The sequence below is a fragment of the Diabrotica undecimpunctata genome, chromosome 1 (assembly GCF_040954645.1).
Source record: "Diabrotica undecimpunctata isolate CICGRU chromosome 1, icDiaUnde3, whole genome shotgun sequence".
NCBI lineage: Eukaryota > Metazoa > Arthropoda > Insecta > Coleoptera > Chrysomelidae > Diabrotica > Diabrotica undecimpunctata.
The window spans coordinates 143,239,422-143,311,510 of NC_092803.1; the positions used below are offsets into that span (position 1 = coordinate 143,239,422).

At 31.9% G+C, this 72,089-nt stretch overlaps 2 long non-coding RNA genes across 2 annotated transcripts in view; both read left to right on the forward strand.

Annotated features, from left to right (window-relative positions):
* Positions 1–13,948: 13,948 nt before the first annotated feature.
* LOC140440549 (uncharacterized) lies at positions 13,949–37,337 on the forward strand. The gene is made up of 2 exons (XR_011950866.1): positions 13,949–14,192; positions 37,136–37,337. It is a non-coding gene; the product is annotated as an uncharacterized lncRNA (long non-coding RNA).
* Positions 37,338–60,568: 23,231 nt separating this feature from the next.
* The window catches only part of LOC140440556 (uncharacterized), a 12,693-nt gene continuing 1,172 nt past the window's right edge, over positions 60,569–72,089 (forward strand). Inside the window, exon 1 of the long non-coding RNA XR_011950867.1 lies at positions 60,569–60,763. This is a non-coding gene — a long non-coding RNA (uncharacterized lncRNA). The remainder of the gene's footprint in view (positions 60,764–72,089) is intronic.

The window sequence follows — 72,089 nt, forward strand, 5'->3', positions numbered from 1 at the left end:
TTCTTGGAAAAAGTGTCATTTTGAGATATCTGTTAAAAATAGTTCCATTGTTGAAATGGAGATGTTATTATGTACGTTAGTAATGTCCAGTTCGAAAACATAATTTAGTATTATGAGATACACGTTTTTATAATAAATACATTACATTTGATCGACACCTCAGATAAAAGTACTAGATTACATAAACAAATTCAGTTTTTTAATCTATATTATGCCTAACGCAGTTATTTGGTAAATGATTTCAGGATATTGTAAAAGTAGTATATACATAACGATATGACAAGAATTATACTTACATTATATGTTCCGATTTTCTAGAATGTTAACGCTTGGAGTCTGCTCATAACATTGTGAACACCCCACTCTAGTATCCGGATTTCTTGCCATCGAAATATTTTACTAAGCTGGTGAATTTAATTAGTTGACAATATTTTTCGTTTGACGACGTCCTGGAGAATATATAAAAGTGGATTTAGGAGGTGGAAATAGTGTATATAAAAGTTGGTTTTTTAATTACAATATTTTTATTTATTTCGAAAAACAGTCGCATCTACCATAATGGGTATTAGAGGCGAATACAGTACACAAAACTAGTTTTTAAAAAATATTACCTTAGATTAAAAAAAAACTACAATATAGATATAGACTACAGTATTATCAATCGAGAAATATCCACTTTAACCAGTTTCCAAAATGTTAATTAGGTATATATTAAACTTAATTAAATTTTACATGAAAAACTTAAACTTCATTGACAAACTGCACAAATTTCAGCCCTTAATGTTGATAAACAAGTGCGCTGTGAATTAAAAAAAATTAAATTATCTCCACAATGGCTTCTACGGTTCGTACAAACTTCTTTTTTTTTTAAATATGTGTTTTTTATAATCTTTCAGATGGTGTATTTTTTAAAACTTCTTAAACGCGTTTTGGAATAGAGTGAACAAGTTTTTTTACGGTTTTCAGATTTTGCTGGTCTAGAAACCATATTTGGATTACGGCTTCGATCAATTTTGTTTTTGTTGTGCAATCTATTTTGCGAAATCGAGGTTTTACATAGCCTACAGATTTTCTATTGGATTAAGATCCAGTGAGTTTCCTGTCCATTCAAGGTGCGATATGTTTTTGTCCTTCAAATACTTCATTTTGACTTTAATGAAGTCATATGGAGCCCAATTTTGTTCAAAACTACTGATCATTAGCATTAAGTATTTGTTCACTTTCCAATATATGTTCTAGGAATTATCTCTATAAAGCGATTTAATTATAGGGTTTAATTTTTTCCCTTATCACAAATGCAATGTTACACATATAGAGCATTGACTATACCGTTCTCACGAGACCTAAGGAGGTCGAAATACCTATCAGCGGTTGTCGCTGTCCTGTATCAAAACAAAAATCTAATACCGTCATTATGTTTTATTACTTACTTCGTTTGGAGTACCAGAAACTGAATTCACTACGAATTTTGACCAGGATGAACGGCATGTGGAATGCAATTTTAGATTCCCTTGCCGAGTAATTTATCTAGCTGTTTGTTTCGCAAATTTTAGGAAACACAGTGGTAAAAATTTGAATTCGGTTTCGCTAGGTAGAAATCGTTTGATTTCTCTTTTTGCAATGTTACATCTTTTTAGTTGTTTTTACTTCAATCGTCCCAATCTTTATGTTAACATCATAATTTGTTTAGAGCTCCTAAACTTACACCATATATACTGGAAACCTACACAAATTTAGTGCCTTTTAGGAGTAATATTCATTTTAAAAACTAAGGAGCAAGTAAAGTCTTGGTTCAACTTCCGTAAAAACAGAAAAATTCTGAAAAAAATAAATACAAAAATGCAACATTTATCGTTATTCACTGACTGTCACTGTCAGTAATTTGTTAATAACAAGTGCCAACTGTCAAAAAAAAATTAAATTGTGTGTTCACATTAATGAGAACAATATTGTATCATGACTTTATAAATTTCCAATATAATACCTAAAAAAAATGTATCCCTGGATAGAACGTGCCACGTTTCACAAATGAAATTATTATTAAGTATTTTGATTGAAACATATTGTCCTTTACTTTTTATTTTCTAAGCTACATTTTTAATTTTCACTTTTATATTATTACGTACATCGTCAGACTTTTTTGCACTCTAAGCAACTCATTCTTGATCGCATGAAAGACTTGTTATTTTAAATTAAAGTATTCCAACAAATTGAAGTATAAATTAGAGTTATTGTTCATTTTCAGTCATTTTTGTATTTGATGTTTCATAGTAAAACAATTAATTTTTAGCGAAAATACAAACTTCGCTGTTTCAGATTAATTCATATTTACACGAAATTAAATCTCACGTTTTCCTATAGGCCTTTTCATCACTTTTTTTTGTGCAAATTCGTACGTATCAGTCATTTTATTCGTACTGTTTTTTGCAAACAAGCATTTTAAAGTAATTGTGAACACATAAGATAAAAAAGTACTAAAGAACAGAAATACGAAAATAAAGTGCACAGAAATAGCTCTGATGTAAACAGACTAGTCAAGAGATATACCATGCAAGACAGACTTGCATAGCATGGGACTTGCATTGCCTAGATGTAAAGCTACTTTTACCTCATCAAGAATAAACAACAACCAAACTTTCGAACATGGGTCCTTGAAAAAATCCTTCAGTAATTTTGGGCTGTTTGAAGTTTCCAGAAAATACGCCTTTAATCCATCATAAACTCGTAAGATTGATTGCACGCATGTGAACATGTCCAAAAAGCGAGTTTTTCCATAACCAAGAATTTTCTGGTCTTCAACGTTTGCGGTTTCACAAAACTCTTTCAAATGTGTGACACGAACACTGAAACTATAAAAATGTGAATAAATTTTCAGTAGTAATATCCCTAGGACATTGATAACAGTCGAGATAATTTCATGACAATCGAAAGCTCGTCCCTTGGTAACAGCACGAAGCCGAAGGCTGAGTGCTGTTACCAAGCAACGAGCTTGAGAAATTTGTCATGAAATTATGAGGCATTCATCAATGTCCGAGGGATATTCGGCGGATAATTTTTCGAAAAAAAAAATCGTAACTCCACATAACGAAACATTTATTTATTAAAAGTACAGTTAGTGAAAGTACAATTATTAAAATTTAAGTTAACATTAGATTCGTTGCTGTTCTCTACTATAGAAGATCTATTACCACGCATAATATTTATAATCTTGTTGTGGTGTTCTTGATCGAGAAACGTGACATTTTGAAATTTATTTGGATGAAGTTGTCAAACTCGATCGTGTTGTCATAGGGATTGAAAATTGCACTGAATGCAATTATCAGTCTAATGTTGACATGATTGGGTGAAATTGTTCCACATGACACAAAATGATGAAATTTGAATGGTTGTTAGAACAGTCGAAAAATTATCACCATAATTAATTCTACGTCAAATGGTAACATATTGCAGCCACATTGCAAAGTGTTGTGAATAATGTATTAGTATTATCGCCGCAGAATGAAACTAACTTTTTTGAGATGTTTTACTTTTCAAGAGTGTTCCTCAAGAGCTGCACAATATTATCAGATGTTTCCCCATCTTCAGCCGTAAAATTCAATATTTTCGTCTTCGTGCCTCCAAAAAAAAAACATTTATCAGCAATCATTACATCGTTGAATGCGGCACACCTCGGTCGGCATGGTTGATGTGTATTAAATATATGAATTTTTATCGTTTTTGAATAATCTTTTCGGAAGAGGATAATTAAAATACAGAAACTAAAAAAAGTGCACAGTTTGAGTTTTCCTATAACATACTACCACGATAAAATGCATGCGTTTTGGACAACAATTCAATTTGATGTGAATTCTTAGAAGAATAACGTATTTAAAATTTCAAAATAGAATTTTACCAAAAAGTTAAAAAATTCGGATTGCCCGGAAGCCTTTTCCGGGACGCCGGGACACGACTTCGTAATTCGGGCCATGTTCCGGATTTTTCGGGCTAGTTGGTCACACTAGGTATACGCTATAAATCATTTTAAGACAATACATATTATTTTATAAATTTTCCAAAGCCAAAAATTGCTTTATAAACAGAATACCTATAATATTTTATTTGTATTAAATACTATTCAGTACATGCATTTGGCATTTTTAGCCTTAAATTATTAAATGATCTATTTTATTGATTATACACTGTAATTATATTTTTGTTCATTAATATATTTTGGCAAGTAATGAAGTCGATTGACATTATTAATTAGAGTAAAAATTATAGATAATATTTCTACAGTAAATAAGTAATGATTCCTAACCTCTAAATCAGCTCACTTCTTTTCCCTTTTTGTAGACGTCCATGACTTTTAAGTCATTAGTGAAGCACTATCAACGATTTTTTCTAATGATTGATTCAATTGTGGAGATAATACAGCGTTCCCAGCCATTGTTGATCAAAACAGTACGAAACAATTGAATTGTAGCTTAAAACTATTGATAACTTTTGAAATTAACTATTACTACTGGAAGTCGAAATGTTAAATAAAGTATTTCTAATTACAAAATATATTAACGTGGTAGTGACAGTATTTTATTTGTCGTACATTTTTTACAATTTATTGAAATCGTTTATAAATAATGCCTTGCATCAACATATCGTCTTTTAATATATTATAAACGTACAATTGATTTGCTTCCATGAATATTAATTTAGGAATATTTTTTGTGATTTTATAGTAAGAATCGAGTACCACTGTTTAAATGATTTAGAAACATTGAAGGCGTAGATGGTAGGTCATTTGGGGACATATTTTATTGACAAATTTCAAATACAAAGTTCAGTATTCGATTGTCAGGAAAATACAGAAAAAGTCAGGTGCGAAAACCTGGCAGAGTGTATTTCAATATTTTAAATTTACTTTCAAAAATGCAAGTTACATATTCCATAAAATCATGATGTTTTTATAATAATCTTTTTGAAAATGATTTCCGGAGTGGAAGTCGAAACGTCAAATACTAGTTAGTTAAAAATGTGATTTTCATTACAATCAATAATATTGTGGTTTAATCCCATACAAACATAATATTCAAATACACGGATTTTATTTTCATAAAAATTTATCAAAAAAGTTTCCCTAATTTTCTACAACTTTTTGAGCTTGAGAATATTCAGATTCTACTTATAAACTATATGCCAGAGACGTTTCTATAAAATTTTAGATCCGATATCCTACAACCAACGCTAAACAAAATTAGACAAGACTATATATTTTTTTTTTTCTCTGGAAGCAGTACGTTCTCCACCGGTCGTGCTGCAGCCAATTGGCTTATTATTGCACATCTTCCATTATCTACTATACAATTTCCCGGAACTTCCGCAGACCTGCTATAGTTCCCTGCCATTTATTTGAGCATGATATACCTAGCACGCTTATATTAAGTCTTCGATGAACTTATGCTATGTGCCGTACTATAACATACTTTTATTCCAGTATCTATGCTAGTAGTCATTTCCGAGCATTCCGACGTGATTCGATATTCTAGATTTTCCTTATTCTAGAACGTTGAAACCAACTTATGAACCAATAAAAAAATTAACTGTTAATTATTCGTATAATGTGACCTACCGTTGCTTTGCAAAAACTGACAAATAAAATAGTGCAAGAATGACCTATTTTTCTCATATATTATTTTGTGATTAGGGTTAAACACTACTATAATTTGGAGCATTTATTCACACTACCAATTTTAATCCCATCTTTTAAGGTGTGCAGTTATGGGTTACCCTTGCTTATTTCTGAACCGACGATTCCTGTTAACACCTCTCTTGGGAAGGTGTCATGTGTTTTGCTGGCTTTTCTGATTTTTGAGAATCTCCATCTATTTATTCTCTTTTATCTCTCTGTGAAGATCGTTTTATATCCTGCGCATAATTGTACTTTCTCTGCACTTTTCTCTTCTGCTCTGTGGTCAAGCAGTTATTAATTTTTCCTTGAATTCTATTCTTCCCTGAAGTTATTTCCATAATCACTTCTAAATTCGTAATGTACACTGATTAAAAAAAAAAACACTATATAAAAAATTTGATTCACATCTATGAAGTTTAACTGAAATCATATCATACAAAATTGTTTTAATAAAACAAGGATCAGTATAATGTGTGTCCTCTTTTGACTGTAGTTCCTACATGAGTAGCAGCACACGCCTCTTGGACAATGTTGCATATAACTGGGATAGTTAGTTTTTCAACCGTGATCAAACTCGATTCTTACTAAATATATGCTAATCGTACAATATTATATTTTGATGTCTAATGTAAAACAATGACACTGACATTATTCGTTAGTTTGTAGGTGGTAAAATATCAAAATATTTATTTTTTTAAAAGGTTGTACATATCTACACATGGTGCCTTTATAGCTTCCCAAGTAAATCTTTGTGAAAAATATTGAAACTGAAACAAAAAATCAGCGTTAATGCATATCTGTGTCATGTAATTTTTATAAACAGAGCCCACATATGACAAACTTAGGGACGTCGATATTAAAATAAAAGTACATGTGTATAAGCTTGTGTTTTTTTTTTATACCAGCATACTATGATTTCAACACAAGGAATTTCCTATTTTGAATATATCCTGCCACAAACGGAACCAATTTCCTGTCTAGGTTTACCTTACTATGTAGCTGTTAGATACAGATAAAAGGGCGGGCAACCCGGGCGACTGCCCGGTTCGCCGATATACTCCGATATTAGTCATAATAGACAACTTTAATTTACGTTACGTTTTGTAGATATTAATGAAAGCGACTTAAAAATCAAGAAGCATTTTATTAGCTACCAAGAAATTGAAGAATCAACAGTCTATTCAATATATGAGTTAATATAACAATTAATGAATGATTTTTAATTAAACTTTGATGATTGTAGAGGTCAAAGACATAACAATGTCTCTAACATGAAGGAAAGGGATAACGGCGTTCAATTCATATTTATAAAGAATATCCTCGTGGTTTTTCATGCCATGTGGATGCCACTACCTCAATTTAGTCATTGGGATGCAGTCCTATATCTTGCACATTATCAAAATTTTTGTTAGTAAGTGATGGATTCAACAGTTACTTGACGGAAATTCATTTTATCTAACAATAAAACACTGAAAACTTTTGTTTTCAACACTTCCACAAAATGTATTTTAAATTATCACTACAGCTGTTTCGGACAGAGTGATCTATTTTTGGTATGTGTTTACACTTTATAGTCTTTAACTGAATAAGTTGAGGAGGTAAGAACTATTTGTCTCAAGTTGGTCATTCAGAATTATGTCTGTATTTTTGAATTTGTTGATTTCCATAGATTCTAGTAAATATAGCTTAACTTATATAGTATTGTGAATGTGAAGAATTTGAAATTCGTCATTAAAAGAATGATTATGATCTAGAAGGCGAAGTGCGTATGTAGAGTCTGTTTTTTTATTATTGAAAGCTCTATTATGTTCTGCTATACATTTGATAAAAGTTCTACCAGTTTGACCGATGTAAGTTTTTGGGCAGTCACCACATTTAAGTTTGTATATACCGCTGTGTAATTGCTTTTTTTTTCTCTTGTTTTTAATATATTTGCGTAAGTTGTTGTTTGTTTTACAAAACAAAAACACTTTGAAAAGCTGGTGTTATTCCTTTCTTTTTTATTTGTTTGGTTATTTTTATTGATATCTTGCCTGTATAAGTAATCGAGTAGAAGGTACTGGATTTTTTCTCTGGTGGTCGAAATTGTAATTTCAGGGCTTTCTTATGTAGTTTTTGATTTAAAATTTTATTTATTGTGTGTTCGTTGTACCCATTGTTTACTGCTATTTGCTTAATGATATTCAGTTCTATCTCGAAGTTATTTTTTGACATGAGAATTTCTATTAATCTGTGTAACATGCTATGATAGGCAGCCAATTTATGTTGTGTAGAATGCTATGATGAATTGTGTATAATCGTGTCAGTATGTGTAGGTTTATGAAATACGCGGACAACTCATGTTTGTTCTTAAGTCTGATAATTTTTAAAACTCGAAAAATTATGCATTGATTCTGTTTTGTTTCTATTGTAAATTCAATATGACTATGGAGTAAATTAAAATACGATAAGAATTGATCAAGTTGCCTGTTAGTTCCTGTAAAACATACCAGTATATCGTCTACGTATCTCCACCAATACAAAAACTGTTTGAATATGGGATGTTTTGAAATCTTTATTTCTAGATGGCACATAAAAATATCTGATAGCAATGGGCTTAGAGGATTACCCATTATAAGGCCTGCACTGTTATTTGTATATATTTGATTATTAAATTCAAAGTAGTTCTGGCTTGTACGTACAAATTTCAAGAAGATGTAAAATTTTAGATGTAATGATTGGATTTGTAATATGGTCTAAAAGGTTTTTTACTAGATCAAAGGTTCTGTAGAAGGAACACTAGGAAAAAGGTTTCTGACGTCAAATGAAATTAATTTTGAGTTTGTAGGTAATTGAAAATGTTTTATTTTATTAGCTAGTTCTATTGTATTTTTTACGGCAAACTGAACATTGGGTTTTATTACATGTGGTTTTTAAACATGTGTTTCCGAAATATATCCAAAAAAACGAAGAAGCAAGACCAGATAGCTGAAAGATGACAGAAGACACCAGTATAAAATCGAGATCAGCTTATCTTAATGTATGTCATTCAGAATTGAATTATAGATTAAATAATATAGAATTCGACATCCTAGATTCTAACTTAAAAATAGATAATATAATAGATACAAAATTCAATATATAGTGTAGAAAACTAAATAATCTAATTTGCAATAGTATAAAACGCATTTTTTTCTGCTTGAGTAGACCGATGAAAAATTTTAACTGCCAATTCGCCTTAATCTTTAAAACCTTTATGCAAAACTCGCTGGGAAAGTCGAATTAATGGTAACAAACCTTTGAGATTTCAACTAACTGAAATCCCCGATATACTCTTATAAGTACTCACAAAGATGCTGGTGCCCGATGTGAAGAATTTACGTGATCAGAGCAAATATGCGAATATTCGTTTCTAGTATTAATAATTCAAGTGTGACCGATTATTTTCCACGTAAACATTGTTAGTAAAGCCTTACAGGCCAATTCAAGGGATTTCAATAATACTACATTACATATATTACAATCTTGTTCTAAATATCTTGAAAAATATCATTTCAATGATTTTGATCCAAAATACTTGGTTATCGCGAGAGATCTAGCTAAATTAGTAAGTACGAAAAGGTAATAACCTTATAAAAACACAGCATGATTATGTAGCTTTTGATGATGTTATTTAGGATGCGAAATAAAATCTTAAACTAAATATATTCAACATAGTAAATGTAATTAAGTTTTCATTGGTATAACATGTTGAAGAAATAAATGATTTTTTGAATACCTGGGGATTTTTCTGTAATTTTAAAAAAATCTAGATAATGATACTTATTGTAATATGAAACTTATTAAAACATATTTACGATCAACGATTACAAATTAAAGATTAAACAGATTGGAAATTTTTTCAATGGAAAATTAAGTTGAGAAAAATGAAAATATGACCGAAAAAACAAAAGTTTGCAGATTTACAAGTTAGAAAAAAATATTTTAAAATTATTTTTATGAAACATAGTAACTTTAATTGTCATAAATTTCATTTCAAAGTTCTCGCTCACAAGTATGCTGCATAACTTGGTAGTAAATATCTGTTGTATTATTTTTTAAATAAATGAATTTTCACGAAATCGTTATTGGGTAATTTTAATTTTTTGTCTTTTTTATTATTTTATTTTGCTTAAAGCCGTAGAACCAGCCCTGCTATGTAGCATGCAACGAGATTATAAATGAGATCTAATTTCTTTGCTGGTATTTGTTTTTAGTAATCCTGTATGCTGTGAAGACATGGACTCTTGCTTAAACAACTTGTCCTACGGCTACATACTCCAAATATCCTATTTGTATCATGTGAAAAAGTTAAAACCGCGTAAAAGAAAAGCATTTATCTAGACAGAAAAAAAAGTAGATAATAAGGCATTTACCTACTTATGTCTAAAAAAGTCTTTAATTCACTGTTTATGATATCAGAGTAATGTTACTAAATCGTGTTTCGCTCATCGTCATTGAAATAGGTGGCACCTCTTGTAGCTACCGCGACTCAAGGGAAACAAGCAGAGACATACACCGATCGTCTGTGTATGAATTTGTATCTTGCCCGGATCTCTGATCTCTGATTTGAAAGCAGGTTTATGCTAAAATAACGTTTATAAGATCCTAATATAATACCGATTAATATATACAGAATGTTTAATGAATGAGTCTGTTGAGTCATATATACGGCATTTCAGTTTTTCAAGGGGGCTTCCCACTATCTTTTCAAACCCATCTGAATGGTATACATCCTAGTATCCAGCTCATGATGGAGGTGGAAACTGATTCATTTCTACAGTTTCTCGACGTTATTATAATGAAAAACCAATCCCAAGGTTTTCATCACTCTGTTTATCGAAAATCCCATTAATACCCACGTCTCCAGATCAATACGCCTTTGCAATGATGCAAGTAGACCCGCTGAGCTCTCTAGTTTAAAACAAGCCCTCATCCATAACGGTTACCGCGAAAATTACATCAATAGAAGCATTCACAGGCATTAATCTCCCACTCAAACTCAACCCAAAGACTCAGACCCTCATCATACGAGAGTTTTTCTTCCTTACACCAAGGGTGACAAAATCTTAAATCTAGAGGAATAAAGACAATATGTAGGTTCACTCCATCAAGAACTTTCATCTCTTGTCTGATCAATCAAGACAAAATTTCAAATGAATAACACGGATTTTATGAAATTCCTTGTGCAGACTGCTCCCGGTAATATATAGGCCAAATAAATCGTAGAATCCAAAACAGGATTTATGAACATTTCATAATTCCGACTTAATGTCAGCTGTAGGTCAACACCATCTTCATACAGGTCACAAAATTCATTTTGAAAACTCCAGAACCATAGCCCTCATCCGCTTCTATAAACCAAGATTTATCCGAGAAGCCATAGAAATTAAAAAAAAAAGCAAAATTATCTCAATAAAAAAGATGACGGCATACAGTTACCTTTTCTGAACGTCGGATTGGTCGTGGTAGTCATATTCCTTGGTCGGACGAGTCGGACCCTGATTCGGTATCCGAAAGAGGTGGAGTGATGACCTTGCACAGAGTGGACAGGTGTATAGAGAAAAATCATCAAATTTTCTAAAATTAAAAGAGAATAAGAAGAAGAAAAAATGCAATTTCATGCTAAAATTTATTTATTTCTGTGAATAACTTTTAAAATTTATGTTAATGGTTTTATTGTCTATTTGATTAAAATTACTGGGCTCACATAAATTACATTTAAAAAATTCTTATTACGTTATATACATATAAAGTAAATAAAAAATAACAATTATTCACATAAACATTTTGAATATAACATAAAATGCAAATGAGCTGTGTCATGAAACCGGAAAATAATTACATTAAATTTAATTACATTAAAAGGAATGGATTACCCTTAGTACAAGGTTTTCGTAACATCAATAAAGTTAATTCAGCGTTACATTTAATTTTATTGTAACAATTTCATATTTTCGATCTATTCGTAATAAAAGTACCTCACCTGATAAAAATAAAAAGAACAATAGGATTATAGATAACATTTTTAGATTTATTTGTTTTTGTTTTAAACAATATTATGGCACCTGAAGTAACACAGCAGGATGGGTGCTCAATAATATGGTCTTAGAACTTTCTTAGAACAAGCAGATACATCCGGCGACCGTCTGTGTATGAATTTATTTTTTTCCCCTGATATCTGATGAAGCATGCTGAACTAATGTTAGAAGATCCTAATGGTATCGATTCACACACGGAATGTTTGACGAATTGCTATAGCAAAGTTTTTCCTAAAATGTAAATTTCGCAATTTTTGAACAGCTCAAAAGGATAGAAACCGATTTTATTAAATCGTGTTTCGTTCATCTTAATTAAAATAGATGGCATCCCTTGTAGCTACCACGACTGGTGGGAAACAAGCAGAGACATTCGCCTATCGCCTATGATTGAATTTCCTTTTTTTTCGGATCTCTGATGAAGCAGGGTTTATGTTGAAATAACGATTCATACACGGAATATTTGACGACTTATGCTGTTGAGTCATACAGTGTGTAAAAGCCAAATGGAATAAATTCATTATTTAGGTAACTGTACATATTTATAAAAAATCGCGAAACACGTCAAATTTACATTCTTTAACGTGAAAATGCAACCCCTACCTTCAACCCCCTTAGAATGACAGGTACAACCTCCAATTTTTAAAATAGGAAGTATAGGCTTGTGATATATCGTTTGAAAGGTCTTTTCATTCTTCATTCAAAAATGTTGTCGCTTTCAAGTTTTTAAGATTAATTAAGATAAAATAAATTAAAATCATGTGGTTACCGAAATTCGCTAAAATATACTCAAAACTTATTTCCCGTTTAGGTCTTGATAATGAGAAAGTGAACAAAAACCATAGCAATGTGGTTTTTAGATGGTAACCATTAAAAAACTTTAAAGAATTTCCGTGGCAACGTTATTTTAAACGCATTAGTAAATTGTTTTATTTAAGTTGTCAGTATTTTAATTTAAGTAAAAAGTTCGTTCAATTCAATTCTGAAAAATGGTTAGATTAACGGAAATACATAAACTAAGTTTTACAAATGATTGGTTACGAAGATAACACCCGAACACAACAGGAAGTAACTCGCCTATTTCATCAGAAATTTCCTAATTTACCGCCTATATCCCAAGGAACAATAAGTAAAATAGAGAAGCAGTTTCGCGAGTTTGGTCATGTAAGGCAGAAAAAAAAGCAGCTGCCAATGCACTGAGTGATAAACTCAAATTAGATGTGTTGCTTGAGTTTCAGGAAAATCCACATACATCGAGTAGACAGGCATCCACTAGATTTAATTCTAGCCATACATCGATAGTAAACATATTAAAAGAAAATAAATTGCATCCCTATAAGATGATACCTACTCAGGAGCTCATGGAAGACGATTTTGATAGGAGAACTTTTTTTTGTGAGCAAATGATGGACGTGTTGGATAACAATATTATCCAATTAGAAGACGTTATGTTTTCTGACAGATATATTTAGGGCATGCTTCTCCCATATTATTACTTAAATATTTTTTTACTGTTCATCTTCTTCTTGTTCTTTGCGTACCATATCAGAGTTATCCGACTTGGCGATCATCATTGCGAAGGCTTCTTGATTTTCTGCCATATGGAATAATTGTCCTGCATTTTAACAAAGAGACCTAAAAATATTCTATATCAATTTCCTTTCACTATAAGAATATATCCCAGATAAGACATTTTCTGTTGTTTAACAGTTTTTAGCAATTCTCTATCTCTGTTGACCCTCCTTCGTACTTCAAGGTATCTTCCGCATCCGTATCATCATCCAGCCTCAAGAGTCCACTGCTGAACATAGGCATCTTCCTTATGTTTCCAACCCCGTCTATCTTGCGCCGCTCTCATCCAGTTTTTATTTTGTCTTCTTAAATCGTCAGTCCATCTTGTAGGTGGTCGACCGACGCTTCTCTTGTCTTCCCTTGGCCTCCATTCCAATAACCTTTTTGTCCATCGCCCATCTGTCATTCTGGCTATGTGTCCTGCCCATCTCCATTAATCCATAATCATCCGCATCCGTATATGAATCCATATTTCCAATTCTTCAATTTTTAATGTTCATAGATACCTGCAAGACATTATGTTTGCTGAGAAATCATGTAAACAATATTAGTGAAACTGACAAATGACTAAAGTCCTTCCACTAAAAAATCGTTTACTGCATTTCCAAACTAATTTTTGAACAACTGATTAAAAAAACCTATTAAATTATTATGTTGATAAGAGCAGTAACAATAGACTATTATTACTGGTGCCAAACTATAAATACAAAGCTTTGCACCAATGTTTATTCATCTCTGAATATACACATTACTATGTCTTACAAAATCATCGTCGTGAGCATTTTACTAGCAATATTCCTAGTGCAGGACACTAATGGTTTCTATAGAAGAGAACCTTTACCAGAAGTGGACTGCTACTGCATCCCGTTTTGGGAATGTCAAACACAGTTCAATATTGCGTAAGTATATTATATATCAACAATATAGGCATATATATATATATATATATATATATATATATATATATATATATATATATATATATATATATATATATATATATATATATATATATATATATATATATTATTGTGATATTTAAAGTCTTGGTGCGCCAAGCAATAATTAGCTAATTAATTTTTTTGATTAATTAAAATTATTTAAATGATATGATTATGACTCTATCACAATTTTTAATTCTTTTATCTCAGGGTTAAATTCGTGCTTCAATATCTATGCTATTACATGTGAAAGGTAAGGTCCAGAGAATACCGGAATAATAAAAAACACATATGATCTAACACTATATATTGAAATAAAAATAATGAAATAATTCACACTCAAAAGTTTTCAATAAACAAATCTCATATAATGATTCTCAAAAATTTTGTTCTACGTATGTGAACAATCAAAATTAATGGTACAAACAATATTAATTGAAATCTCAAAATTCCGAACTATTCTAACTCTCCTAATCAAAATATTTATATCCTTTCTAAATTAAGTGTAAAAATTGTGTCATCAATAAAAGAAAAAACTGCAGAAAACAAAATATCTCTCTCTGATGATGAGTGGTCCAAATCCTTGTTCCTTGTAGACTATATTATCTCCTCTCAACCGCTCCCTATGTAATCAGCAATCTTACACAGATTGTTGCAAGTATATCGTCCTTAATGATCTCCTTCAAAAGCACAAATCATTCAAATTATGATAGCCTTTCTCCTCTCGATAAACTGAATCTCTCGTTGGCCCGAGTGAAAAATGACTCTTGGAATATCTTCTCTTTACGATAAACTGAATCTCTCGTTGGCCTGAACAGTGACTCTTGGAATATAAGTAGAGAAATATGACTTACAATATTTTGCTGCTTCAGCCTCTGTCAGATACACTAACTCCACAAAAACTCACTAACATTCAACACTACTGCTTGCTACATTTCAGGAACCGCCAGAGAACAATCCCTGTTCCTCTTACAGATTTGGAAAACCAACTGATCCTATCTTTTCTCTCTCCTCAATCTCGCTAAACTTTTTCCTACATACTTATCCAACCTTTTTCAATCTCCGCCAATCAAAACTCGTCACAATTCCCCCATTTTTTCATTTCGATAACAAACAAATTTTTACCTATAATTATAAAATTTCCTAAAACTTATTTACAAATAATATTTTCTATAATTCTTAAAAACTAACAAAAACCTCTATCTAAAATCTCTTTTATTTGTCCCTAATCACTGCATTAATGTATTTTGGAAAACCCCGTTCAATTGTCTTTTTGTTTTCACTTAAAATTATGCGGGTCACTCAAGTATAACAAAGAAATAATTTATGCAAAGCTTACTTTTTGTTTGGTACAGGTAATTCAAGAAATTAATCTCTCCTTCTTCGAAATGTTTGTTGGATATTATCCTACTTATCTGAATTATTTTAATGTTATTGAATTTTGAAATATTTTTAAACAAAACCAATATTTTTCTCGATTTTACATATCATAACAAATCCCCGCCATTTGATCTGCCGAAAACTCTTTGTTAAATTTTAAAAATGACAAAAGTTTTCTAGGATCAAATTATTTCACTATGTTATTAAAATCTACTTATGATACTGACAAATGTCGTGAATGTTAAAATACCCCGTATATTGCCTGTCTTTATACGGGATTGGATATATTTTCGTTTTAAATTTTTCCAAGTATTTTCCCTTAAAAGAAAGTTCATAATTTTTAACCACTTGATTTACTTTATTAACAAAATCTCCATGGTTTCCTAAAATCTTCTCTATTTCCTTCTCCATGTTTTTTCCACAATTTATTTTTCTTTCATCCACCTTTTGTTCACATGTGTTCACTGTCCATAATACTTCTTCACAAAATTCTGGATTCTCGTCCATCAATGCCATTTTTTCTTCTGTTTTCTTTTTATCCTCTAATTCCCTTTGGTATTCCGATCACCATGTTTCTATTCCTTTCATTTCTCTGATGATACCTTCTTTTTCTTCCTGCTTCCATTCTGTTTTATCGTCGGTTGCCAACAATTCTTCTGTACCTTCTATTTCCTGTTTTTCTCTGGTCTCCATCTTATTTTCCTGCTTTCTTTTCGAACTCTTCTTCTTTTTCTTCCTTCTCTTTTTCTTTTCTGTTAGATCTTGTTCTTGTACTTTCGGTTTATCCTCTACAGTCATATCGATTTCTTTGCGTTTTTCCTGTGTATTGATCCTTCCAGAATTTGTTTTCCTATCTGTTTGCTTTTCTTCTCCTGTGTTGTCTGGTTCTGCTCTGATTTCCAGTTTATTTTCCGAAAAATTTATGGTGATATCTTTTTTCCTCAATTCATCAATTCCCGCTATCATATCATGATTTAAATCTTCAATCACCACACATTTCATAATATGGAATTTGTTTCCCACTCTTATCTGTACTCCCAAGCCTTCGTTTACTGTCGTCAAATTGTTATTGTTTGCACCCACTAAATCAACCCTAGGAATCTTATACACAAATCTGTCCAAATTTAATTCTTTTACTAGTTTTTTATTGATTAGCGATATCTCCGATCCAGAATCAATCACAATTTTAATCGCTTTATGTTTTATAAATGCATCTAAAAATATTAGATTAGAATTAGAAATTTGTCTGTCGTTTCCTATTGCTACATGATTCATCTCCCTTCTATTTTGTTGTTGGAAGCTCTGGTTATTTCTATCGTCCCTTTGTTCGTTAGTATTCCTATTCGGAGAATTTTGTGCATCTCTATTCCTGTTGTGATTTTCATTTGTTCTATTTTGTGTATCATTCCGGTTATCGTAATTTTGTTGTCTATTGTAATTATTGTAATTTCTCGGCCTATATTCGTTTGTTGATCTGGGATGTCGGTTTCTCTGGTCATAATTTGATGAATACCTTCTTTCCGGTCCATTATATTGGTCATGTTGTCTTCTATTTCTCATTTCTTTTCTTTTCGCTTCTTTTAATTGAAGGAATTGGCACAAACTATCAATATCTTGATAGTTTCTCAAAATCACGTGATCTTCCAACGTTTCCTCAAAATGTCTGCTGATCATTTCTACCAGCTGTTCGGTAGAATATTTGTATTCTAGATATTTTGAATTGTTATATATCTGCAAAGCATATCTTTCTTCAGATATTCCCATTTTTTCGTGATATTTTCCATTCTGTAGCTCTTGGTTGATTTCTCTCTGTTTATTTTTCCCCCAGAAATAGTTGAGAAATTTATTTTCAAAATCTGTCCAATTTTCAAACTCATCTTCCTTGCTTTCATACCATAACGCTGCTCCTTCTTTCAAATGGTTTCTAATTGTTTCTTTGCAATCGTCAAAATATCTAATATGTTGTAATTTGGTTTTCAAATTTTTAACAAACGGTACTGGGTGTGTTTTCCGAATATCCCCGCCAAATTGTATTTTCGACTCGCTTGTTCCATGGATGATAACTTCTTTTCTCTCTACCCCTCTTAGTTCAATTTCTGCCATTTGTTTTTCATTTTGCTTTAATCTTCTTTCTATTTCCTTCCTGTCTTCTTGTAGCGCCATTTCAAATTTTTACACAGTCCTAATATCTAACAGTCTAAGAGTACAGTCTTAATATCTTTCATTTTAGTTTCTATTTCTTCTCTCTGCATCTCTAGTTTCCTCTCTGTTTCTTCTCTGACTTTTTCTAAACAGACTTTTACCTCATTTTCATATTTGTCAAAACGCTTTTCCATTTTTCTATCATTTTCTTCTAATTTTTGTTCTATTGCTAGCCTTGTTTCCCGTTGGTTTTCTTCCATTGTCTGTTTTGTTTCCCTTTGATTCTCTTGTATTTGTTGTGTCTGTAATTGCATTAGTTGTAATATTTTCTCTATTCCTGATAATTCTTTTTTCTCCTCAACTATTGTAACATTTCCTTCATTATCCGATCCTTCTTCAACAATTGTTTCCTCTTCTCTGTTATCCTCCTTCCTTTCTTGCATTTTGCTTTGACTCCTTGTGGTAGACATGTTGTTTCTTTTCGTTACTGTTTTTGTCCCCGCCAAATGTGAAATTTTACAACACTCTATATGTTTCAGAACACGACAATATTTCTCCCCAAATGTATTAAATTTTCACGACAAATATCAAATATGCAATCAGTAAAATTCAAATAATTCCAAATAAATATCAAATGTACGATTGGTAAAGAAAATAAAATCAAATAATTCAATAGCAGTAAATATCCACTAACTACAATCAATCAATAAATCAAATTTATATTCCCTGGAAAAATTGTCAAAATACTTTCAAATTCAAATTCCCTCAATGTTATATGTTTTTATCTCTGGATCACCTGTACTTATTCCAGATCTCTTTCCCTTCCTTCAAATGTAAAGCTGCGATATTTTTAAGCCCCACGTTTTGGAAGCCAGTTATTGTGATATTTAAAGTCTTGGTGCGCCAAGCAATAATTAGCTAATTAATTTTTTTGATTAATTAAAATTATTTAAATGATATGATTATGACTCTATCACAATTTTTAATTCTTTTATCTCAGGGTTAAATTCGTGCTTCAATATCTATGCTATTACATGTGAAAGGTAAGGTCCAGAGAATACCGGAATAATAAAAAACACATATGATCTAACACTATATATTGAAATAAAAATAATGAAATAATTCACACTCAAAAGTTTTCAATAAACAAATCTCATATAATGATTCTCAAAAATTTTGTTCTACGTATGTGAACAATCAAAATTAATGGTACAAACAATATTAATTGAAATCTCAAAATTCCGAACTATTCTAACTCTCCTAATCAAAATATTTATATACTTTCTAAATTAAGTGTAAAAATTGTGTCAGAAGTCAGAAAACAAAATATCTCTCTCTGATGATGAGTGGTCCAAATCCTTGTTCCTTGTAGACTATATTATCTCCTCTCAACCGCTCCCTATGTAATCAGCAATCTTACACAGATTGTTGCAAGTATATCGTCCTTAATGATCTCCTTCAAAAGCACAAATCATTCAAATTATGATAGCCTTTCTCCTCTCGATAAACTGAATCTCTCGTTGGCCCGAGTGAAAAATGACTCTTGGAATATCTTCTCTTTACGATAAACTGAATCTCTCGTTGGCCTGAACAGTGACTCTTGGAATATAAGTAGAGAAATATGACTTACAATATTTTGCTGCTTCAGCCCCTGTCAGATACACTAACTCCACAAAAACTCACTAACATTCAACACTACTGCTTGCTACATTTCAGGAACCGCCAGAGAACAATCCCTGTTCCTCTTACAGATTTGGAAAATCAACTGATCCTATCTTTTCTCTCTCCTCAATCTTGCTAAACTTTTTCCTACATACTTATCCAACCTTTTTCAATCTCCGCCAATCAAAACTCGTCACAATTCCCCCATTTTTTCATTTCGATAACAAACAAATTTTTACCTATAATTATAAAATTTCCTAAAACTTATTTACAAATAATATTTTCTATAATTCTTAAAAACTAACAAAAACCTCTATCTAAAATCTCTTCTATTTGTCCCTAATCACTGCATTAATGTATTTTGGAAAACCCCGTTCAATTGTCTTTTTGTTTTCACTTAAAATTATGCGGGTCACTCAAGTATAACAAAGAAATAATTTATGCAAAGCTTACTTTTTGTTTGGTACAGGTAATTCAAGAAATTAATCTCTCCTTCTTCGAAATGTTTGTTGGATATTATCCTACTTATCTGAATTATTTTAATGTTATTGAATTTTGAAATATTTTTAAACAAAACCAATATTTTTCTCGATTTTACATATCATAACAATATATATATATATATATATATATATATATATATATATATATATATATATATATTATATATGAACGAAGACTGTAGATTTTTCAGATAATTTTAAGACAATTTAACTTCCCCAAATTTAATTCACCTAGTCCGAAAATACTTCCAAAACGCTTCTAGTAAGGAAAACGAAAACTGGTACAACTATTTAACATAACAATATCTTTATTTTTAGAAAATAATATACATTCCGTGAACATAAAATTATTTAAAAAAAAACAGTGTCACAAACGAAAATATTATTTACTTATTCCTAACCGTTACATATACAAATAGTCCTCCACAGAATATGGCTCAAGAGCTACCAGTAATTTAAATATTTGATGTTTATACAAACTTAATCTTTCCTCCCTTTTAATAGGTTCAGGCATTTTAAACAATTTGATGCAGCAATAAAGAGCGTTTTTTTCTGTTATGCTTAACCTGTGTATTGGAATTTTATAATTATATAACCTGGTATTTACTATACTATTGGGCTCAAAGTTCCTAAAGAGTATTTTATTCTTATATAGAAACAGTAAGCATTCTTGAATAAATACAGCGTAAACTGTTAAAATATTATTACTCCTAAAATGCCCTCTACATGATTCCCTACTTTTTAAGTCAAACATAACTCTGATTATTTTTTTCTGAACCAGAAATACATTATTTATGTCCCTACTGTGGCCAAAATTTATTAGACCATATCTAAATTTTGCTTCAAAATTAGCATGATACACTGTTTTTAATGAGTTACTATTCATGTATTTTTTTAGAACTCTAAAGCTGTAAATCACTTTACTCAAAGACATACATAACTGGTCAACATGTTTATCCCAACATAAAAAACTGTCAATATATAATCCTAAAAATTTGGTACTGCTGCTAATATTTAAAGTGTCATTATTTACAATAATACTGTTTGGCATATCTGAATGTGCATAATTTGTCTTAAACAAAAGAAGATCTGTTTTATTTTGATTTAAAACCAACCTATTCATTAACGCTTAGAACAGACATGTCTTTACCACTGACTAAAATGTTTGTATCATCTGCATAATTTGTTATGCTGGAAGTAGTATTAGCCACTAGACCATGAAGATCATTGATTTAGATCACAAACAGTAAAGGACCAATCACACTTCCTTGTGGTACTCCAATATTGATAGTGCTCTCAGATGAGATGCCTATTTCAGTGTTTTTATGTATTTTTACTAAATGTCTCCTATTTGCCAAGTAGGACTTAAACCAATTCAATGCTGGTCCACGTATACCATATTTCTCCAATTTATCAAATAATAGGTCATGCACTAAACAGTCATATGCCTTTGATAGGCCCAAAAAGAGACCCAAAGCCATATGACCAATCTCAGTACATTTCAAAATATCCCAGACAAATTAAAAAATCGCAGTCTGAGTTGATTTTCCCTGTTGATAACCATGCTGATTTGCACTAATAATATGACATTTTGTTAAAAATTCTGTTATACGCCTATACATAGTCATTTCTAAGATTTTTGAAAAGGAACATAGAAGGCTAATTGGTCTATAGTTATTAATTAATTTAGGATCACCCTTTTTGTAAACAGGTGTTACTATGGCAGTTTTCAGGCATTCAGGAAATACACCAGATTTTAGTGAATTATTTATGATTGTAGTGAGAGGATTCACTATCTCCTTTATACAAAGTTTAAGGATTTTAGTGGGTATTTCATCAATTCCACAACTCATTTTGTTTTTGAAATTTTTAGTTATATCCATAATTTCAGTTTCTGTCACAGGTGCGACAAACACTAAATTTATGTTACTTGCAATGTTGTCTTTATATTCAGTGTATTGTAATTGAGAATAAAGTGTTATTTAAAGTAGTATTTAAGTGGATCATGTATTTATCAGCAATCTCTTGAGGACTACCCTCTACTTTTATTGAATTTACACTTTTTAATTGACCACTAATTTCACTAACAATTTGCCACATGCATTTATTTTTGTTGGCAGCTTCAGACATCCTGTTTTCATAAAGCTTTCATCGTTTTGTTATTAGTTTCTTATTATATTCTTTTTTATCATCCAGAGTTGAATTGATTTTGTCAATTTCGAATTTCCTAGTACCGGTCATATGTCTCCGTTTTGGGTAGGTCAAGGGTTATTTTAATGCCTAATTTTTTTGTTTTTAACTTTTAAGCATTCTCTACACTACAATATTAAATTTTCAGGTATTCTAGTACTAAAAGGTACGCTTACTTTAAGTCGGTAGGATACACCATTTTCTTTAAAAATCGAATTCAAAATTTTTCATTTTTTCGTCATGAAAGTTAAATTAATAGGTAGGTACCTTATTTAATTTTATAAATTATCTTTTGTTTCTATAAATGCAGCACACAATTAAAAAAAAAGTTTGGAAAAGTAAGCAAAAAATCAAATTGAATCAAAATGTTATTTAAAGGATTTTAAAAACAAACTATTTATTACGATAGAACGAAATTAACACAAAGGAACTAACATCAAATGTAGATAGTTACAAAAGATGCTCGATGTGGTAAACATTTCATACCTCAAAACGTAAGTTTTGACGAATTCTTAAAGGCATATCCTCTTATGAATCAGGAAAAACATTATCCAAAAAATGTAAGTAATCAGCACCATTTAAACGAGCAGGCAATTCCATCGACCCAAGTAGAAAATCTTTAACTGCTCCTATCCAGACGTTTATGCTAAACCTATGCTGAAGCTTTAATTCTTGAACAACGTGGAGATTCTCAGCATTCATCATCATCAGTGGCATTACAGCTTGTTATGAGCCAAAGCCTTCCTCAGAACAATCTTCCATTCACTCCTATGTCTAGCAACTCTTCTCCATGCTTTACCTCCAATAAATTTTAGTTCATCCTCTATGTTATCTTGATACCTAAGTTTTGGTCTTCCTCTGGCTCGTCTTCCCACTGGTCCTCTTCGGTCGAAAATTTTTCTGATCGTTGCAACTTCATCTCGCCTAATTACATGTCCTATCCATCGAAGGTGTGCTAATTTAATACATTTTACAACGTCAGGTTCCCCAAAACTTTTATATAACTCAAAGTTGTAGCGTCTACGCCACAAACCCTGTTCTTGGATTCCTTCATATATTTTCCTTAGAATTTTTCTCTCGAATCGTTTACGCAATTCTTGGTCCATCTGTGTAAGTAACCACGTTTCAGACCCGCATGTTAACACTGGCCTTATTATTGTTTTATATATGGTAACTTTAATTTTTCTGCGTAGTTTTGGGGCCATATGGTTCCTCACGCCATAAAAGCATGGCAAGCATTATTCTTCTTTTAATTTCTTCGCTGACATTGTTGTCTTTGGTCAGTAGCGAGCCCAGGTAGACGAAGGTGTCCACATCTTCCAGTTCCAGATCATCAATTAATAGTCTAGGTATCTGGTTGCCTGATCTAGTACAATACATATACTTGGTTTTCTGTGCGTTTATTTTTAATCCCATTCTAAGTGCAAACGCCCTTGGTGATCGAAATGCTTCGATCAGAGATTCTGTGGACTTAGAAATAATGTCTATGTCATCTGCATATCCGACCACTTGTACAGATTTATTAAAGATGGTGCCATTCGTATTAATATGGCACTCTCGAATTACTTTTTCTAGTGCAAGGTTAAATAAGAAACACGACAGTCCATCTTCCTGTCTCAGTCCATTTTTACAATGGAAGGGTCTGGAAAAGCCGTTTTGGATTCTGACTACACTCCCTACGCTTGTGAGTGTAAGTTTCGTTAGTTGAACAAGATTCTCAGCATTATACGACCAATATTGGGCATTACGCACATTAAAAATTCCATTTTTGTGAATGGAGCTTTGTCGAAAACAAAATATACCTGAAAAAATTCCCATTTTGATTTTTCTGATTTTGTAACTATCTAGCGAAAGCTATTAAGCCATTAAAATAACATCTTTATGTGCTGCTGTTACATAATAGTGTCATCCTCTTTCATTATTTTTTGGAACCACTAACCTGTTCCTCTTAATTGTTGATGAAGAGCTGTTAACATTGAGTGAGTGGGATCACGATTGGAAAATTTTTCAGGGTATCTATAACGTTGTGCTGCTCGTGATTTACAGCTCCTTTCGCCAAAAACTAAAGCACATCAGCATATTCATCATTATTAAAAAGTATTTTTGTTTAATTGAAATTGTTATAAAGTGGCGCACAGCTTAAATGATGCAGTCGCTACTCAATAAAACTAGGTTTTGTCAGCGGCTCAATATCTATTAGAAAAAAATTACATACTGAAATTAAATTACTATAAGTCTTCTAAAATAGCATAAGCTATTTTTTGGATTTCAAATATACCATATTTAAATAACAATAAATATTGAATTATTTTATGTATAATTTTGATGTCACAGCTAAAATGATGCAGGTAAGATGAAGCATTACAGAACTTTTAATTTGAAATTTGCAAAGTGGGCGTTGCATTAAATTCATATTGCAGTTATTTTTATGTTTAATTTGATATTTCAAAGTATTTAATCGGCAAATAACAAAATTATTTAAGAATGTGTCGCCGAAATACGATTAGAGAAAGAAATTTAATTAATACTCACCGCAGAAATGAATATAGCCAAAGATACATATCCAAAATGGTAAATAAATGTTCATCAACAGTTCAGCACATTATTAAATGTTACCGAAATGAAAATAAAGTTGAAAATAAATCAAGGTTAGCTCCAAATAAGATTTTTACCGAACGTGAGAAAAGATGGATTGTCAGAAAAATAGCAAATAATCCTACAAAAAGTTCACCAAAATTGCGAGATGAGGTGAAAAGACAGTTTAGAAAAAAATATAACCCCAAAACAATTAAAGGGATATTACAAAAGAATATCCTACATGGTCGAACTGGTAGAAATAAACCTTTTATTAACCAAAGAAATAGGCGTATTAGATTGGTGTTCTCTAAGGAGCATATTAACAAAGAAATGAACTTTTGGAATTCAGTAATATTTGCTGATGAAACAAAAATAAACTTGTTTGGGTCCGATGGAAAAATATCGGTGTGGAGAAAGCCGAATGGAGAACTAAAATTGGAAAATATTAAAGCTACCGTAAAGCACGATGGAGGTGGAGTAATGATGGGGGGGTGTATGTCATCTGCAGGAGTAGGTAACATGCATTTTATTGAAAGAAATATGAATAAATACATGTACTTGGATATACTAAAGCACATCTCGCCGCTAGTGTTCAAAAATTAGGTATTAATAACAATTACCGGAATTATCAGGACAACGATCCAAAACACACGTCATATCAGGTTCATACTTGGTTGCTTTATAATTGCCGAAATGTCATTAAAACACCAGCCCAGTCAGCAGATTTAAATGTTATTGAATATTTCTGGTTGAAATTAAAAAAAAACGGGTGTGGCAGTCCAGTGGGACTGCCGGTAGAAGTTACACTTCCATACACGCATTGGCCGTTACAAATTTATTTGGGAGTCAATCTGCACAATCATTACATATGTAATGCTATAGGTAAGACATAGTAGAAAGAGAAACAGAATAAATAACAACTTACTAACAATTAATAAACAACATTTGACCTGTAATAGAAGTATAGTAAATGAAGGTTTGAATCAATATTTTGATGAAAATTTATATTTTTTTTTTTCATATATGTATGAAAGGAGTTGAATGCAAAAATTTTTTTACACATACTCTGCAGTAAAATTCATTGTTTATTTTGTTATTAATATAAAAATACAATACAATACACTGCAACATAATTCAATATAATAATACAATACAAATTAAAATACAATATTCATAAGTATTTAAAAATGACAATAATATACATAAAAAAAATACACTAAAATACAGTGCAACATAATTCAATATAATAATACAATACAAAAAAACATACAATATTCATAAGTATTTAAAAATGACAAAAATATACATAACTTTTCTACTTACGCATATGTTTATTTTACCATGTAATAATATTAATAAAAAAGTCCTCCCCGACTGGGAATCGAAACCCGGTCTCCCGCGTGACAGGCGGGGATACTGACTACTACCGAGTACATGACACAAACGTATTTCAAAATTGACAGTTCTGGGTCATACAGTGATTTATTGAGATTATTATTTTGAAATACAAAAGACTAATATAATAATGAACATTTAATAAATAATACAAAACATATCATCTAAATAATAATATTAATAAATATGTTATTATATATATATATATATATATATATATATATATATATATATATATATATATATATATAATATTATATGTATATATATATATATATATATATATAATATATAATATTAAATATATACAAAAGGAACATTTTTATATTCGAGAGAGGAAGAGGGAGAGCAAGAAATATATCTTCTGTCTCTCTTACTCATTATCTTACATATGTAATGATTTCACAGATTCACTCCCATACAAATTTCCAACGTGGAGCGCGCGTATAGAAGTATAACTTCAAAAATAAAGTAAATACTGCGCCAAAATCTAATAGAAATAAATTGAAAGGAAAAATGACTGAAGCTTGAGACACAATTTCCTCAGAGTACACTAGAAAGTTGGTCGAGTCAATGCCTAGACGACTGCAGGCTGTCATTGATAATGAAAGAGGACCTACAAAATATTTGCAATCATGTTTTAATGCGTGGAGTTTGTTTGTTTAAATAATTTTCTTGTTTTAAAGTTTGCATCATTTTAGCTGTGACATCAAAATCATACATAACATAATTAAATATTTATTGTCATTTAAGTATGGTATATTTTAAATCCAAATAATAGCTTATACTATTTAAAAAGACTTGTAGCAATTTAATTTCAGTATGTAATTTTTTTCTAATCAATATTGGGTCACTGACACAAGCTAGTTTTATTAAGTAGCTACTGGATCACTTGAGCTGTGAGTCACTGGATTTACATGCCACAAAGTAAAAAACTAAAAGATAAATTTAGCGAAGGGACCACAATTTGAGAATGAAAAACGTAGGTTATACTTCTGTTGACAGGTCAAAGCCAACTAGTGCAAAAAATATTAATTTAACTTTCATGACTACAAAACAAAAAATTTTCAAATCGATTTTTCTGGACAACGGTGTATCCTATTGACTTGAAGTAAGAGTATCTTTTAGTACTAGAATACCTGAAAATTTAATAATTAAATAACACAAATTCTTAATAGGCAAAGACAAAAAAGTTATGCGTTAAAATAATCGTTGATCTACCCAACACGGATGCCTATGATCGGTACTAGAAATTAGCAATTTATAAAATAGATTCAACTCTGGAGAATAAATAATGGTACCAGTTTTAGTTTTTCTAAATAAAAGCGTTCTGGAAATATTAAAAAAAAACTAATTACAAGGCGCCATCTTCAAAGAGTATAACAGTCCATTATAAATTTAAATAAAGTTACTGATTTCATGAAATTCAATAGATTTGACAAAACAAACAACAAATAAATTTAGGTTTTTTGTTCAGTTTTATATTTAATACATCTCAATGATTTTAATTACAGACGCCAAATTGTAAATTAGATGTTCATATCTTAGGGTTTTTATGTGCGTTTAGAAATAACTCTATCGTTTTCTTGTATACAATAAACAAAACAGGAGAAGAAGAAAAATAAAAAAAAATGCCAAAGTATTCAATACAATTAAGTATAATGATAAAATTTATCTTACCTTAAAAAACTTATTAGGGACATAAGGCCATGGCACTGGCTGTAAAAAATATATTGATGGGAAAATATATTAATCACTAAAAATATTTTTGTTTTAACTATGCTTCTTTAAATATCAATGCATTATCTACATACATTATTTATCATTATCTAATTTAATCTCTACGAAAAATCAAATAATTCAAGCAAGTTGACTACCGACCCCAGTTCAGTATGGCTCGAGATTTGACTTCAAAAGCATACTAAAAGGTAAGACGCGGTTAGCTTGCGAATGGTGTATTGATACAGAAAACGGAATGATTAAGGTTGATCTGCACCCTTCAAAAAACAAACTCCACATTCAAAAAATTTGAGAAGGTATAGTTTATTTCACGAAAAATGGTTGAGTGCTTAATGATTGCAATAAAACCCGACCGCAAGTACATCAGCTTAGTCAACATTAGTTGAGCAGGTAAGTATTCAGGTAAAATTGAAGCTACTGTGGAGTGTCGTTATCTTGTTTGTATAATAAATTCCTGGTAATATAAAAACGATTAAAAAATCGTATAAAATTATAAAAACGATTAGAATACATTTTATTTCATAAAGTTGTAAACATTTTAACAGTGAGTTTCACTATCAATGGTTGATCTTCTAATGACCACAATAAATTTGTTGATCGTTAAGTATTTCCTGGAATAATGATACAGGTTCCCTCTATTCTGTATAATTTGTAAAAGTATATAAAACCGATGAGAAATTTTTAAATATACATTTTGTTTCATTTAGTTGAAAGTGTTACAAGTGTTACCAGTGTTATACCTATTTATACCTATAAAACAGCATTATATGGCGTCCGTGGAAAAACATTGATGGTGCTTCTTCCAGTGTTCCAGAAAAGAAAAAGCATGTATCTGCTGACGCTAGAGATATCGTAAAAACAATATATAGTTCTTTACTTACAAGAGGACTTACTGCTAATACTGCTGCCAGTGAAATATCTGATTTAACGAAAATACCTCTAACCACAGTGAAAAGAATTACATCAAATCCCATTAAGTCAAGAAGGAAGCGTAAGGATGCCGGTTCTACCAAATGTATTGACGAAAGTGATAAAGACTTAATAAGACGAAAAATTTACACAATGTACGAAGAGCAACGGATACCTACATTAGATGCTTTAAAACAACGGCTTACTAATGATGATACACAAATAAACTGTAGCCGCATTAGTCTTTGGAGGATTTTGACTAAAATGGGATTCAGATATCGTACAATTGACAAAAGGCAAGTGTTTATGGAGTCACATCGTTTACAAAAGTGGCGTACTGAATATATAACTTCCATAAGAAAGTACCGTACATAAGATTGACCAATAATTTATCTGGACGAGACATGGTTTGACACTCATGAAACATCATCCAAAAGATGGTCCGATTCTTTTAACAGGTGTCAAACAAAAGCTCCATCAAACAAAGGGAAAAGAATAACAATTTTACATGCAGGATCAGAAAATGGTTGGGTCCCAAATGCCATATGGCTTTCTGCAAAGAACATTAAAGACTCCTGCGTAGACTACCATGCGGATACAACGGCAGAGCTTTTTGAGCAATGGTTTAAGAATTGTCTTATACCTAACCTTCCTCAAAATAGTGTGATCGTAATGGACAATGCAAGTTACCACAGTCGTCAATTACATAAGTCTCCAAGTGCAAATAACACGAAAATTGAAATTCAAAACCACCTGTTAGCAAACGATATATATTTTGAAGAGTTGTTAGAAGTGTTAAAATCATTTTCTATTAAAAAAGTATGTGTTTGTGACGCATTGGCCGAGGACATGGGACATACAGTGTTACGGCTTCCGCCCTACTATTGTTTATTTAATCCCATAGAGCATATGTGGTACCAACTAAAGTCAAATGTTAGGTCACAAAATGTTTCTCCGACTTTAAGTGGTAGTGTAGTCGAATTAATAAGGAAATGTGTTGATGAATGCTCCCCAGAAAGTTGTAAAAATTCAGTACGCCATGTAATGAACCTAGAAAATTCATATGTTACTTTTAATCACATAATTAAACCAATTGTTATTAATCTTGAAGAGGATAGCGACAGCGAAACAGAATTAGGTATTTAGGAATCCATAAATATATTTTGGTTATTTTGGGTATTTTTTTTTGTAAATATTTTTCTATATTTTTTTTTCAATTCTTCTATTTTTTGTACATTATGTATTCGTTTGTATGTATATACTGTAAATAGAACTATTATTACTGTACATTTTTAACGATATCCGATTAGGAAGAGCAAAAACTTTTAAACACTCCAGTTTTTTGCTGACAGTCCTAAGCGTGTAAAAAGTGTGAAGGAAAGTACCTTTCTGAATTTAGATCCATATACTACAATTATTCACGTAGAACAAAAAAACTACTTTCTTCATGTTAAAAATTGTTCAATTATCAAGTATATTCACTTAAACAACCTGAAAATACCATATGAAATAATTTAATATATTTTTATAATCGTGCATTACACAGCTACCAATGAAATATATGAACTAACAAACTTTCTGAAGTGCGACCCTGTGTACTTCGGTAATTTATTGAGAGACTGTTGTATACACAATAGGATCAACTCAGGTAACCATTAAGCACTCAACCATTTTTCGTGAAACAAACTATATAAGTGATGACTAGAAGTATTTTGACAAATTTTAAGCAAACTTCATGTTTTCGATTTAAAAAAAAAAAAAAAACAAAAAAACTACTTTTTTCCAAGTATAAAGCGGGAAAACCAAACCAAATACGATTTGTTAATTTTTTTACAGCATAAAGATGTAATTATAAGAAATATATGTACATAAAAATATCAAGGAACATATAAATAATATTTTTAGTTTCTCTGTCCTCGGAAAGTTTAATATAATGACTCGGTTAAGTTCGGCTTATAGACAAAATTTTATTATGCAGTAGGTAAAAACAAGTTGATAAAACCAGGTATATTTTAAACATTATTATAAACTGTATAATATTGTGGAAACGGAAGAATCAACAAATAAAGGAGTTTTTCGGGGATTTTAGTTACCAGTTAGATACTAATTTAAAGGATCATTTTAATAAAGCAACCGTATTTAAGGTACTGAAAAGGACCTCTAAAAGTAAACAAAATAAAATATTTGACTGTATGCTTGGCGTTTACCATTAAGGGGAGAGTAAAGAAATTAACAAATCAAATGAAGGGGTTGGAGCAGAAAGGGTATAACTGTCATTTTTACATTTTTTGAGTTAAGTGCAGAAAATAATACTAGAGTGTGTGTTCTTTCAGAGTAAAAACGATATAAGCGTGTTTAGTTACTCCTGGTGCCATCTATTAATTGGTAGAAAAACCTACTTAACAATTCCTGCATAGTTGTTGGAGCAGAACGGGTATAATATCGCTTGTACCGTTTGTGCACTTAACATTTTCTAGTAGACTGTTTAACGTACTTGTTGCAGCTAGTGCGTTTTCATTGAAGTTGTGTGTTTACAAGGTTTTTATGCACATAGTTGATGTGCGTTATATAAACCGAAATATATTATTTATTACCTTGTATTTTTGGAGATGGTTAGTAGTAGCAAAAAGGGTAAGATCAAAATGAATAATCAGCTTTAATTTTATGGTTATGTTCCTGTTTTTTCAGATGCCTTTGAATCCGAGTTAGATCCTTACGAAACGGAAGAAGATGAAGACTATCGACCAGAAGACGATGATGTACATTCCTAAGAAGAATCTGAACAGTCAGAGTCAAGCAGTGCTAGCAAATCTACATATGTCGTGACAAGTAAAACAAGAAAACGAAACAGGAATATCGGCGCCTGGAAAAGAAATAAAAAAAGAAGTTAAGAATCGAAGGCAAGCAGTATGTAGGACACAAGAACGTCATCCATTCAAGTAAGCAATTAAGACCTTTTGATCATACATGCAGATTTAAGTGTAACGAAATTATATCTGAGGTAGACAGACAAGCTCTATTTGATAAATTTTATAAGCTTCCTAGTTACGACTTGCAAGCAGCATATTTATCATCTTGCATAACAAAGGAGGAAGTTGCTAGGAGGAATCAAGGATCTACAAAACGTCGAAATTTTTCTACAAAAATCATGCTAATAAATAAGCGAGTATGTAAAGCATTTTTCCTCCAAACGTTTGATATTAGTAATAGACGGTTTACTACAGTATATGAAAAAACTGATAGATTTGGTATAACAGAGCCTGATAAAAGGGGAAAAAATGAAAGTGGTAACAAAGTTTACAAGAATACTCGAGAGACTGTAATTCAGCATATAAATATGTTCCCTACATACAAAAGCCACTACTCTCGTAAAGATAACTTAAATACACGATATCTTTCTCCAGATCTTAGCGTTGCAAAGATGTACTTATTATATACACAATATTGTAACGAAAATAATAAGCCAGTCGTTAAGATGAGTTACTATCGTAATGTTTTTAACAGTGAATTTAATTTGCGATTTCACAAGCCCCACACCGACACCTGCTCAAAGTGCGACAACTGGCAGAATATTGTAAAGAACTCTGGAAACGAAATTAGTATTAAAAATGCTACAGTGTCTTTAGAACTTTATTAAAGAAAGGCGCAAAGGGCATGTAATATGAAAGAACTGGATATTAAAAGCAACAAAACTTCGAAGGATACTGTGGTAATATGTATCGATCTACAGCAAACGTTGGCCACGCCATTACTTACTACATCAAGGGTGTTTTATCTAAGGCAACTGTGGACGTACAATTTTTGCGTCCATAATTTGCTCACTGGAGCAGGCCACATGTACACATGGGATGGAACTGTGTCTGGCAGGGGTTCACAGGAGATAGGGTCGTGCCTTGTGCATTTTTTCAAATCCCTACCATTCACTGTTACTAAAGTAATAGCATACAGCGATTCGTGTGGGGGCCAAAATAAAAACAAAAATATTTGCAAGTTATTTATATATTTAGTGGAAGCCACCCACATTAAAGAAATACATCACAAATTCCTTGAGCCAGGTCACACTTATATGGAATGTGACAGGAATTTTGCTTTGATTGAAAAAAGCAAAAAAAGAAATCCTTAAGTTTTTATTCTCGACCACTGGAGAAACGTAATCGAAAGTTCTTGCAAAAAATTTATAGTTTACAACATGACAAAGGAAATGTTTTTTTCGTTTGAAGGACTTAATAAGCTTATAAAAGATCCAAAAAAAGATACAGAAGGAAGACCTCTTAAATTTAGAGATATCGCATACTTCAGATATGCAAAAAACTTTGACTTATTTTTGTTTGAATTTAAGCCAGTTTTGAATGATATCAGTACATTCCTATAATGTCTATGCAGGTCCAACTTATCTGGACGGCCATCGCTTTGTATTAGTGAAACTTTTACGCAACTTCACATAAGTTCAGTGCCAATTAAGCTTGAAAAATGGAAAAATCTGCAAACTCTTTTGGATTATATATCTCCAGTGTACCATGCATTCTATACGAATATGAAACACGAAGGTGCGGCGACAAAAAATAAAAAAAAAAAGGATCACACATCAGAAGAAGCAATGGAGCCGGGACCGAGTGCAGTTGATCAAGTTACAGAAGAAAATGAAAACGAAGACGATATGATCAGTTCTCACTACGAATAATTTTTTGTTTTAGAAAATTTAATTGTAGATACTTCTATTGTATCTTAATGGTAATTCCAAAAATGTTCTGTTTATTAATAAAATTGATTTGAAACTTTACTGTTTGTATTTATTTACTTTTCCTTACTTAAACTACATGAAAAAATGTGTTGGTGCAAAAACGGTATAAGTGCACCAAATTCAATTTTTTAACTGAATTAAACCCTTTATCAAATCTATTATTTTATCAATAAAAACAAAATTTTACTTTAGAATTTTTAAACATTTTTTATTAAACTAACGGGTTGTACAGAATTTTAAAAATGCAAATTACTTTGGAAGTCATTTTCTCAAAACTAACTTAGACGTATTTATACCCTTTCTGCTCCAACCCCTTCAAATTCTTCTTCTTCTTCTTCTTCGTCTAGCCATTCACGTCCACATCTGAACATAAGCCTTTTCAAGTCTTCCTTTCCATTGTTTTTTATTGTACGCTACTTGTAGCCAATTTTTCCCGGCAGTCCTTTTCAGATCATCTGTCCATCTCATAGGAGGTCTGCCTCTGGGTCTTTTGTGTTGGTATGGTCTCCAGGTTAAAATTGATCTGTGCCATTTGTTTAGATCGCTCCTAGCTACATGTCCAGCTTATTCCCATTTCAACTTTAATGATTTTTGCACCACATCGGTGACTTTGGTTTTCTGTCTTATCCATGTGTTTGTTTTCTTGTCCTTAAGTGATATACCTAGCATTGCTCTTTTCATCGCGTGTTGAGTGACTCTAAGTATATTCATATTCTTTTTTGTGATTGTCCATGTTTGTGCCTCATAAGTTAATATCGGAATAATGCATGCATCAAAAACTTTAGATCTAAGATGTAATTGAATTTGTTGATTTCTGAGTATATAGTTCAGTTTACCGAATGCTGCCCAAGCTAGCTTTCTTCTTCTTTTTATTTCTTTAGTTTGAATTTCCCTATTTAGTATTATTTTTTGTCCTAAGTATATATATTCTTCAACTTTTTCTATAACTTTATCGTTTATTATTGTCACGGTGTCTTCGGAGTGCATGACTTTTGTTTTGTTTAAATTCATTTTCAGTCCTATTTTAGAAGATTCGGTATGTAGTTGCATGGTTTGCATTTCTTGTAGGTCAGTAGCTATCAGGATTATGTCATCTGCAAATCGTAGATTACTGAGGTAGCGGCCATTGATGTTTATTCCCTTATATTTCCAATTTAGGTTTTTAAAAACGTCCTCCAAAACTAAGGTGAACAGTTTGGGTGATAAAGTATCTCCCTGTTTGACTCCCCTGTTTAATGGTACAGGGTTCGTGTGTTCATTTTCATTTAGGTAGTATGTAGCCGTAGCTTGGTTCATAGTTTCTTTTATTAAGTTAATATATCTGCTGTCTATTCTACAATTTTGCATTGCGTTTATTACGGCCGTGTGTTCTATGGTATCGAAAGCTTTTTCGTAGTCTACAAATGCTAGGAAAACTGGAAACTTGTATTCGTTACATTTTTCTATTATTATTTTTGTGGTTAACAGGTGATCGGAAGTTGAATAGCCTTTTCTAAAACCTGCCTGTTCATATGGTTGGTATTCGTCTAATTTCCTTGTTAGTCGAGTAGTTATGACTTTGGTGAGTATTTTAAACAGGTGTGACAGTAGGCTGATGGGTCTGCAGTTTTCCAATTTTCGACTATCACCTTTTTTGTGTAATAAGATTACTTTAGAGTTGTTCCAGCTCTTAGGGACTTTGCCCTGATGTAAACAACTGTCCACAAGCTTAGTTACAATTGCAATTAGTTCCTTACCTCCTTCTAATATCATATCTGTGGTAATATTATCTTCTCCTGCAGCTTTATTTCTCTTCATATTTTCCAATGCTGTAGTTACCTCTGAAATTGTTACTTTTGGCATTATTTCTGATCCAACATTTTTTATTAATTTCCGTGCTGGTCTCATCTCATCATCTTGTTGATGTGTTCTGTAAAGTTCTGTGTAAAATTCTTCTATTCGTGTCAGTATGTTTTCTCTAGTTGTGATTTCATTTTCGTCTTTTCCCATTAATGATATCATCTGACGTCGTCCTAGTGTCGGTCTGAGGCATTTCATACTCTTATTTTGTTCAATAGTTGTTGTTATTAATTTTTCGTTTTCTTTTCTTTTTTATTGTCTGATTTCTTTTCTAATCTGCCTATTAAGTTCTCTATATTCGTCGGTTCCCCTTTTGTTAGATTTATTTAAGATCTTCCTTCTTTTTATTTGTTGTAATATTTCTTTGTCTAACTCATTGTATGTTGTTTTTGGTTTTTATATTAAATTATAATCTTCAAATTATATATCTCGAATTGCCGATGAAACTACAGATGTCGCTACCGAATTTCAGTTAGTCATTATATTAAGATTTGCCTCCAATAATCCAGTAAAAAGATTTTGAAAATTGTAAATCCTTCCGAACAGAATGCCATTCCAATAGCAAATTGTATTTTAAATTAAATTAATAATTTAATCAGTGACGCGCCAAATAAGTTAACCCTTTACCGCATAAATTTTTGTTTTTTGTCAAAAATAAATTCTCAGATAAGAATTTTAATTCTATTTTTACTTAAAAATATTTAAAAAAATCTAGCTACGAGAAAAACTTTATTGACAAAAAAAATTTTTGGTGCCAAATATGAAACATCATGCAATCATGTAATATTAAAGTCAAACTATTTGGAGAGTACGAGTATGAGAGTATTTGTATTTGTAAGAAATAGAAGAGTAGAATGGAACACTCACATAAACCAAATGACAACAAATAGAGTACTAAAGACGGCTGGAGACGGTTCCCCAATGGGAAGACGATCAGTAGGAAGACCACGAAAACGATGGAATGACAACTTACTTTAGGCACATTAAAACACAGACAGAGTCATGTCTACATAAAAAGAAGAAGAAGAAGAAGTTAAAACAAGTTATTATTAATCAGAAAAATCATAGACAAGGATATTTCTGGCAGTCAAAAGCGATAGAGAGTTAACATCTCAAAATTGAAAGTTAACCCTATCTTTTTTAGAAATTTTGAATGGAAACAAATAATTAATTTGTAAGGTTTTCTTTTGTTAATTTTTTGTAATGTATTTTACTGTTATACTGTTATTTGTTAAAGCCGTACAAGTTTGCACAAGTTAAAGCACAATCTTTAATTGTTCAAGATAGGGGGCATTGATATTTCTAAATAATTTGTTTATATGTGTATTGAAAAAAAATTGAATTTTATTTATTTCTTTCTACTCCTGTTTAGTGTTGAATTCTAAGTTAAGGCAAAAGGTATTTCTGAACCCAATATTATATATTTTATTATATATTACTAATATATTTAAGACAAAGGTATTTCTGAGCCCAAATAAGAACCTTCTAGATATAATAAAAATCTAGTTATTAATTTGGCGTCTGTAAATTTGGCGACATATTCATTAAAAAATATATATTTTTTGGTTAGTTAGATATATTGTAATTCATTAAAATATAAATTTTAATTAACTTTCTAATTAATTTAAAAATCATAATATATATATATATATATATATATATATATATATATATATATTATATATATATATATATATATATATATATATATATATATATATATATATATTATATATATATATATATATATATATATATATATATATATATACATTTATACACATAAATTTGTTAAATGCTTAACTATTTGTTATTAATTTTAGCGTAGACTGTTTGGTCGACAATTGGGCTTGTTGTACGTATCAATTTAAGCCGTTAAAAGCTCCGTCCAAGCCGTTAAAAGTTCCGTCTAGCCAGAGGAGGCCACTTCTTCTGAATAAATAATCGGTTCAATTGAACTCCAAAATGTCAAGAAGAGAGATTTATGTATTATCAAATTAAGTAATATAACCGATCATATAACAATGTAGCATTTAATTTAAAATATCATGTAATTTTTGTTTTTATTTTTTTTTTATTAATTATCTATTGACTATATTAGACTATATAGAACTAAGGCGATTTAGGAATTTTACAGTTTCGTATAAATGGTCAAATGACCTTTAAAAATCATAAAATCGAAGAATACTACCAAATAAAGCCTTGCGTTTTTGAGATCAATTTTGATGGATGTGTGGTTATATGCCGCAATCACTAATGTTATACCAATATACTTTTTGGTCATTTTTCCTTCTGATCTCAATCTTCTCTTCATTCATTTCTTTATTATTCAAATATATCAAATGCAAACTATAACACAAAATAATCAAATATACATGATCAGATAGAGAAATCAGATATCATGCCAAGAAAAGGAAATAAATATCATATCAAATAAAATATATAATAACTGGTAAACACACAGTTTGCTACCGCAAATTTTTTTACTGTATTTATGTATAACTAAAGAATATCCTCGTGCTTTTTTATTCCATGTGGATGCCACTACCTCAATTTAGTCATTGGCATGCAGTCCTATATCTTGTAAACAATTAACATTTGTGATATTCAACGTTTATATGCATTAGTTTTGCTTCCGGATCCAGATAAACATGGTTATTCTCCGTTCACAAATTGTTGAGAGCACAAAATGTGCCTCAAAGTCATAAAACGGTCGTAAAATTTGTATCATCATAGACGTTCCTGAGGTGTTTATTCATTAAATAATAATATAATGTTTTAATACTGTTATATATAATATTAATAATTATAATACTAATATATTTAGCAAAAAACAATTAAAACTTTCACGGCTAATGTTGGTTATTATATTATATTAATAAAAATAAGAATTTAACCATTAACAATTTTGTAATAACACCTTATCTCTTTGGATATTTCAATACTAATCTTCGCGTTTAATCACTTTACTAGAAAACCTGGAATTCATATCCAAAGGTACTATTCGTTGCAAGATAATTAGAATGGAATTCCCCAGATTTTTAATAATATAATGGGTATAAAGATGCTGGCTTTGGCCACGTGCCTCATCTGTTCAGTTTATATTCGAAACTTGAAAGGGTGAAGTTATTACGAACGAAAACAATTTTTTTGTTTAGTACGTTTTTGATCGCATGTAATTTACTTCTCATCGGTGTTTCCGCATTAAGATGGGCAGGCCACGTGGTACGGAGTGATGACGACAGACTGATTAGCAATGTGTTTTGGGAAAGACCAGATGGTAGAAAATCGACAGGAAGGCCTAGAAAAAGGTGGAAAGACGCAGTCAGGGAAGACCTGGAGAAGATGGAAGTAAGCTCATGGGAAATAATAGCACAGGATCGGAATCAATGGAAGGCAATAGTAAACGCGGCAAAAACTCACGAAGAGTTGTAAAAGCTAATGATGATGATGATGGTGTTTCCGCGTCTACGGCAGTAATTAGCGCTTCGAATATTTCTTTTGCGAATTATATGCAGTGCGTGAGTGATTTTTTATTCCATATAGCTACGAACATATACGTACCTTTCGCTCGTGCTCGTTTTGTTGGATTGTTTGTGATGGCTTTATCATCAATAGCATCAAGTTTTACACCGGTACTGTTGCGTACAGTCAGTAAGTCTGTCTATTCACCAAGAGAGAAGACTATTGTCCTGAATGTTCACGATGCTGTGGTTTTTCAGAATTCCACAAACACTGTTCGCAACATAGTCGAAAGTTGTGCCAACATGACTGGCGTAGGGGAGTCAACTATATATAGGCTCCTATCAAAAAGAAAAAAACACGGTATAGCTAACCCAAACACAAACGAACAATTAAAGAGAGGGAAAAAGCCTATTGAAATTGATGAATTTGCCAAAAATGGTATTAGAAGGAAAATTCATAAATTTTTTTTCAATAAAGAAATACCAAACCTAAACAAAATTTTACAAGAAGTTACAGACGACCCGGATTTGCCTCATATCGGACGAACTAAATTGTGGCAAGTTTTAAAAGAATTAAATTTCCGGTGGGAGAAATCAGACCGAATATCACTTCTAAAAGCCAAGATTCGAAGGCCAATCTTCTACCAGGATGAAACGTGGGTAAATTCAGGTCATACTCTAAAAAAAATTTGGTCAGATAAAAAAATATTAAGCGCCATGCAAGCCTTTATGGAAGGTTGGTCTACTGGTATCTCCCCACCTTCTGGCAGTATATTAATAATTTCTCACATTGGCAGTGAAAAAGGATTTGTTAAGCATGGTTTGTTGAAATTTCAGTCCAAAAGCACAAAAGACTATCACGAGGAGATCACAGCTGATCTTTTCGAAGAGTATTTTGAGCAGATGCTCACTTATCATAATGCACCTTATCATTCACGACTAGTAGAAAGACTTCCAACGACTGCGTCGAAGAAACAGGATATTCTTGACTGGCTGCGGAATAAGTATCTGCCTTACGAAGATGGAATGGTAAAAGCAGAACTTTTAAAAATTGTCCGGCAACACAAATCTAAGTTCAAGAAATACGTACTTGCGAAATACGTACCACTGCGAAATAAATCCAATTGAACTCATTTGGGCACAAATGAAAAGTTATGTGGCTAGAAAAAATACGTCATATAAAATACAAGCTGTACGTGAATTGTTATACGAGTCTTCACAACACATTAAAGAACAAAACTGGAAAGATGCAGTAAGACATGTAATTGAAGAAAAACAAAAAATGTGGGATATTGATAGCATAGTTGATGTGACCGTAGAGACACAACCGCTAATTATTAACCCTCAAGACGACGCGGATTCTGAATTTGATCTTATTTATTTTGAATTTGAATAGTTTTCTAATCGTAATTATATAAGGTAAGTAATAGTAGTTGTAATGGTAAGGTTTTAAAGGGGACAGACGCAAAATGTCGCCTGTCAAAGTGTTCAATGTGTTTTAAATGTATCCATTTTTTTTTCAATTCCTGAGAATACTAAAAAGCATTTTTGAAAAATTTAAAGGAAGAATGAAATATTTGTTAGAATAAATAAAAAGTTTCTTTTGCTTGCAATATTTTCAATTAAAAATTATACTATATTTTCTATTTTATTTTCATCCCTGTTACATAACATATTAAAATAAACATTGTAGAAGTTTTCAGGGACTTTCTGCCCTCAGTAATAATGTAATCTTTCATTCTGCATTTAAATTTTTCAAAAATATTTATTAGTTTTCTCCGGATTCGAAAATAATGGATACATTTAAAACACATTGAAAATTTTGCCAGGCGTCATTTGGCGCCTTTCCCCCTATATAAATAAATGTATCTTTTACAAATGGCAAGAAACTTTTTATTTTTGAATAAAATAAAGAAGTTTTATTAAAACAAAAAGTACAATTTAAAAAATATATTTAATTAGTTCAAATAAATGTTTCAATCATATACTCTACGACACTGGTCGGTCATCTGCAACCATTCAAAATACCTTCGTAATCGGATTATAAGTATTGTATTCCTTCAGATACAAGGTGGGCTAGTCGAAAACATCTGTCAGTTTCAGGTTGGTTTTTACTATTATATCGTATTACTCTCTATATTTCAGTTCTCTAATTAGGGTTAAACTTGTAGTGAGCTATCGACACATTGTGAACCGATTATAGTAAAGCCTTACCGGCAAATTCAATGTATTTCAATAATGCTAAATACTTGGTTGTCGCTTATTATGTCCAATAAAATTAACCAACAGCCCGATTACATAAAAACAATTTGGTTTAGTGACGAAAGTACTTTTTCTCTCAATGAAAATGTCAAAACACACAATGTGAGGTATTGGAGTGGCACAAATCCTCACGTCTTTCGTGAAACACATACTCAATTTCCAAAAAAATATAAATGTTTGGGCAGGTATTTTGGGAAAACACATAGTTAGACATGTTTTTCTCAATACTAACTTAACCGATGAAGTGTATCTGGAGATGTTACAAAATGCAATTGAACCGTTAATACTTGAAATTCTGGAGGATAATCCAGATGAATTCGGCAACTTGGAAATAACGATTCAACAAAATGGTGCTCCTGCACACCATTATGGTGCAGAAAGACGTTATCTAGATGATGAATATCGTGGTAGATTCATTGGACGACAAGGTACGATAGAATGGCCAGCTCGGTCACCGGACCTCACACCATTACATTTTGTTCTGTGAAGATACTTGACATCTAAAGTTTATCCCACAGTAGCTGGTCATATTAACATTTTGAAACAACGAAATGTTGAAGAATATAGGGCAATTTCTACCGACACATCTGATTGAGTACGACAAGAGTTTAAAAATGAGATGCATTACTGTCAGGAAGTGGATAGAGCACATTTTGAGCACTTAACAACTATAAGAACTGGTTGTTAAATATTTACTAATTAAAATAAGATGCTACAATTTTAGTATTTATCTTTCAAACGAGATATCACTTGCCATAAGGTCCCATTTAAAATTATTTGTCATAGTGGCGCTGTAACGTCATTTGTCACTATTACGTCACCTGTTATCACTAGTTGAGAAGCCTACGTCTGTTTATTACCTCCCTCCAAATTTCACGATTATAACAATAACCGTTCAAAAGATATGAGGAGGGGGAACGGACATTTGACTAGCATTATCTATATATATATATATATATATATATATATATATATATATATATATATATATATATATATATATATATATATATATATATATATATATATATATTGCGAAACGTCTTCAAATAAAACGTAGCCTCCTTCTTTGGTGACTACTTTTTATTTTTATATATTTATTTATATATATATATATATATATATATATATAAATATTTAAATAAGCTATTCCAGGATTATTATAACCAAGTATGTACTACCGACGATATAATTTTATTAGAGTGCAAATATAATATGAAGTATAAAATAACGAACAATGTCTGTATTTGACCTGGACTGTAAAATCGTGTATTACTTGATACAGCATTTCGACATAGGATATTTTTATATAACAGTGTCCTTGACTATTAAATACAAAATCTTCTTAAATATGCGCATTTGCGGGTGGTCTTGTCATAATAATCTACAACAAAAGGTATTGACCGAAAAAACTATAGAATGGAAATAAAAAACCGCTAAATTTGATCTAAATATTAAAACACGTAAAATAAAATACCTATATTGAGTGCAAAAAATCGGATCAACATAAGAATCTGAAGGTATACGACCAAACCCACGAATATGCCTCCAGCTTTTCCTACCGAGGCTCCATATTAAATGACTCCTTAGTGAAAATAAGTGGTTTTGTGTATATAAACACTTAAAAAGTAAATTACTAAATCATGAGTCTAAGCTAAGAATCTACAAAACAGTTACTAGACCCGTAGTCACATATGGATGCAAAACGTGGACTCTCTTAAGCATTGATGAAAATTAATTGAGAATATTTGACCGCAAAATATTAAGAAAGATATTTGGACAAAATCATTGTAGCGATGGTTCGTCAAGAATTAAAATAAGCCTTGAGCTGGACGAGTTGTAAAGTCACACAGACTAAATTGACTTTATCACTTACAACTCACTTTATCACTTAGTAGACAGAATACTGAACACATCACAAACAAAAAGGTTCTAAGAAGGATGAATAAAGAAATAGAAATTTTAAATATAACTAAAACAAGAAAATTGGAATATCTCGGACATATTACACGTGGAGGGAAACACACCTGGCTCCAACTGATTATGAAGGGAAAGATCCAAGGCAAGAGAAGCATAGGGAGGCGTAGAATGTCATGGCTGCGCAACCTGAGAGAGTGGTATGAACGTACATCAAATGAACTTTTTAGAGCAACCGTCTCAAATGGCCGAATAGCTATGATGATTGCCGACCTCCGCCGCGGAGATGGCACTTGAAGAAGAAAAAGACAGAATACTACATAATCAAGAGGTAAAAGTATTAAATAAATCAGGCTAAAAAAATTCACAACGAGCTGTAGTGCAGGGAGAAGAAGAAGCAGTGGTCTTAAAGACATCCACTGGAGTCGCCAAAAATAAAGAAACTTCGAAGAATATCTAGAAAGACACTCATAAAAAGTAAAAATTATAAGGGTATTGAACAGATTGAACCAATTGAAAACACATTAACAGGGTGGAAGAAGAAAAGATGGTGAGAATTGTTCCAAATGAATGACGAGTCAGACCCTGATTAGTATCCGAAAGAGGTGGAGTGATGACCTTGCACAAATTGAACAGGTGTATTGAAAAAAATAATCAAATTTTCTAAAGTTAAAAGAGAATAAGAAGAAGAAAATACAATTTCATGCTAAAATTTATTTATTTCCGTGAATAATTTTTAAAATTTATATGTTAATGGTTTCATTGTATATATCTCATTAAAATTACTTGGCTCGCATTAATTACATTAAAAAATTCTTACTATGTTATATAAATATAAAGTAAATTAAAAATAACAATTAATTCATATAAAAATTTCGAATACAACCAAAAATGCAAATGTGCTGTGTCATAAAACCGGAAAATAATTACATTAAATACTTTTATGTCACACTAGTTTATTATTTTATTATTTTTTTTATTGCTTCGTTAACAACTACGTAACAGTGTATTTATGCCCACGCGGGCATAAAGTGTCATTTATGGCCCGCGCGGGCGTAACGATACAAACAAAAAGATAACTTATTAGAATATTAGAAACACATTTCAAAACATTTAGAATTCACATAAAACTGGCAATTCTGAAAGGATCCAGTGCTATTTACCCGCGGCAAACTTTGACTCATGTTTCATAGCTTGGGCACAGTATATTGCTCAGAAATATACTGTGGCTTGGGTGTCAAGTTTCTGTAAGCAAATGCAGGATCGAGAAGTATGCCTGCTAGCATTCGTGAAGCCTCAGTAAAACAGTGCTGGAATTTTTCTAATTCTTGTCATAGGCATCTCTCCACTTGTGTGGTAGTAACTTTTGTGTTCCTTTTTCCGCTTTTTTTTTTAAATTGGTTGGGGATTTCAAAAATATTTTGCATTTTCACGGTTTTAGTTTGACACTTTTGAGAGCATTTTCGTAGCGTAGCAACATAACACGGACGATAGAATGTGTACTAGAAAATATATAGTCAAAATGAAATCGAATTTTTGGACTTTTTAGAATATATTTAATTATAGATGCAATAACGAACTATATGTGTACTTTAGTATGACATGAAAGTTTGTATGCACCGCGGATATTAAATAGATGTTTATGCCCAGAGGGCGACGATGTTTGTAAGTCGCCCGAGTTGTATGCACACGGGGTATTAATGGATGTTGGACAATAAAACTCGTACAGATTTTGAATTAGAAAACAGTCGGAGCTGTGACATTCCCACTTACAGGCAATTGATTTCATTTCTAGAAAGACAATGTATAGCTTTGGAATCTGTTCAGTTTAATTCATTAACCCTTTCTACCCAGTCTCGCTCGCGATCATTTGCTCATTATTCTAATAAAAAACCGTTTACATCTAGTTTCGTCAGTGCCACCAATCGAACGAAGGTAACTTATTAAGGGGGTAAATGTATCTTGTGTTCTGATGTTCACCCTTTATATAGATGTTCATCCTTTCTCGCTAAAACGACGCAAGAACGTATCTCGTTAGTTAAACGCCATAATTTATGCTTCAACTGTTTGGGTACATCTCATCCCGTCGTGAACTGTAGTTCTTCGGGAGCATGTAGGGTTTGCCAATCACATCACACTGTTCTTCATTTCTACCCAAGTTCCAACGAATCTTGTTTATTCAGTCAACCGCCTCCTCAAATTCCAACTTCTAATGAGAACCATAACCCTACATTAGAGACGCCTCAAACCTCTACGTCTAGTTTTGCGCCGACGTCTCTAATAAACGCTAACCTTTCCACACAATCACGTTTAACATTCTCGTCTGTATTATTATCAACACGTTTGATACACAAAAAAGATGTCTACGGTGATTTTCAGAAAATTCGTATCCTACTGGATACAGGCTCGATGGCTAATTTTATTTCAGATAGTTGTTTTCGGCGCTTAGGTCTTTCCCGTAATAATTTATCAATCCCAGTGGAAGGTCTTATCGAAATGTCGACGTGTACCACTCAGGGTACCACGTTCTATCACATTAAACTGTGTGGTCGTGACGGCCCGATCTTCTCGTTGGACGCAATCATTGTGAAAAAGGTGTGTTCAAATCAACCTAAGATATTTATCAATCCTCACGATCTTACTCATATACGTGATCTGAAATTAGCAGATCACACATTCTATCAACCAGGTCCGATAGACATGCTGATAAGTGTTGAATTAGTTCCTCTCTTTTTAAAGTCTGGTCGAATTCTTGGCGAACCAAACCAACCTGTCGCTTTAGAAACCATTTTCGGTTATGTGCTACAAGGGCGAGTCTCTACGGCTCTTTTAAATTGTAATTTTACCTCTTTACATACGTCTATGGATACAAACATAGATAGTCTTTTACAAAGGTTTTGGGAAGTCGAAAATATATCTAAACCTGTCATTTTGTCCCATGACGATCAAGTTTGTGAAGATATTTATAAGGCATTTACTTTCCGAGAGTCAACAGGCAGATTTTCTGTTCCTCTACCGTTTCGACAACCCAATCCTGTCTTTTGCAATACTTATTCTCAAGCATATCGTCGTTTTTGCATGTTAGAGAATCGTTTTAAGAAAATTCCGGATCTCAAATAAAAATATGTTGAGTTTATGAATGAATATAAAATATTACTTCCCAACATATGGTCCCGGTTCCTAAATCCGATTTTAAATCGCCTACCTCGTATTATTTTTGCTCATCACGCAGTTTTCAAAAAACAAATTGTTAATTCGTCTCTTGTTTCCAAAATTCGTGTTGTCTTCGACGCCAGTCTACGTGACGTTCGAGGTGTGTCTCTCAATGATACTTTATATACAGGTCCTAAGCTTCAAAAGGACATCTCTTCGCTTTTACTTAATTTTCGATATTTTCGTTACTGCTTCACGTGCGATATAAAGCAAATGTATCGACAAATTAACGTAAACAAAGAATTTTGGAATTATCAAAGAATTCTCTGGAGGTCGGATTCTTCTAAACCTCTCCAAGAGTACTTTTTACGTACTGTTACGTACGGTGTTTCTTCTTCACCTTATCCCGCATTAAAAACCTTACAAGAGTTAGCTGAGTCGGCAGAGTCTCGTTTCCCTAATGCTTCACAAGCTTTAACGCGACATTTTTATATTGACGACGGTCTATTAGGATGTGATTCTTTGTCATCTACCCGCTCTCTACAGTCAGAACTCATTTAACTTTTAAAGCTCGGTGGTTTTGAGCTAGGCAAATGGGCCAGCAACCATCCCAGTCTACTCCAAGATTTTGGCTCCGATATTCTGATATCTTGTTCGTTTGACAAAGAGGAACCTTCCGTTATTAAGGTGCTAGGCCTGAAATGGGACCCGTCGACTGACGTCTTTTCTTATTCTTACTGTCCCCTTGACAAAACTTGTACAAAGCGGGCGATTCTTTCGGAAATCAGTCGTATTTTTGATCCTCTTGGTTTCATCTCCCCATGTCTTTTAAGGGCCAAACGTCTGCTACAACAGTTGTGGCAATCCAATGTATGTTGGGATGATGAACCACCTGAACAAATACAACAGGTATGGCATCAGTTTAAAACCGAGTTACCTGACCTTGCAAACATTCAAATCCCTAGACACTTCGGCTTTAATAAGTCTTCTAAAGTTGAGATTCATGGATTCTGCGATGCTTCAGAGTTAGGATACGCCAGCATTGTATATTTCCGATTTTGTACTTCTGATAAATTTAAAACTGTACTTGTGTGTGCTAAATGTCGAGTTTCTCCTCTGAAGACACAATCTATTGCAAGATTTTAACTGTTGGCAGCTGTATTGCTGGCGGATCTAGTCGCCTTCATTCAAGAGTCGTTTAAGCATATCTTTTCTTTTTCCGATATTCATGTTTGGTCGGATTCCACGATTACTCTTACTTGGGTTAATTCTTCTCCGCATAAATGGAAAACCTTTATTGCCAATTGGGTAAGACACATACAAGAACTTATACCATGTTCTTTTTGGCATTATGTGCCATCTAATCAAAACCCTGCTGATTGTGCTAGTCGTGGTTTGACACCGGCACAACTACTACAATTTTCACTCTGGTGGCGCGGTCCTGATTTTCTTTCGAAGTCAAGGGAGTGTTGGCCCTCTCAAGTTAATTTTCACTCCTCCCACTCCACGGAAATGTTAAAAGAAAAATTGCCCACTGTATTATCGTTGATACCGGTCATTTCGGATAATATCATCTCTACTTTACTTTCAAAATTTTCATCCCTGATAAAAATTCAGAAAGTCATGGTTTACGTCTTAAAATTCGTGGCTAAACTTCAAAGAAAAAACAATGCTGCCTCTTCAGATTCCCTAAACAATCATTTAGAGATGGAATCTGCGTTACGATACATTATTAAGCACGTACAAGCTGAGGTTTTTTCGGATATTTTCCTCAAAATTCAACAACATTCGCTCTTACCCAAACCTTTTTGTAAACTCGCACCCTTTATTGATGAATATGGTCTTTTGAGAGTAGGAGGTCGATTACAAAAGTCTCGGTTGTCTTTTGATGTAAAACATCCATTGCTATTACCCAAAACTCATCGTCTCACCGATTTAATCATCGAATGGACTCATCAAACGCATCTGCAGCTAGGTTTAAAGGCTATGCATTATTTATTGCTTCAGCGTTTTTGGATTCTGTCTCCGAAAAGTGCCATTCATCGCTGTTTGTCAAAGTGCATTCGTTGTTTTAGATGCCGACCCAAATCTTACAACCCCTTTATGGCAAACCTGCCAACTGTCCGAGTTACTCCGTTACGTGCTTTCCTGTCTGTTTGCGTGGATTTTGCAGGACCATTCTCGTTATTAATGTCCAAGCATAGAGGTGCAAAAACATACAAAGGATATGTTTGTGTATTCGTGTGTACGAGTACAAAGGCCATTCATCTGGAAGTAACTTCAAATCTTAGTTCTGAGTCCTTTTTGGCTGCCTTTCGTAGATTTGTATCTCGACGCGGTAAGTGCCTAACCATTAGGAGTGATCAAGGTACCAATTTTAAGGGAGCCAGCAACGAAATCATTAAACTAGCTCAATCTGCTGCTGAGACTCTTTCTATTACCTGGAATTTTAATCCACCCGGTGCCCCTCATTTTAATGGGTTAGCCGAGGCTGGGGTCAAATCATTCAAGAACCATATGTATCGTGTTTTGGGTACACAAATTTTGACTTATGAAGAGTTCTATACTCTTATGACTCAAATCGAGGCAGTTCTTAACTCTCGTCCTCTGTGTGCAGCAAGCTCTGACCCTAATGACTTGCAGGCACTGACTCCTGGTCATTTTTTAATTTTTAAACCCTTAGTGGATTCAATTCCCGATCCAGATCTAAGCGCTTATAAAGATTAACTGTCTGAATCGTTGGCAGTTAATCCAAAGGATAAGGGGGGACTCTTGGAAAAGATGGTCTAAAGAGTATATTCATTCTCTTCAAGAGCGATCTAAATGGCATAGTCCAACCCCATCTCTCATTAAAGGTTCTCTAGTCCTCATAAAAAATGAACAACAGCCTCCTCTTCGCTAGCAATTGGCCAGAATCATTGAGTTGCATTACGGCACCGACGGTATTATACGCGTTGTTAGTCTGAGGACAGCTTCAGATGGTATCCTACACCGTCCGGTGGTCAAGATCTGTCCACTACCTATTTGTTAACAACTATATTTTTCTTCTTTTCTATTATTATTACATTAATAGTTCAGTGTTTGTTTTTTATCCTTACCATTGTAGTTGTTTTTAAAAACATTCGTTTTGGGGCGGAGAATGTTTGGAAAAGTGTCAAGACTCATTTAAATATTTTATTTTTAATATTCAGAATATGACCTTATTTAGTTTTAAATCTTTTATTTAATCATAGTATATTAGCTAAGTATAATATGGCTTTAGTTCATCCTTTAAATTCTCGAACTCAAATTGGCTGATTAATTATTGTCAAGTTCTGAGAATTCACTTGTCTGAAAACAACATGTTTTTGGGAAACATTTATCAACCCAAACACTTCAGAGTCCTTAAGGAAACGTACCCATTATTTGTGTAGAAAGTTTAAAATGCCACTTTAAGCTTAATTTACGGCTATTCACGCAGGTCCTAAGAACAGAAGAACCACCCCAATGGATTCGCGTGCATACATATTTTGTTTCGTATGATCGGCCACTCTACACCAACCTCTCGTCAAGAACACAAGCAAGCAAACCAGCATCGGGTGTGCATCCCATTTATACCCTTAGACCTTAGACTCCGAGCGAGGTCCAACCACAGACAAAAGGTAAGTGAATCTCATATAGAATTGACAATAAGATATTAAATCTGCCAATTGTTATTTGAATTGCATTTTATTTTACATTTATTTACGAACATTTGCTATTTTTCGCTAATTTACTTACAAACAAATTATTTTATTTTTTTTTTTCGTTATTATTATTTATCGAATATCATTTAACCAGCGACCTCATTAAGCTTTATACAAAACAGATGTATATGACCTCGGGCGACTTACATCGTCGTTCTCTGGGCATAAACATCTATTTAATACCCTAGGTACATAAATAACTATAAACGAATGAATTACCCTTACTACAAGGTTTTCGTAGCACCAATAAAGTTAACTCAGCGTTAAATTTAATTTTATTGTAACAATTTTATCTTTTTGAACTATTTATAATAAATTAAAAGTACATTACGTGATAAAAATTAAAAAAACAATAGGAACATTTTTAGATTTATATGTTTTCGCTTTTAACAATATTATGATACGTTAAGTAACACAGCAGGAGGGGTGCGCAATAATTTGACCTTAGGACTTTCTAGAAATTCCTAGATCCTTTTAATAAAAATTTAAATACCTACAAACTTTAAAAAAGAAGAATTAATTCATAATCTGAAATTTTCAAAATTTTTTTGACTATTTTCTTATGACTAACGAAATCTTTGATTTATATCAATATAGGATCAACACATTTCAACAGTTTTGTTCGTGTTTTGTAATCTGAGATTAGCAATATTTTAAATACTATAATTTTTTATAATCATTACTGTCATTATCCAGTGTTCTTCTTCCAACATTAAAAATAGACCTTCCCTAATTTCTTCCGCGCGATCTTGCGCTTCCTAAATCTAATTCACAGCGATTATTTTGATTTTTTAATCATCTAGGTGATCTATTTCTGCTTCTTCTGTCTGTTCGTGGTTTCCACACTGTAATTTTTTGGGTCCACCGCCCGTCATTCATTTAGGTCTCATGGCCCGCCCAATTCCACTTGAGTCATGTTATTCACTCTATGACATCTGTGACGCCTGCCCTCTTTATTTTGTTGATTCTAGCCAACAAGGCGGTTACAGGATTATATTCTAGGCAAGACAAAAATCATGACCAATTTGGTACCCAACCAGAACATCAGTATTGGTGGGAAAGAAATAGAACTCGTAGATAGATATAAATACCTGGGACATGAAATTATGATTGGCAGGGATAACCAGACTCATGAACTGAAGAGAAGAATCGGCCTTGGGTGGGCAGCATTTGGAAAACTGAGAGAAACTTTTAAAAGTGAGCTGCCCACATGCCTAAAGAAAAAGGTATTTGATCAGTGCGTCCTCCCAGTCTTGACGTATGGAGCAGAAACACTTACCTTAACAAAAGCAGCAGCTACCAAACTGAGAGTCACGCAGAGAAGAATGGAGCGGTCCATGTTAGAAATAACTCTGCGAGACTAACCGGAGTGACTGACATCATCGAGAAGATAGCCAGACTAAAATGGAGATGAGCAGGACACATAGCCAGAATGACAGATGGGCGATGGACAAAGTGGTTATTGGAATGGAGGCCAAGGGAAGACAAGAGAAGCGTCGGTCGACCACCTACAAGATGGACTGACGATTTAAGAAGACTCAATAAAAACTGGATGAGAGCGGCGCAAGATAGACGGGGTTGGAAACATGAGGAAGAGGCCTATGTTCAGCAGTGTACTCTTGAGGCTGGATTATTCTAGGCAAGTAACAACCGTTCCATTTTTCTTTGGGCTACTCTGAGTTTGGTTGCTGTGGCTTGGGTTAAGAAAAGTGTTTCGGCGCCATAAGTCATGCCTAGTAGTACATATTGATCGAACTGTCTTCTTTTTCAAATAATTCGGATTCTTCTTTGTAGTTTACAAGTTTGTTTATCCCTGGTAATTTAGATGTTATGACCTAAGTATTTCTATTTAAAAACTAATGCTATTTCGCTGCATTGACAAAATATTTCAGATTACCAATATATTAGGAATTAAAGTTACCATTGATGCAATCAAGAACCCAAAATTAATTCCTCGGTGCAAAAAATGCCAAGGTTATGGAAACACAAGGCACTATTGTGCTAAGCCACGTAGATGTGTCAAATGTGTCGGTAAACACCCCACAAGCGAATGTACAAAACCCTCAAACCAGAAGCATAAATACATTCACTGCGGAGAGCCTCACCCTACTTACCATGCATAGTGGCGAAGGAACTTCAAAAAATTAAAATGAATCACTCAGAAAAGTCAAGTCCTACCCAATGTGTCCAGAGAGAACAAACTAAATGAAATACAGATAATAAATTCGAGAGAAATTAGAATGATCTGATTTTCTCTTCGAGGCGAACCTCTCAATCTGATTGATTCTCTCGAAATAACACACAAAAAAACTTTGACCTCGCAATTGACATTCTTGAAAAGAAATATGGCAATAATCTCGCAATAACCAATTTGCCCATTATTTCTACAATAGATCTCCCAATACTATCAAGAAACAATTATTATACGTTAAATGAGTTCTTGAATGAATTAAAAAGATACATTGACTTCTTCAAAGTTCCAGAAGAATCCTGCGATTATTTCCTAATTAATTTAAGAATACGACAACTTGATTTTTCCACCAAATGACCCTACGTAGAAAGAAGAGATCGAAATAAATTGTACTCCCTCAATGGTTGAAATATTTGAAATCTTAAATGAAGGCTGCAACATTCTTGCCGACTTGAGAAATATCCCTAAATCAAAAAGGGACAAATCAAATATTAAGTCAAATACCACCTATCTCAATTCGAATATCTCTGCCCTTGTCTCATCTCGCAATTGTATGAAATGCAACTACTTTAATAACTTAGCTCATAAAATGTGTTCATGCAGAGAATGTTCTGCTCTCGCTCACGCTGAAAAATACAATTTTTTGAGATGAAGTCACATGTTCCAATTGTTTGGATACAAGACACAACCATGCTAATTGTCCCTCTCAAGGCTGTTCGATATGCCCCAGAAAGCATCACACTCTGCTGCATTAAAATTCTTTTACAGAAAATACGAAGCACTCCCGCGCTACTCACACTTCTCATCCAGATAATTATCGCTCATCCAACTCTAGCCATTTTAAACAATCCTCTTAACAAAATAATAACAGAAGTAAACTTTATAATTCTTATCGCCTATCTAATAATGCAACCGCTCGTTCACAAACAGCAAATTCTCCCGGTCCTTCATACCAGCATAGAAACACTCTAATCGCTAATGGTTCACCTAAATAAGGCAAATAATCATTAACCATCTATTCTAAAAACCCATCTGGAAGATGGTCACTCTTATGTCGCTCTAATCGCTACAAACGAATTATATACTCATCCTTCAACTCTTTGAGCCACTGTTCTTTTAAAGTCATTTTAATAGACAAGGCAGGCAATCCTATTACAACTCAAACTGCCGATTCTGGAAGCCAAACTTACTTCATTACCCAAAATCTCTTTAGTAAACTATACGCTGAAATTTCTCGCAATAATTTTTACTTCGCAATCAAAAGTGAAAATTGTGAATTCGTCCCAAGGATAATCTCTACGCTCTTACAATTAGACATCAATTACGATGGACACAATATACCCAAAAATCTCAATCTAGCTGACAATATTTTTATCAAAAATTAAATATCGAAACGTTGATAAGGGCTGATTATTATTATAAATTTCTTCAACCAGGTCTTATAAAATTAGGTCACAATCTCCCCACAACCTTTAGTACAATCTTAGGATGGGTAACAGCTGGCAATCTTCCAAGCAATATCTACTGCAAAGAAAACAGTTCGCTGTTTGCTCGAACTTAAAACGCCCACTTTACCAAATCAAATTCTAATTCTGGCTATCTACCTGATACTCGATCATTACATAGTTGCAATTTTAGTAAACCTTTTACTTCTCTAAGAGGGTTTTCAGACGAGGATACTGTATGCGAGATACTGTATGCGAGATACAGAATTTTCGATGGCGGCTGTATCGGATTCACGGGCATGCTCGTCAGTATGAAAATAGTAGCAGTGCAGTGCGGTTATATTTTTGGATTATGGATGTAGAAGAGTGTGTTATGCTGTGGTACATATTAAATAAGAAGAAACTGAAAAGACGACGTAATTTGTGGGTTCATTCTATTGTAGAAGGAGAAACCAAGGGAACGTATAGTTTGCTGTATCAAGATTTATTGCAAGATCCATCGAAGTTTTTTAATTATTTTCGAATGTCTGTGAAGTCGTTTGAAGAACTTCATAAAATTTTGGAAATTCAATTGAGTAAAAAAGACACAACTATGCGTAGACTTATTTCATCAAAAGAACGGCTTTTTATGACTTTTTAAAGTTAAAGTCTATGACTTAAATTTAAAATAAATATGTGTACTTATCTCCAATTTGTAAATTGTTTACCTCGCCCTAAATAAAAAATGACCGTATTCCTTTCACAATAATGTAGTTTGATATTCGTTAAATAATCAAAATTCCAATTAGCAAACTTTTAAAATTAAACTGTATACGTATGAAACAAAATATTAAACTATTCTACTATGTATTTATAATAAAAACATGTTTATTTCTTACCATATTCATTTTGCTGTACTGCAGTCATGGCCTCAAAATTGTCGCTTAGAATTTTCGACCCAGCACTGCTGCTTTTTATTTCTATTGCAGTAATCTGGCGATGCTGTATCCCATAGACAGGGATTTGATTATACCAAACAAATAAATTTGTCATTATCAAATACAGCACGCTCCATTATTTAACTATATTCAGAAAACACCTTCTTTCTTTCGTTGCTCATTCACAATTATTCGACAGAAAATCGCGCGTCTATGGAATGTGGTGCAAAAGTATTCGTGTCTGAAAGCGTTCATTTAACGTAATGTTTCTTCTGTATCTGGGATACGCATTCAGTCGTCGGCGACAGGAAGGTCCGAGATACTGAATTCGGTATCTCGCATACTGTATCTCTCGCGCGTCTCGTGTGAAAAGCTCCATTTGAGTCTATGTAATATCTGCGTCTCGGATACGCGTATCTCGGATACAGTATCCTCGTCTGAAAGGGGGCTAAAGGTCGACACAAACCTTTCAAAAAAAATTAGCAATCTCTATGTCTCGAAAAACTACTTTTATTTTATTGATCTCCACGAGCTGAACCTACGACAAATATATTCATTTCACTTTCAACTCGTTTTGTTCACAGATACCACATCGTCAGCAACAAATCTTAAAAGCAAAACATAACTTTCGCCCTTTTTTATGCGCTCAGATGTTCTGTAATTGGCATTCGGATTTGATTATTTCGTCTCAACAAATACAGGACCGGAATTCGAATTTATCTTAAAACCATTTTTCTCTCTAAATAAAGTACATTTAATCGCTTATTTATGGCTTTAACGCTAATAAGATTCCCGATTCTTATATGTGATAAGAATCTTCATTTATTGACTTGTCTCTTTTATTTTACTATTTTTATTCTAAAAATAGTTAGCGCTCAACTGGTCGATTTTATATTTACTAAATATTCTATGTATTATAATCTAAATTCTAATTTTCATTCTCCCTTTATATTCTATTTCCTTTACTCAGACTCCAATATGTTCTATGCCGTGAAACATAAAATTTCTATGCCACACTTCAGTTGATAAAGTATATCTGTCAGTTGGCATTTATTTTTTAAAATGTCTTTTGATTATTTAAGCTGGATTTTTAGTTGAAAATTCATCTATATTAATAATTTTTTTCTGGAGTAAGTACATTTTTAGTTGATCAATTTTTTTTATATCAGACTTTTATAATTTCATATTTGAATTTTTATACATCGACGGTGTCACGAGAGAAAGGCATAAGCGCCATTGACAGTTTTTTTCAGGAGACACAAAAAACGTTTAATATCGCATAATATTTCTTTTTTTACATTTTTTTGGCATTTTATTATTATCGAACTGAGGCATTCTGACTTACCATATGTTATTTATAAAACAATTATTATAAACATGAGATATTTAACATTTTGGTGCTTACGCCTTTAATGTTAGGTTCTGTGGTGTTTAAGCCTTTTTGAAAGGCGGTTACCATATTTCGAAAAAAGTATTTTGATAAAAAAATGTCGCTTAGGAACTTGTATGCCTTTTAATTTTACGGAATTATAACAAAAATGGGGAATAAATCTTTTCATTTTAAAGCATAACAATTAAGTAAAAATAATACAAATTAAACAATACACAATAATATATTTATGAGTTTCTTAGAGTTATATTGGTGTAAAAAAATACAAAAATAAAAGTTAATATAATTATAACGTTATATTAAGTAAAAAACAACAAAAACTATTAAAACGTACCATTTTTTCTACATTGATAACTAAGTTGTATTATAAAACTAATAGAAATAAAATACAAATCAAAATTTGATAACAGAAAATAACATTTATCAATAACAAAACAAACTAATAGAAACGAAGAACCGATATAACAGAAAATTGACCCAGTTGATGAGCTAGAACGTAGTAAGCTAGAACTAATGCTGTCAATTTCAGTCTCATTTTTAAAAAATACTGTCAAGGATGATGAATCCGATTCGGAGTTTAAAGAATCATTTTGTTGTATAAAATCATTACAACCTATCTTATCATCAACTAATGAACTAAATACTATTGCGGCATTATTACTACTATGATCAGTATCATCACTATCTGAGTAAGGTACAAGCTTTTTATCACAGGTTAATAAATCAGTCTTTTCTTCGGCAGTTTCATCAATATTCGAAAATAAACGGCTGTCAATATTCAAATTTAGACTTGAGGAAAACTGAAATCCACAATGGCATCATCATCTAGAACAGAACTAGGCATTTGGAGTTCTTGTTCATGGTGTTTTAGTACAGGCTCTAAAAGAATATCATGCTTTAGCGCTTCATTGAGGACCTCATTTTCAGTGGAAAATGAACCATGGTTTTTATTATTTCCGCTGGATTCCTGCACATTGCTTTTCTGATCTTCCCAAATGGATTGCAATGCAAGATTCATTATTTTGTGCTCCCGAGAAACCGTTAAAAAAAAGAAGTAAGCGCCATTCAAATGTTAGTATTTTAAAATAATATTACTACCAAAATATAACTTTAAAATTAAAAAAAAAGAAAACTATACAACAAAGTCTATATATATTTTATTTAGGTTCAAACCTTATTTAAGTCGGTTAAGTAGTAACTTTTCTATGGCAAATCTAAGTCATAGTGTATTTTAAATGGCCAAATGGCGGTTAGATAAACGAAAAAATTTTTTCTGAAAAGGCCTAACCGACAGTCGGTAAAATTGTACATTCTTATGGTATATTATGATTTCTCAAGATAAATAATCTAAATAAACGCTTAACAAAACATTAAATATTAATAATATTTCAAATTATTGTTTACCTTATTGATATAACCACGTTTTCAGACCCAAGACGTAAGCACCACCTTCCACTACGGATCTGGTCGCTTACTGATTTCGGTGTCTCTTTTAAGATCTTTTAAGAAACTCGTTTGGCGGTTAGAAAATTCAAAGCTTGTTTTAGTCGAGTTGGAATTTTTTACAGCTGCGTCATTTTAATAGTCGATAGGACGTAAAATGTATTTTATTTTGATACCAAAACATAAATTTATAAATTTTGGCGCTTATGCCTTTTTGTCGTGACGCCATCGACATATCTAGTCTCCAACGCATGTGATTCTTTTCAAATCATATGTAGTTAGTACCTACCTTTAATATAATTTAACTAATTGATTTAATAATTAATATATTTATTTTATCCTTTTTAATTTGCTATTTTCTAATTAATATCGTAATTATTTTCAATCTTCATATGACAAGAAAATATTTTAAAACATATGCAGTCGCTAACTCAAAATTTATAATTTAGTTTTGCTTTGGCGTGAATACATTTTTCCTGTTCCCTCTTGTTGGGTAGAACTTTTTAAAAACCTCATGGTTCACTATACAGATAGATGACAACTGCAGCAGCAGTTAGCATTATGTAGATGTAGAACTTAATAGCTGCTTAGATCCCGGCATCTTCACCAACCTGGAAGCTACTCATCAGCAAGAGGTTCTATGTAGCCAGTATCAGAAGCCATCAGCAAGTCAACCACTTGAAGCCATTAGTATTATTTAAAAAACTGTAAAGTTGTAGGCAAGATTAGCTTTAATTTTAATTTAATATTAAAATTTCAATTTTATATTTTTTTATGTATAGTAAATATGATTAGTTACTATCTTGGTTTACTTGATGTGGTGGGATTTATACCTTTTCTTCGATGATGATCTTTAGTCTTTTCATTAGAATTTCTTCATATAATTTTAAAATTACAGGCAATTATGAAATAGGCATGTAGGATGGAACCTCATTTGGCGGCTTCTTTTAGATATAATAACTACTATTTTTTTTAGTTTGCTTAGAGCTTTATATTCATAAATTGGTTTTTTCTACCTTTCCAAGCTTTTCTTCGTATATAGGTCGTTTTCCATGTTTTTGGTGATTCCTGTCCAAAAGCTCTTTTTATGCTAGTTATTTTGGAGCCAATGTTATTAATTGTAATTTTGTACATGTGATAGGCCATATTTGTTGTATTACAGTATTGTAGGTATACGTTTTTTGTTGGCTTGCCTCTGATTTCCGTGTTTTCTTTTTATAACTTTTTTTTTAGTTTATATTATGTTAAATTGCATTTTTGTCCATATCTGGTTTACCAATTCTCTCCTTTTTCCTGGGTCTGTCTCTAATATTCTTCTTGGAAAAATATCAAAATGATGGAAGATAAGCAACTAGGGTATATATATATATATGTATATATATATAAACTGGGAAAAACCGGTACTGTCAATTATCGATAAATAAATATGTTTGGCTTATTGATAATATATTTAAATATTTTGTGAGTTGCTCAGATAAGGATGTAGCTCTAATACGAGCCCCTTCCCATATCAGTTGGTCAAACATTAGATTGATAAGAAAATTAAATTTTAGAAAATAAAAGCGCAACGTAAATTTTAGAAGATGTAATGCATCGAACAACATTTTGGAATGGAAAATATTTTATAATGTAATGAAAACTATAAATTAAACAGTATATTAATAAATTAAAAAAAAACGCATAGAATCTGTCATTTAATACTAATAAAAAAAAATGTAAAAGTTTACCACTGAGTTACATCCCCTTTATTTTTAATGAGATCGACAATTCTTCGAGGCATAGTTTTTACCAAGTTCTGACAAAACTCTAATGTTAACAAGTCCCATATTTCTTGCAATTTTTCTTTTAATTCGTTGACGGAACTGGCAGGATGTTTTCTCAAAGCTTTTTCATTTCGCGCCACAAAGTCCCTATAGGGAACAAGTCGGGATTGTTAGAAACCCATTCCCGAAGTGGTATGCCATTGTCTTTAATTCATGTTAAACTCTTTTCTGAGGTATGACAACCTGCCATCCTAACGAAAGACAAAATCTTCCGCTGATGTTAAACGGTGTTCCATAATCGGTAAAAGACATTCTTCTAATATATTCAAATATTTGTCCGGGTTTACAATTCCATCGATAAAATGTAACTTTCCCACACCTTTAGACGGCATGCTGCCCCATGGACTCTTTACGTACCAAATCCTAATTTGTGGGCCTCTCGGTGACATGTTTATCTAGTAACATATATGTTCCAATAACGTCACTCCATAAAACGCTTAACTCCATATAATTTTTTAGTCTATTTTTTACTATAATGCCTCTTAATGCCCTTCGATCTGCTTCGGTTATTTGACTTTTTCCTACATTTCTAGGTTTTGTGACGACCGAACCTTTTCTATCTTCTGACTATATTTCTTACATTATAGCGTGACAATTCCAACAGATTCGCGATTTCCGAATTAGATTTTCTAGAAGTAAAAATCTAATAATGATTGAACAAATGTTCTCATCGATCTTTACCTCGACCCATTGTACAATCCACAAACGGCAAAAAGCTTTAAAATACTACAAAATACATTTACTGACAATATTATTGATGTCATTTTCCATAGTTGCCTTTGGATTTAATATGTTGTTATATAAGTGAATGCCGCATGTCCATAGACATTCCCTCAAATTGTTTTTCGTTTCTTGCAGAATTCTAAGAACATTTTCCTGTCCTACTCAATATTTCGAATATTCTTCTTTTAAATCTGGCAGATATATTTAGGGCATGCTTTTCCTATATTATTACTTAAATATTTTTTTATTGCTCATCTTCTTTTTGTACTTTGCGTACCATATTAGAGTTATCCGACTTGGCGATCATCACTACAAATGCTTCTCAATCTTCTGCTACATGGAATAATTGTCCTGCATTTTATATCTCAGTCTATTTACGAATTTTTTTAACAAAGAAACCTAAAAATATTCTGTATCGATTTTCTATCACTATATACGTCGCAGATAAGACATTTTCCGGTGTTTAACAGTTTTTAGCTATTCTCTATCTTTGTTGACCCTCCTTCGTACTTCCCCATTAATGTGTCTTGCTGTTCAAGGTATCTTCCGCATCCATCTATGAATCCATATTTCCAATGCTTCAATTCTTAATGCTCATAGATACCTGCAAGACATTAGGTTTACTCAGAAATCATGTAAACAATGTTAGTAAAACTAACAAATTACTAAAGTCTCTCCACTAAACAATCGTTTACTGTATTTCTAAACTAATTTTTGAGCTACTGATTAAAAAAAAACTATTAAATTATTATGTTGATAAGAGCAGTAACAATAGACTATTATTACTGGTGCCAAACTATAAATGCAAACCCTTGCAACAATGTTTATTCATCTCTGAATATACACATAACTATGTCTTATAAAATCATCGTCGTGAGCATTTTACTAGCAATATTTCTAGTGCAGGACACTAATGGTTTCTATAGAAGAGAACGTTCACAAAAATTGGACTGCTACTGCATCCAGCATTGGAAATGTCATACACAGATCAATGTTTCGTAAGTATATTATATATCAAAAATAAGGGCATATATATGGGCAGGAAAGTGAAACTCTTTCACTTCTTTTATCAAGCTTTCGCCAAATTTATTTGCTTCTTCAGGATATGCTAAAATATGGTATCAGTAAGTACAATGAAATTAGAATTAAATAACTATTATTATTAAATAACTAATTATAAATATAATTTTAATAAGTTAAGTTTTAATGTTTTGTCAATTTAAAAATTTAATGGATTAACCTCATGTTGTAAGTTTTTATACTAGTTTAATACAATGTTATTTAATTCTAATATCATTGTATTTACTGATACCATATTTTAGCATATCCTGAAGAAGCAAATAAATTTTGCGAAAGCTTGATAAAAGAACAAAGAGTTTCACTTTCCTGCCCTATTAATGACTGCAACCTCAAAATAAAACTTTATTTTACATAACGTGTCATTCAATAATACCTAACTACTGTGTATATATATATATATATATATATTATATATATATATATATATATATATATATATATATATATATATATATATATATATATATATATATATATATATATATATATATATATATATATATATATATATATATATTATATATATATATATTATATATATATATATATATATATATATATATATATATATATATATATATATTGAAATGATAAAGCAAAACCTAGGATATAAGGTTTTAATCAACACAAATTGTACATATAATGTTAACAAAAACAATAGAAATTAATATGGCAGTGACAGTAACTTCTTTCAAACACTGAGAGCATAAAGTTGCCTACAATATTGGAAGTCTACAGCCAAAGCAATACTAAGGAGGTTAATATCACATCATTCTCCCACACTATAGTCTTCCAAATACCGTGGTAAATGACGAATTCTTTCAGATCTTCTAGGTAGTGCTGAAGAGGAGGCGATAAGCTCTGTTCAGAATTCATTGGGGGTTCTTGAAGAAGTAATGAATCCGGTGGAGGGGGAGATGTAGATGTATCTGGCAGGGGCTGCACGTTTTGCGTGGTTGTATTGGATGAGGAATCATTAATACTTGAATGTAACTCATGTGGGTCTTCTACGAACACTGATTCTTGACCTGATATATCTAGTATTTCTAGTACTTGTTCTTCCGATCGAACCTTTCCATCAAGACAGGCCCAGATTTTGCTAGCCATGACGGTATTGTATTCCCATTTGGAGATCGACGTGTGTGCACGAACATCCTTTCATGATGCGTACAGTTAGTTGCGGTACACAACAGTGAACGAATGGAATGCAGCACGACAGGTAGGTATTGTTCCCAATTCTCAATAGGTGCTTCATGTGATTCACAGGCCAGTTGAATAGCTTTCCAGGCAGTAGAATTCAACTTCTCCACTTGACCATTTCCTTGAGGATTATAAGCAGTAGTTCTACTTGTTGCGATTCCTCTGGAGTTGAGAAACTCTTTGACTTCAGCTGACAGAAATTGAGTCCCCCTAACCGAATGAATGTATGCATTCCAAACATCATGGATAAGTTATTTCAATTCTTGATTATTGTTTTGGCACTAATGTCACTGCATGGGAAAGCAAATGGGAATCTGATATACTCATCTTTTACCGTAAGAATATAATGATTATTGGTATTCGAAGGCACTGGTCCTTTAAAGTCAATACTAAGGCGTTCGAAGGGAGATGTGGCTTTTATAAGCTTTGGAAAAAGCCCCTCATTCTTAAAGTATCTCGGCTTAATTTTAGCACAATCCCCACAGTCACTAGTCATAGTCTTGACTTCATTGAGAGAGAATGGCAAATTCTTTAATTTTATCCAATGAAACATACGTGTTACCCCTGGATGACAAAGTGCAGTGTGAAGTGACTTGAGTTTTGATGCACCTGCCGCTGTGGTAGTAGCACAAGAGCATATGCGCGATAAAGCATCCGCTGCTTGGTTGTCTTTTCCTGGTCGATACACAATGTCATATTTATAAGGTGCCAATTCAAGTCGCCATCTTTGTATTTTCTCATTTTTAATCTTGCTGGAATGCTTCGTGTTGAACATAAATGTTACAGACTTTTGATCAGTAATGATTGTGAAAGGCTTTCCTATAAGAAAATGGCGCCACTTCTTTAGAGATTCAACAATAGCATATGCTTCTTTCTCCACAGCAGAATGGTTCAGCTCACTAGAGTTAAGTGATCTTGAAAAGAAAGCAACGGGTCTGGAATCCTGACTCAAGGTAGCAGCAATTTAGTGTTGTGAAGCATCAGTTTCAACAACAAATGGCATATTTTCGTTGATAGCGTGAACAGATGACTTTGCAACTATAGATTTCAGATTTTCAAAACAAGATAAAGCATCTTCGTTCAATGGAAAATTGTTGACATGAGCTAATGTGTGGACCCTTTCGGAAAATTTGGGAATCCATTTTGAATAATGGGCAAACATACCTAATACCCCTCTGAGAGATGAAGTGTCATTCGGAGGAGGCATTTTTAATAAGGGTTGTAGTCTGCTAGCATCGGGCTTTATGACATGGTTTGGTCCTATAGTATAACCAAGTAAGTTTATTACTGTTTGATTAAATTTGCTCTTGGTTTTGTTTAGTGTCAAGCCATATTTGTCTGTAGCCTTCAGAAAGTTCTCAAGATTTTTGTCATGTTCTACCTTCGTCTTACCACAAACAGTTATCTCATCAAGATAGGCATATGTCCCTTCAAGGTTTTCTGTGCGTATGAGCCAGTCGATTGGTCTTTGGAAACTGGATACACCATTGGTAACACCAAACGGAATGCGACAAAATTGGTACAGTTTCCCAGCGGTTTCAAAAGTTGTGTACATCTTTTCATGTGGAAGTATTGGAACCTGATGGTATGCACTTTGGAAATCTATTGCACTAAAGACAGTGAATTGTGATACATTGGAAACCATTTCCTCGATATTTGGCAGTGGATAGGCATCAAGTTAAGTGAACCGATTAATTGTATGAGAATAATCAATGACAAGCCGCTTCTTGTGAGTTTCGTTTTTGGTGATAAGCACTTGCGCTCTCCAAGGGGACTGACTTTCTTCAATAATGCCATCATTTACAAGCTTCTTTACATCATTTTTAATAAAAATCTGATCTTCAGCACTATTCCTGCTCGATTTTACTGCGATAGGTTTACAATTTGAAGTCAGGTTACAAAATAAAGGAACTGCAGGTACTGAGACTTCAATTACACTACATACCTTGAATACTTCTTTAGGTCCTCCAAATTCAAACTCTAGACTTGAGTGGTTAAATAGAACATCATGACCAATTATAATATCAGCACAGAGATTTTTAACTATAAGTAAATTAATGTTGTCGTAGGAGTGGTCACCAATTTTAATATTTTGAGTAGTCACACCTTTAACTTCAGAGGTGTGTGATAATGAGGCCATAGAAACTGTCTGAATACAAGGCTTCCTAGGGAGTTTGCACATGTTAGCAAAGTCTTCATTAATAAAACTGACAGAGCTACCAGTATCTATAAGGGCATCAGCACGAAGACTTTTTATAGATGCAGGCACTATAGCTTTTTTCAATGAAGCAGGATTAGCAGCAATAATGCAGGCTATGCAGTTTTCATAGCCTTTAAATACGTTGGCAGATGCACTAGTGCTCTTGGAGCAGCAAACCTTTGCAAAGTGTCCCTTTTTATTACAGGATTTGCAAATGGATTCTCTCTGGAGCAGGACAGTTCTTCCTTGAATGTATTGGCCCACCACAGAAAAAACGTTTGTGTCCTGACCTAGAAGAGTTAGTAGAGTTGGTAGCAGCTCACAGTGACACATTCAGAATTTGTTGGAGAGCTCTGTAACTCAAATTGATAGTTACCAGAGAGCGCACTACGTGTCGAATGTTGATTTGAATAAACCTGAGAGTTGAGTTCTGCCATTTCCATTGAAATAGCTATATTGTAAGTTTCTTCTAAAGTTAGTGTTAAACTCTCTAACAGTCTCGATTGTATCTTTGTGGATGTCATTCCAGCGATAAAAGCTCCACGGATTGTATCCTTTTTATTAGTATCAGCATCTACAGCAGTAAAATTGCAGTCTTTTGCTAACTGTTTTAAAGATTGCATATAAGAATCGATAGACTCATCTGTCTGTTGTCTTCTAGTGGTTAATATGTGACAAGCATGAATAGTATTGTTTGGTTTGATGTATATTTTGTCAAGAGTTTAAATGGATTCGTTGTAAGTGTTACAATCACTTATATATGTATATACTCGTGGCGAAATATGATTTATTAACAGTTGTAGCTTAGTATCATTAATATCTAGGGGTGGTACAGCAGCACTATCAGCAGAAACAGCGGAAGTGACAATATGGGCAGCTAAAAAGTTCATAAAAGTTCTTTTCCATTGGTCCCATTCCTTTGCTGTTGATTTCACAGATGGATCCCCGTCGAACCTCTCGGGATACTTCTCCATTTATGTTGATTAAATTGAAATGATAAAGCAAAACCTAGGATATAAGGTTTTAATCAACATAAATTGTAGGCAAAAATATAGACAAAAACATAAAAACAATAGAAATTAATATGGCAGTGACAGTGACTTCTTTCAAACACTGACAGCATAAAGTTGCCTACAATATTAGAAGTCTACAGCCAAAGCAATACTAAGGAGTTTAATATTACATCATATATATATATATATATATATATATATATATATATATATATATATATATATATTTAGAATAACCCAATTCACCTAGTCCGAAAATGCTTTCAGAAACCTTCTAGTAAGAAAAACGAAAACTGTATTTATCATCCAGTGTTGAATTGATTTTGTCAATTGCAAATTTCTAGTACCGGTTATATTATATATTATTGCATATTTCTTTTGTTTTTAACTTTTAAGCATTCGTTATACTATTATATTAAATTTTCAGGTATTCTAGTACTGAAAGGTGCTCTTACTATAAGTCAGTAGGGTACACCATTTTCTATAAAAATCGATTTGAAAATTTATCGTTTTTTGTGTTATGAAAGTTAAATTAATAGGTAGGTACCCTAATTAATTTTATAAATTATCTTTTGTTTCAATTAATACAGCACACAATTCCAAAAAAAAGTTTGGGAAAAGAAGCAAAAAATCAAATTGAAACAAAATTTTATTTAAAGGATTTTAAAAACAAAGTATTCACTACGGTAAAACGAAACTAACACAAAAGTACTAACATCAAAATTAGATAGTTACAAAAGATGCTCGATGTGATGACAATTAGTCTCTATGCATTAATTTGCCCTCTTGCTTAGAGAACGCCGAATTCTTGCAAAAAATCCTATTTCTTCATTGGTTAATTACTACTTAAATGGGAATAAGCCACAATTAAAGGTTAAAATACGTTTATTGACGTTTCAATTTCCACTTCGGAAATCCAAAGTGGAAATTGAAACGTCAATAAACGTATTTTAACCTTTAATTGTGGCTTATTCCCATTTAAATAGAGTAATTAATTTAAAATGCCACAAGAAAATAGCTTCAGAACAATATTAAGAAACCGTTATGGGCCCAGCGTTATTCAAAATTTTCGGAGATTGGAAATTCTATACAAGAAATCTTAATTGGTTGTTAGCATATTTTATTCTTAGCCAGAGTTGTGCACGATTTTGTATCGGAACTGAATAAATAAATGCTTTTATGTATCATCAAACACAATAATCGCAAGTATTAAAATCCAGCGACCTTGCTGGCCAAGCAACTGGACCGCCTCTTCCAATACAGTGGTCTTCGTAGTTATTATCAAGAAAGTCTCTTACAGTCCTGCTAAAGTGGACCAGACAGCCGTAATGTAGAAGTCTTAAGTTTTGACCAATTTTTAAAGGCATATCATCTTATGAATCAAGTAAAATATTATTAACAGAATGTAAGTAATCAGCACCATTTCAACGAGCATTCAATTCCACAAGCCCAAGTAAATAATCTTAAATTACTCCTATCCAGACTTTTATGCTAAACCTATTCTGATGCTTAAATTCTTAAAAAACGTGGAGATTCTCAGTAATATACGAATCATATTGGGCATTATTCATATTAAAAATTCCATTTTTGTGCATGTAGCATTGTCGAAAACAAAATGTACCTGAAAAAATTATCATTTTGATTTTGTAACTATCTAGCGAAATCTATTAAGCTATTAAAATAACACCTTCTTGTGCTGTTGTTACATAATCATGTCATTCTCTTTAATTATTTTTTGGGACTACTAAACCTGTTTTTCTTAATCGTTGATAACTAGATTTATCTTTAATTAAAGATAAATCCATTTGCTTACTATGTACATTGCTATGTACATCAGATGAATATTATAATAAACAGTGCGGCTTCAATTAATGCAGCTGTTCATCATCTCAAACATCAAAGGCATTGGTTGAAATAGCTTATAAACAATACCACGATCATCACAAACTATATGGAATTTTCAATTCCGTGGAGTCAATACAGTTTATGATTACCTAAATGAGCTTATACAAGTCATGGATATTTTAGAGAATGACAAAAGTATAAAATTAAATTCAAGAATTGAGCAAGCCGGTGCATATAAACTTAGATTACAGAATAAAGATTTCGTATTTTGGTTAACAGTTTTTCATAAATCATGCCACATGTAGAAATCATTTTTAGGCAACTGCAGATGATTTATTAACGCTATTAAATTTACACTTACAAGTAAACTTTCTTACTTTCAATTAAGAATTCAATTAAGAACCCTGAGATGAGAAAAATATATATATTTATTCATCTGGTATCTACATTAAAATTCATTAAATAAATTTTTTGTTTTAAATTGCTAATTAGATCATGAATAATTTGACTTTGTGTATGGAATTTTAAAATTAAGTTATCATAATAATATATATACATACAAATATATATAAATATATATATATATATTTATATATATATATATATATGCATACATATATATATATATATATATATATATATATATATATATATATATATATATGCATACATATATATATATATATATATATATATATATATATATATATATATATATATATATATTGTGACGATTGGGGTTTATAGAAAATAATTTATAAGTTATATACTACATAATATTAGATATAAAAAAGTATTTGATTATTTTAAGAAGTTATATACTAGAGAATTTAATAAAAATATATTTATGTGAGGGCATTTTTAATAAATTAGCATATAATAAGTGTAAAAAGTTGTATTTTAATGTTGTAAATATATTTAAGTGAGCCATGTGCATAGGCAACCAACTATACAGTAAATTGACAGATAGAAATTAATCATAATACGAATATAAGTGGGGTTATAATAATAATGTTAGTTTAAAATGTTTAATTTATATATATTTAATGATTTAAATGTTTATTCTGATCTGAAAAGCCTAAATGTCAACAAAATTATGAATAGAAAAGAATGGAATTCTCTGGATCACCGGAGATGGCCATGTTTGCGAAATGGTTTGTTCCAGAAAATTCAGACATGTATTTAATAGAACAAATTGGAACATGATCTCTTACCAGATGGTTCTAGAATATCCAAAAAGATATAAATACCCGTGATTTGGATTCAAGATGGGAGTTTTTAGTCAGAAGTCAGGCGAGTTTAGTTGGAGTCAGTGAATCAGTTACAAATAGTACAATTGTTTAATATAGTGAGTTAAATGAAGATTAAAAATTATGCCTATATTTAATGCACATTTATAATTATACACAAATAATTATTGAAGATTATAAAAGTATATTAGAAGAATATTGGATGGACATTGGAAGGAATTAAAATTATATTATGATTGGAGATTAGTATAAATCAACTTATAATAATTGGATATTGGTATATTGAAAAGAAGAATAAATATAAATGGTGTTTGCTGGTTTGCTTGGTGGTGTATAAATGCTGGTGAAGAAAACTATATCTTAAATTGGTAGAAGCTGATAATTGGAAAAAGTAATTTCACAAAAACAAGGATAACCGAAGTACGAAGACATTCAGTGATGATTAGAATCTATATAGTGGAAAACAGTTCATTTAGGCATTCAGTGAAAGAAAGGTACAAAATTTTGTTAATATAATTTAGTTAGTGTCATAACAATTTCAATTTTGAAGATAGTTTGTTTAAATTTAACATTGTCTATAGAATTTAATTAGTTTTATAAGAACATCAATTTAAAGATAGTTTATTTTAAATTTACATTGGCTAGGTTAGATATATATGTGTGTTTCATAATAGTTATAATAAAGATAATTTAAAAAAGTACTTACAAACTAATTCTTTGAGAACCGCGATAAAAACCCTATATTATTAAAAATACTCATTGCTCATCATTCAAACAAACAACACATCATAACAATATATATATATATATATATATATATATATATATATATATATATATATATATATATATATATATATATATATATATATATATGTATATAATTTTAATTACCTGCATCAACCTATTTACACCAAACCTACATTTTAACACCGAAAGATAAAATTACCGTATTTGGTATCATTTTAGAGCCAATAGATGTTGCCGATATTAATACTTAATATAATATTTAGATACATAAATATCGATTGGTGTAATTTAGCAAGCAATTTAATTAAACCCAGCCTGTGAGACATACTCACCCCTAAGAATTACGTTCGGGTATCACAATTCATTTAAACGAGGTGTATTAACTCGAATAAAAACAGGAGTCACTCCACCGCGCTCTAATGCTTCAGACCATCCCTTTCCCCCCTATAGCACTCTGATGCGCGATAGGGCACAACTATCAGCCAAATGCTCTTCATGTGGGAGTCCTGGGTAATAGAACTCCCATGGTTTCCTAACCGAATTGAAAACTCAGGACAGCGCATTGTCGCTATAATCCTGTTATCTTACTGTGGCTTATCCTTGAACTAAAATTGCTTACTTGGGCCTCTCTATGCTCTAAGCTTTTTGTTGTTATATTTTTGTGGCTTGAGCCGGTTTTTGTTAGTAGTCTTTACAAGGATCTAGGGATCCCACCTTAAATTTTCACCTTTACCATGCGACATGCGCTATGCACCATTACGCAGATGATTTTAAGACTTTGACATTTTTGTTTCTCCTAACCTAACCTGTATCTTTTACCGATTAAAAAAGGAGATCAATGCTCATCATATTATAACCAATAAAAATAACCTTGGTCCATCCTTGGCCGTTTTCTTAGGTTGTTCAAAATTTCTATAAATATTTTGAGAACGATTTCAAAACATCAAACTTTGGTTAGTTAAAAAATGTGATTTTCATTACAACCAATAAATTGTGGCTTAATCCCATATAAACATAATATTTAAATTAAAAAAGAAGTTTAAAAAAGTTTCATTGTAAAAGATTTTGCTATTAGTGGGAATAAAATGTAAAGAAACATACAAAAAACCAGTAGAAGTACTCAATGTTTGTCAAATAAAACAAGAAATAGGCTTTTTGAAAGAGGAAAGAAAGAATTTTGGAAATTAAGAAATATATTATGAATGATATGAAGGATAAAATTTTCTTTTAAATTAAGAATTAGTTGTAAGTTTTTTATTTATGAGATTTGCTAGTCATCATTTTAATCATAATTTCGATAAGACTACATAAATGAAAGATTATAATTGGTTAATTAAACATCTAGCTTAAATTTAGTTTTCAAATAAATTGTCAATTTATTATTTCTTGAAAACAAAAGCAAAAATTTTAAAATCATAATATGCGTAATGGAGCATCGCGCAGATCGCATGGTAAAGGTAAAAATTTAAGGTGGCCTCTTTTTTAATTTAAATATTATGTTTATATGGGATTAAGCCACAATTTATTGGTTGTAATGAAAATCACATTTTTTAACTAACCAAAGTTTGATGTTTTGAAATCGTTCTCAAAATGTTTATAGAAATTTTGAACAACCTAAGAAAACGGCCAAGAATGGACCAAGGTTATTTTTAATGGTTATAATATGATGAGCATTGATCTCCTTTTTTAATCGGTAAGATACAGGTTAGGTTAGGAGAAACAAAAATGTCAGTCTTAAAATCATCTGCGTAATGGTGCATAGCGCATCTCGCATGGTAAAGGTGAAAATTTAAGGTGGGATCCGTAGATCCTTGTGTAGTCTTTTGATTTTTTTTGGTGGCCCACGCTGTACGTTGCGATTGTCCACGAGTTTTTTAAGCTACGAACTATCTTCTTGGTGCGTTGTTTTTGTTGTTTTTTGTAGTGTTTTCTCTCTGGTGTTTTGTTTTCTCTCTGGTGTATTTACTGATTTTCTCTCTTGTACGTTTGGTTTTATTCTACTATTTGTTGTTTGGGTCTCTTGTGCTTCCATCTGTGGAAAGCGTCGTACCTCATGATCTCTTGCAATATGTGACTAGGATGATTCTCTATCTGCGCGAACTTTGTCCTTGCTTTTTCCTTCATTATGTCAGTCACTATAATTTGTTGTAATTCTCTGAAGAGGAATCTTTTGCAACGTATCTCGGTACGTTGATTGCTTCTCTTAGGCTGCTGTTATGTGCCGCTTGTATTTTCTTTTTTGTTGTGTTACATATGTGCCCCATGTTAGTATACAAAGAATTATTATTAATATTAAAATATTATTTATTAATCTTATTTTTGTTTTTATTCTGAGTTAGCTTTTTCCAAATTTTTCAAGATAGGGGCATTAATATTTCTAAGTGATTTATTTATATGTTTAATAATTTTTACAGGGAATTTTACATTATATATAATTGTATTGAAAAAAAATTGTATTATATTTATTTCCTTTTTTCCTGAATTGAATTCTAATATATATATATATATATATATATATATTATGATCTGCCTTTTCTTACTTTTTATCTATTTAATTACTTTAATTAATTATTTAAGTGTCGCAAATCATATATAAAAAAAAAAAAACAATCTCAGAGTGCCACTTTATAAAAATAATAAATCAGCTTATGTTATACTTATATTTTCTCGTGGCTTCAAATTATCTCTTAATTGTTCCTTCTCGGGATAAAATAAGGAAAGGAAATAAATAGAAATAACATAAATATACAAATACAAATATATTTTATTATCAAAAGAAATAATATGAAAATTTTTAAGTATTGCAATTTTTGTTCATATGTTTTTGTACAAACAATTCTGAATATTATAAAAACAAATTTTTTAAATTTATTATGCAATATTTATAAGTATTCTTTGAAGTAAAAAAAAACTTTTATAAACTTTAGACGGTATCTTAAATAGCGATAATTTTTGTTCTTCTGATAGTATAGAGCCTTTTATTTAA